The sequence below is a fragment of the Thalassophryne amazonica genome, chromosome 12 (genome assembly GCF_902500255.1).
Source record: "Thalassophryne amazonica chromosome 12, fThaAma1.1, whole genome shotgun sequence".
Taxonomy (NCBI): Eukaryota; Metazoa; Chordata; class Actinopteri; order Batrachoidiformes; family Batrachoididae; genus Thalassophryne; species Thalassophryne amazonica.
In genome coordinates, this window is record NC_047114.1 from 29,492,382 (window position 1) to 29,557,895 (window position 65,514).

The 65,514-nt window shown below is 43.8% G+C and overlaps 2 protein-coding genes across 2 annotated transcripts in view; one reads left to right on the forward strand and one right to left on the reverse strand.

The window, feature by feature from the left end:
- mtf2 (metal response element binding transcription factor 2) overlaps positions 1 to 1,658 on the reverse strand; it is a 63,793-nt gene extending 62,135 nt beyond the window's left edge. Inside the window, 1 exon segment of the mRNA XM_034183643.1 lies at positions 1,388 to 1,658. Within this exon segment, the coding sequence (XP_034039534.1) occupies positions 1,388 to 1,392 (5 nt within the window). The 5' untranslated portion in view covers positions 1,393 to 1,658.
- A 25,593-nt stretch (positions 1,659 to 27,251) lies between these two features.
- On the forward strand, positions 27,252 to 60,062 carry dipk1aa (divergent protein kinase domain 1Aa). The gene is made up of 6 exons (XM_034183534.1): positions 27,252 to 27,600; positions 49,480 to 49,614; positions 54,165 to 54,272; positions 56,264 to 56,440; positions 59,040 to 59,171; positions 59,280 to 60,062. The coding sequence occupies exons 1-6, from the start codon at positions 27,547 to 27,549 to the stop codon at positions 59,958 to 59,960; spliced, it is 1,287 nt and encodes a 428-aa protein (XP_034039425.1). The 5' UTR covers positions 27,252 to 27,546; the 3' UTR covers positions 59,961 to 60,062.
- The last annotated feature ends 5,452 nt before the right edge of the window (positions 60,063 to 65,514 follow it).

Genomic DNA, 65,514 nt, shown 5'->3' on the forward strand with positions numbered 1-65,514 from the left:
TATTAAGTTACATCTACATTTTAAAAAATACTTAAAGTGGCAGGGGTTAAGAGGGCTGTAATTGGAGGGGTCAGGTGAAAGGCAAAAAAGAAACATGCTTAAAAAGGTGGGGGGGTATGGGGGGCAGAGCCCCTCCAGAAGCTGAAAGGCAAAATAAGGAAAATGCTTAACAAAGCAGGAGGTCTGAAAGGTTTTAGTCATGCTCATGCTCCCAAGAGCCATTTTACTGAAAAAAGTCTGAAGGACCTAAAGGAACATGGTTAGATGGCGAGGAGCTTTTCCAGGCATGTGAGAGGCAAATAAAGAAAAATGCTTAAAAAGAGGGAGAGTCTGTGGTGAAGCCCCCCCAGAAGCTGAAAGGTTTTTGCCATGCTAATACTCCCATGAAGCATTTACTCAAAATAAAGTCTGAAGTACCTAAATGGCATGGTAAGATGCTGACGAGCTTTGCTCGTTCATGTCCGCAACATATGCATATTGATGTTTGTACAGAGCGCAACCTTGTTATGGGTATGGTTAGGGGTTTTTGTTATAGTTAAGGTTAGATGTTATGATTAGTGGCTGTGGTTAACGTAGTTTAGCAATCTACATATCAACAGCAAATACATGTTCAAGTACATAACCTCATGATCATGTGACCTATACTGACCAATGACAGGGACACTATGTACCAATAGAAAGTCACAGCTATGTATGGATAGCCACTGGCAGAAATGAACTGGCCTCTTTGTTTGAACGATTTGAGCGTTTACAGGACTTGGCCATTGACATTCTGGATGTCAGTCCCAGCCCTTTGCACTGTACTTGGTTTCTGGCTCACTCACTGCCACAGCGGTGACGCAGAAGAAGGGAGGACACGCAGACACGCACGTGCAGCGGTCCTACATCACGGTGAATGTCCATGTCTCGGCTCTGGTTCGGATCAGGACTGATCTCGTTGTGTCCACACCTGATCGAGGCCTCACCCGTCATTGTCCAAACAATAAAGCTTTGTAATGCCTGCAGCACCCGGAAAAATAGCCTGAATGGGAAACATCCGGTTCAGGACCTCTGATAACAGCCAACAAAGACTTAGTGGGTCTGCAGGAAACACCGATGGGCTTTTTTTAATAGTTTATAAACGACAACTCGTAAAGACATTAGGGATCGTTGCTAATCTCAATTTATGGTTGCATTTCTGGCTAACTTTATGTTGTGTCGATACAAAGACATAAGGACTATTTTTTCCACCTTTGTTCGGGAATTACATCGCTGTGAATCCGACACTAGGTAAAAACGACATTAAAAAGCCTGTCTTTTAGCTCCGTTAAGGCTGATATTGACGGCGGCAGGTCCGTGGCCCAAAGAGCACGAAAACATGGTGATGGAACTTAGATAAAAACAATACCTCATTCGGTCTCCTCCGCTTCAACAAAATACTCGTGCGACGGAAGAACCGGATGGACGTGGCCCGTATTATCCTCCCTCTGCTACTGAAGTTATCCCAGAATAAGCAGAAGTATTGGTCCGGAGTTTTTAATCAGAAAGTAAAAGGCTCATTTTACTTCCACAGCCCATTCGCCATTTTGGTTTCCCGCTGATGATCCGCGAGTGCATTATGGGAAGCGCTCACTTTTTTTTCTTTTTTCTTTTTTTTTCTTTTTTTTAACGTTTGAAAAATTTGGGACACGCACCCTTCTTAAAGCAGTATGACGTCATTCTACGCAAAACGGTAAAAATCATTAAATTAAATTTTTAGAGGGCTTCAATAAAACGAGTTAAGCTCTTCAGCATCTCACCATGTCATTTAGGTCCTTCAGCCTTTTTTGAGCAAATGCTTCAGGGGAGCATTAGCATGGCTAATACCTTTCAGGCATATTCTCACATATTTCCATGTATTCTCAGGAGCGCCACTAGCTTAGTTTATGGCAAGCTTAAAGTGGACGCTCTCGTTTTGGCCGAACAACTAACCAGTTTCTGGGTATTCTGTGTTTGTACACGCCCGCGGCCGATGTGCTTGATGAATTCCTGTGTAAAAAGTAGTTCCCAGACCTGTGATGGCAGTGCATTTTCATGGGTAACAAAAACATCAGGAGTGTATTTGGCACAAGAACTTTTGTAACTCGTGTGTTTTTACACCTAAATAGTCAATACACTCATCGAGCAACATCTTCTCAATCTGCAAATTCAGCACTGGGTCAGGCGAAAGTAGTCCAGGGAGCTATCCCACAATACCAAAATAGCAGAGATGTTGCTCCAACTAGAGCGGCATGCTGAGCAGGGTGCTTTTCAGGTTCTGGTGGAGCTCCCACCCCAGACCCCCGCCTTTTAAAGCATTTTTCGTTTTGCCTTTCAGCTTGGTAAATAATAATCAATTTACTGCCAGTTTTCTTCAGACAAGTCAGGGGATGGAAACATGAACATTTCCAAGTCACTGAGTATGTCTTGGACTTTATTTACATCAATTATGAGCAAATACAAAAGTTTCTTTCACCAAAACATCAAATGTAGGCTTTCATCTCAGATTTACTTTCTGGCAAATTGTGGCTGAACTATCGGGTCTTCTTTTTAAGAAAATCCTCCTCTACAGCACTTCATCAGGAAGCTGCATTTTATATTTTTAATTAATTTATATCAAGTTATAGAGATTTGCTTTCAGTTTGAGTTTAAGGAAGATGACTTTAGATTTATTTATCTAAAGTTGTGTCACTGGTGTTTCACTCAGACAGCAAAATTAAGAGGTTATTTAAAAATAAGTGATTCAGAGAGCAAATTAAGAGGTTACACAGGTTTATACAGAACAGAGGAGGAGTAAATTACCTGTATTTCTTTAAGCCTGAGCATCTTCACGTTATATCTCATGAATCAACAGCTGCCTGCTCATTTAATATCACTGGAGAAACACATATATATATAATGCAACCCAAATTAAAGGAGAAATGCCGCTTTTACCAACCTGGACCTAATTTCTGGCATAAAATACAAGTCGTTTACTCACCAGTATAACTTTCGTGTTATTATTAGTCCATGGTTCAAACATGTTCATTTCAAATCTGAGCCAAACATTTTTCTTCTTCTACTAAGGTGGATTACAACTTTTTGTGGTACACAGAACCAACTATTGTACAGGAGGAACCTAGCAGTCAATATGTGTCACTGATTTCAAAATGCACCTCTTTTCAACCAGACATGCGGTGCCGTGACATGTCAATCAACTGTGTCCAATCAGATTTCAGGGGAGTCCAGTCCAACCCAGGCCTCCACTCTAGCTCCACCCGTGCCAGGAAGTGTTCAACATTTGACATTTGTAGTTTCACTGTGGACTCAAAATTTGGTGCTTTCTGTTTCAGTGTGAACTTGTCACTGAGTCCCCGTGAGATTCCATGAGATCTCATCTGTCAATCCAGGAAATGTCGATCCAAGAAGTGTTTAACATTTGACATTTCCTGTTTCACTGTGTATTAAAAATTTGGCACTTCCTGTTTGGTACTCCCTGTACCATGAGTAAGTTTTGTGCTGCTGTGTGTCAATTCGCTTGTATAATATTGAACAAAAACAGGATGCCTTTTATTTTTTTTAGAAAGACTGGGAGTTAAGGATGGAGCTCAAAAAGAGAGAAAAAGAGAACTGCAAACCTAAAAGCATCTGCTTGTGTATAAATGAAAATTTCCAAATAAGATAAGATAAAAACAAAGTTAACAACACAGTAGTGACTCATCTTGCCATAACAACAAATGATATATTTTAAACTGAAGCAGTGAGATTTATTTATTTATTTATTTATCAACTGATTTGGCATTTAGCATTTGGCATTATCATAAAACCATACAATATCATTTCTAATAATAATAAAATATTGGCACATAAAATAAAATGCAGAGGATAACAAAGAATTCTGTCACTACCAAAGTGCAACGTCTCTCTTGGAATCCTGCTTCCTGGGCCGGATGGCAGGGTAAGCTACCAAATTCTGACCTGGAAGACCTAAACGTGTGGTAAGGGTTTTCTCTGAACATTTGGTGGAACAGTCTGTCCAGATGACCTTTATCTCAAATCCCAGAAGACGCTTCTGTGAAATCCAAAGGGAGGTGGGGGACATGGAAGCAATGTCCATGTTCAAAACCCATTGCTGAGGTGGCTGCTTTGAACTGTAGCCAGAGGGTTGTCAGTGCTTGTCAAGGCAGCAACTCAAGAACCCGCTGGTGGACACCTGTGGTAAGGGAAGCCATCAGGTTGAAGAAGGGGGCCTTTCATGTCTGGTTGGCACAGAGGTCTCCGGAATCAGGTGACAGGTACTGGCAAGCCAGAAGGACTGTGGCCTCAGGGGTGACTGAGGCAAAAACTTGGATATGGGAGAAGTTTGGAAAGGTCATGGAGAATGACTTTTGGTCAGCCTCAAAGTGCTTTTAGCAAACTGTCAGGTGACTCAGGAAAGGGAGGGAGTTCTTAACCTAGGCTGTGTTCAGCAAGCGAAGAGACCTACTAAACTGGACTGAGAATACCATCAGGCAGTGGAAAGAACACTTTGATGATCTCCTCAACCCTATTGACATGCCCTTCATTGAGGAGGCAGGAATGGAGGACTCAGGCAGATCTGGTGCCATCACCCTGGCGGAATTCACCAAGGTAGTCAAAAACTCTGCAATGGCAAGTCGCCAGGTGCAGATGAGATCTGTCCTGAGATGCTGAAATCTCTGGATGTTGTTGGGCTGTCATGGCTGACACGCTGATACAATGTCGCATGGAAGTTGGGGGACAGTACGTCTGGATTAGCAAACTGGGGTGATGGTCCCCATCTTTAAAAAAGGGGAATGCAGACTGTGTTCCAATTATTGGGGAATTGCACTGCTTAGCCAGGGTACTAGAGAGGAGACTTAGACCGTGAGTTGAACCGCAGATTCTGTTAGGATTAGGTTCACATGTAGTCAGACATGAACCCCAAAATGCAGGCAGTTGAAACACAAGAATAAAGTGTAAGTCCAAGCTGATTTTTTTTTTTTACAGATGAATCCCAAGTGACTTATTTACATGTGAATCCAAGGTGACAAAAATCCACATCGTGAGTAAGTTGTTGTGAAAGTATAGGGACACGGACCCACAACAGGGGGCGTAAATGAACGGACAATGGAATAAGCCAAAATACAACAATTTAATGTTGTGAATGTGCACAACAGAACAACAGACAACACAATTTAGAACAGCAGTCAATAATTCAAGGTGACGTGTGGGCAGGCTCGAGGATAGAAGACACCTGTCCAGAGAAGAGCCGGATCCCACACGCTTTCCACTGCAAGCGGATCTGGAGCACCCCGGAGCCACCAAGCGCTGAGTCCTCAGGTGGCCACTGCCTCCGGCTGTCAGATCTGGTACTGCTGGCAGGAAGAACAGACAGGTGATGGTGGGTGCGTGAACACCCAGCAAACAGTCAGAAGAGGGTGGGAAACACCTCCACCTCTTAATCACAATATTCCAGAATTAAGTGCAGATCCTGTTGGTATACTTAGTAGTCCCCAACCGAGGAGCGGAGTACACCAACTCCCCAACACACGACTACTCCTTACATACAAACAGGTTCGTCTGCAAAAGTAATGTTACACACAGACGCAAAGACATTACTACTGTTGTGTTTACTCAGGCTGAGCGGTTTACCTGACAGGTAGACGATTTCTCAGCAGCGAGGTGAAGATGCTGCCCAGCTTTTATGGTGAAGTGGTTTGAGGTGAAGATGAGTGACAGCTGGTGCTGTTGATGAGTGACAGCTGTCACTCCCGGTTGCTCCGGCGCCCTCTCATGCCTGAAGCCCGCACTTCAGGCAGGGAGCCCTCTGGTGGTGGGCCAGCAGTACCTCCTCTTCAGCGGCCCACACAACAGGACCCCCCCCCCTCAACGGGCGCCTCCTGGCGCCCGACCAGGCTTGTCCGGGTGACGGGTGTAGAAGTCGGCCAGGAGGGCCGGGTCCAGGATGAAGCTCCTCTTCACCCAGGAGCGTTCTTCGGGTCCATAACCCTCCCAGTCCACCAGATACTGGAAACCCCGGCCCCGTCGACGGATGTCCAGGAGCCTGCGCACAGTCCAAGCAGGCTCCCCATCGATGATCCGGACAGGAGGCGGCGCCGGTCCGGGAGTGCAGAGGGAAGAGGTGTGGTACGGCTTGATGCGGGAGACATGGAAGACTGGGTGAATCCACAGTGAAGCTGGCAGCTTCAGCTTCACTGCGGCCGGGCTGAGGACCTTGAGGATGGAGAATGGGCCAATGTAACAGTCTTTCAGTTTTTGGGATTCCACCTGTAACGGGATGTCCTTTGTTGACAGCCAAACCTCCTGCCCGGGCTGGTATGCAGGGGCCGGGGAACGCCGGCAGTCTGCATGGGCCTTGGCCCTCGTCCGGGCTTTGAGTAGGGCAGAGCGGGCAGTGCGCCACACCCGATGGCACCTCCTCGGATGGGCCTGAACCGAGGCACCCCGACCTCTCCCTCCACAAGCGGAAACAATGGGGGCTGGTACCCCAAACATACTTCAAACGGGGAGAGGCCGGTGGCAGATGAAACTTGACTGTTGTGTGCGTACTCGATCCAGGCCAGATGGTTGCTCCAGGCCGTCGGGTGCGCGGAGGTCATGCAGCGGAGGGCCTGCTCCAATTCCTGGTTGGCCCGCTCTGCCTGTCCGTTCGTCTGGGGATGGTACCCGGATGAGAGGCTCACAGTGGCCCACAGTTCTCTACAAAAACTCCTCCAGACTTGCGAAGAGAACTGAGGACCACGGTCTGAGATGATGTCAGATGGAATCCCATGCAGACGTACGACATGGTGGACCAGGAGGTCTGCGGTCTCCTGGGCCATCGGGAGCTTCGGGAGGGCCATGAAGTGGGCCGCCTTGGAGAACCGGTCCACTATCGTGAAGATGGTGGTCATGCCCTGGGACGGCGGGAGGCCCATGACGAAGTCCAGGCCAATGTGGGACCAGGGGCGGTGAGGCACAGGTAATGGCTGGAGGAGTCCCTGTGCCCGTTGGTGGTCCGCTTTTCCCCTGGTGGAGGTGGTGCAGGCCTGGACGTACTCCCGGACGTCGGCTTCCATCGACGTCCACCAGAAGCGCTGCTGGACCACTGTCACGGTTCTTCGCACCCCTGGGTGACAGGAGAGCTTGGAACCGTGACAGAAGTCCAGGACTGCAGCTCTGGCTTCTGGTGGGACGTAAAGTCTGTTCTTTGGGCCGGTCCCCGGGTCCGGGTTCCGTGCCAGGGACTCCCGGACGGTCTTCTCCATGTCCCAGGTGAGGGTGGCCACGATAGTGGACTCGGGGATGATGGATTCCGGTGGATCTGACAGCTCGGCCTTGACTTCCTCTTCGTGGACCCGGGACAGGGCGTCAGATCGCTGGTTCTTGGTCCTGGGGCGGTGGGTGATCCAGAAGTCAAAACGCCCGAAGAACAGTGACCAGCGGGCTTGCCTGGGGTTCAGACGCTTGGCGGTCCGGATGTACTCCAGGTTCCGATGGTCCGTGAAAACCATGAATGGTACCGTCGCTCCCTCCAACAGGTGTCTCCACTCCTCAAGAGTCTCTTTCACCGCTAGGAGTTCCCGATTGCCGACGTCATAGTTCTGCTCTGCCGGGGTCAACCTACGGGAAAAATAGGCACAAGGGTGGAGAACCTTACCGGACCCCCTGCTCTGGGACAGCACGGCTCCTATCCCTGAGTCAGAGGCATCCACTTCGACTACAAACTGGTGATTGGGATCGGGCTGCACCAAAATGGGTGCAGTCGAGAACCGGCGTTTCAACTCCATAAACGCGGCTTTGCACCGATCCGACCAGGTGAAGGGGACTTTGGTGGAGGTTAGGGCCGTCAGGGGGCTAACTACCTGGCTATAGCCCTTTATGAACCTCCGGTAGAAATTTGCAAAGCCGAGGAACTTCTGCAATTTCCTACGGCTTGTCGGTTGGGGCCAATCTCTCACCGCCGCAACCTTGGCCGGATCAGGGGCGACGGAGTTGGAGGAGATTATGAACCCCAGGAAGGACAAAGAAGTGCGGTGGAACTCGCACTTCTCGCCCTTCACAAACAGCCGGTTCTCCAACAACCGCTGCAGGACCTGACGTACATGCTGCACATGAGTCTCAGGATCCAGGGAGAAGATGAGGATATCGTCCAGGTATACGAAGATGAACCAGTGCAGGAAGTCCCGCAATATGTCATTAACCAACGCTTGGAACGTCGCGGGCGCATTGGTGAGGCCAAACGGCATGACCAGGTACTCAAAGTGACCTAACGGGGTGTTAAACACCGTCTTCCACTCATCTCCCTTCCGGATCCGAACCAGGTGATACGCATTCCTAAGATCCAACTTGGTGAAAATTTGAGCTCCATGCAAGGGCGTGAACACTGTATCTAACAGAGGCAGCGGGTATCGATTGCGAACCGTGACTTCGTTCAGCCCTCTGTAGTCAATGCATGGACGGAGTCCGCCGTCCTTCTTGCCCACAAAAAAGAAACCTGCACCCATCGGGGAGGTGGAGTTCCGGATCAACCCGGCAGCTAAGGAGTCCCGGATGTAGGTCTCCATTGATTCGCGCTCAGGACGTGAGAGATTGTACAACCTGCTGGACGGGTATTCAGCGCCCGGGATCAAATCAATGGCACAATCGTACGGACGGTGTGGGGGAAGAGTGAGTGCCAGATCTTTGCTGAAGATGTCAGCAAGATCATGGTACTCCTCAGGCACCGCCGACAGATTGGGAGGAACTTTAACCTCTCGTTAGCTATCACACCGGGTGGAACCGAGGATCCTAAGCATTCCCGGTGGCAGGTTTCGCTCCACTGCGTCACTACCCCAGACGGCCAATCAATCCGGGGATTGTGCTTAACCATCCATGGAAATTCCAAAATCACTCGGGAGGTAGAGGGTGTTAAATAGAACACAATCTCCTCCCTGTGATTCCCAGACACCACCAAAGTCACGGGTGGTGTCCGGTGTGTGATTAACGGGAGAAGGGTGCCATCTAGTGCCCGTACATTCAATGGTGAAGGTAGAGCCACTAGAGGGAGCCCTACCTCCCTAGCCCATCTGCTATCCAGCAGATTTCCTTCCGACCCCGTGTCCACCAGTGCTGGGGCGTGAAGGGTGAGATCCCCACTCAGGATCGTCACTGGGATGCGTGCGGATCTACGGGATTTCCCCGCGTGAATGTTATGGCCCACCCTTAACTCAGTTTCTAAGGGCGGGCGTTGAAGTTTAACCGCTTGGGGCAGTTTCTTTGTATGTGCTCACTCGAGCCACAGAAAAAACATTCTCCACGAGCCAGCCTCCGTTGTCTGTCATTTGATTTTACTTTAGCCCTGCTCGTGTCCATAGCTTCGTCAGCAGGGGGAGCTGTTGCCACACGGAGCTCTCCGCCCCACTACCGACGGTGTTCTTCTAACTGGTTGTCTAACCGTATGACCAGGTCGATAAGCCCGTCAAAATCCCGCAGCTCATCCTTAGCCAGCAGGTGCTCCTTCAGGACCGGAGACAGTCCGTTTACGAAGGCGGCGCGGAGTGCAACGTTATTCCAGCCGGACCTCGCAGCCGCGATGCGGAAGTCGACTGCATACTCGGCTGCACTCCGACGTCCCTGTCTCATTGACAGCAGCACGGTCGAAGCGGTCTCGCCTCTATTGGGATGATCAAACACCTGTTTGAACTCCCTCACAAACCCAGTATATGTGGTTAGGAGCCGTGAATTTTGCTCCCAGAGAGCCGTAGCCCAGGCGCGTGCCTCTCCTCGAAGCAAATTAATAACATAAGCCACCCGGCTGGCATTGGACGTGTACATGACGGGACGCTGTGCAAAGACGAGCGAACACTGCATCAAGAAGTCTGCGCACGTCTCGACACAACCTCCGTACGGTTCCGGAGGGCTTATGTATGCTTCAGGGGAAAGGGGGGGTTCGTTGAATCACCACTGGAATGTCTGTATTCAGTGCTCAGTCAGCAGGAGGAGGTGCTACAGCAGTGCCCTGTGTGCGCACTTCCACCTGGGCGGTGAGAGCCTCCATCCTCCGATTAAGTATAACGTTCTGCTCGGTCACCAAGTCCAACCGAGCAGTGAAGGCGGTGAAGATTTGCTGCAGCTCACCTAACATGCCTCCTGCCAACGCCTGTGCACCCTGCGTTTCCATTGGTGGTTCACTCGATGGTTGACGCCCCTCGGAATCCATGATGCTGGCCGAGAAATCCTGTTGTGAAAGTGTAGGGACACGGACCCACAACTGGGGGCGTAAATGAACGGACAATGGAATAAGCCAAAATACAACAATTTAATGTTGTGAATGTGCACAACAGAACAACAGACAACACAATTTAGAACAGCAGTCAATAATTCAAGGTGACGTGTGGGTAGGCTCAAGGATAGAAGACGCCTGTCCAGAGAAGAGCCGGATCCCACACGCTTTCTACTGCCAGTGGATCTGGAGCACCCTGGAGCCACCGCTGAGTCCCCAGGTGGCCACTGCCTCCGGCTGTCAGATCTGGTACTGCTGGCAGGAAGAATAGACAGGTGATAGTGGGTGCGTCAGCACCCAGCAAACAGTCAGAAGAGGGTGGGAAACACCTCCACCTCTTAATCACAATATTCCAGAATTAAGTGCAGATCCTGTTGGTATACTTAGTAGTCCCCAACCGAGGCGCGGAGTACGCCAACTCCCCAACACATGACTACTCCTTACGTACAAACAGGTTCGTCTGCAAAAGTAATGTTACACACAGATGCAAAGACGTTACTACTGTTGTGTTTACTCAGGCTGAGCGGTTTACCTGACAGGTAGACGATTTCTCGGCAGCGAGGTGAAGATGCTGCCCGGCTTTTATGGTGAAGTGGTTTGAGGTGAAAATGAGTGACAGCTGGTGCTGTTGATGAGTGACAGCTGTCACTCCCGGTTGCTCCGGCGCCCTCTCATGCCTGAAGCCCGCACTTCAGGCAGGGCGCCCTCTGGTGGTGGGCCAGCAGTACCTCCTCTTCAGCGGCCCACACAACATAAGTGGGGCAACATTAACAGAGACCAAAAATCAATGAGAGAGTGATAATGCATGAAAAAAAGCAGCAACAAGAAAAACACGGGGCACGGGAAATGCAATCAAAAGGCAAAATACTCAAAAGAATACAAACTCGAAATCAGCAGAGACCACAGAGAACCAATTGGCAATGGGTCGTAGACCAGTGAGGGTTTAAATACACTAACGAACTAATCAGCAGCAGTTGCAACAACTCAGGAAAAAGTGGAAGGAAGAATGCACATGCATTTAACTGATCTAAAGTGACTGCAAGAAAAACCCAAACACCAGAGTAAAAGAGAAATACAATATAATATTTAACACTCCAATAGCAACATAACAACAAAGGAAGTAACAAAATGAACCAAAAAATCCAAATGCAAAACTACAGAGACTAATGCAGAACTAAACCCCTGGTGGTTGGCTCTCACTGCGGTATTGTATCACTTCCTGTTCCGGAACACAGCGGTGTTTTGCTGTATCTGTTAGCTGTTTAATCTGCGCAGTTAGATTGATCTAGTTATCTAGATTACGATTTGTTTCCCAGTGTAATCTTTACGTGCCTTAACTAAAGCACTCCTTCTGCTGAATCACCTCTAAATTATTTACACATTATTCACTTTGCGTGTTTTTAGGAATCCGCTAGCTTAGCGTAGCTACTAGCTCTTAGCCGATTTAGCATGGCGGCTTCTCCTGTCTCTCCCGCACTTTTCTGCTCTGGGTGTGAAATGTTTAGTTATTCCTCGGCCTCCTTGAGCAGTAACGGTACTTGTAATTGTTGGAGTTATTCTGTAGATACACTGTTTTATTTTATCATGCATGTTTTGTGTTCTCTGCTCTGGTAGAATGTAGTTCTCTCTGCTCTGATAAAGTGTACTGTACTGATGTGATGGGTGAAGGTTACTTAAGATATGTGACATGACGTGCTTCTGCAAGTTGTGGTATCTCTGTGTGCACGCTAAGCTCTTTTTCAGGACATGTGAAGATGACCCAGGCAGAATGCAGCCATAAGCGGAGCAGTGAGATAAAGAATAGAGAATTGAATGTTCCAACCACAGTGTGATTATGATACATTAGTCCTTGTGTCAAAAGAAGTGTGATTAATCGTTAGATGTCTTAAACACATCTTAATCGAGCCCAAGATTAAAAAGGTTCTGAAAGTCCTGAATGTATTGTGCAATCAGCGGTTCTGCGGCAACAGCTCACGCGCTATCACTCCTCCCCTTAGGAGCTGTACCGCCCATGTATGTAGGGAAGTCCTAAATAAAAGAGCAGGAGCGCAGGCCAGACTTTAGTGTAGCTTTGGTGTACAGCCTGACTTGCACTCCTCGCGAGCTAAATTTGACTTTCTGTCTCACTGGTGGTTCTTGACTCTGTTTGTCTTGTTAAAGGTTTTAAGAATGTTTGGAGGCGAAAATACCCAACAGTAATAAGTGTAGCTTATTCGTAGCTTTGGAGGCCAGGCTGGGCGAATTGGAGACTCGGCTCCGCACCGTAGAAAATTCTACAGCTAGCCAGGCCCCTGTAGTCGGTGCGGACCAAGGTAGCTTAGCCGCTGTTAGTTACCCCCTGGCAGATCCCGAGCAGCCGGGAAAGCAGGCTGACTGGGTGACTGTGAGGAGGAAGCGTAGTCCTAAACAGAAGCCCCGTGTACACCGCCAACCCGTTCACATCTCTAACCGTTTTTCCCCACTCGACGACACACCCGCCGAGGATCAAACTCTGGTTATTGGCGACTCTGTTTTGCGAAATGTGAAGTTAGCGACACCAGCAACCATAGTCAATTGTCTTCCGGGGCCAGAGCAGGCGACATTGAAGGAAATTTGAAACTGCTGGCTAAGGCTAAGCGTAAATTTGGTAAGATTGTAATTCACGTCGGCAGTAATGACACCCGGTTACGCCAATCGGAGGTCACTAAAATTAACATTAAATCGGTGTGTAACTTTGCAAAAACAATGTCGGACTCTGTAGTTTTCTCTGGGCCCCTCCCCAATCGGACCGGGAGTGACATGTTTAGCCGCATGTTCTCCTTGAATTGCTGACTGTCTGAGTGGTGTCCAAAAAATGAGGTGGGCTTCATAGATAATTGGCAAAGCTTCTGGGGAAAACCTGGTCTTGTTAGGAGAGACGGCATCCATCCCACTTTGGATGGAGCAGCTCTCATTTCTAGAAATCTGGCCAATTTTCTTGAATCCTCCAAACCGTGACTATCCAGGGTTGGGACCAGGAAGCAGAGTTGTAGTCTTACACACCTCTCTGCAGCTTCTCTCCCCCTGCCATCCCCTCATTACCCCATCCCCGTAGAGACGGTGCCTGCTCCCAGACCACCAATAACCAGCAAAAATCTATTTAAGCATAAAAATTCAAATAGAAAAAATAATATAGCACCTTCAACTGCACCACAGACTAAAACAGTTAAATGTGGTCTATTAAACATTAGGTCTCTCTCTTCTAAGTCCCTGTTGGTAAATGATATAATAATTGATCAACATATTGATTTATTCTGCCTTACAGAAACCTGGTTACAGCAGGATGAATATGTTAGTTTAAATGAGTCAACACCCCCGAGTCACACTAACTGTCAGAATGCTCGTAGCACGGGCCGGGGCGGAGGATTAGCAGCAATCTTCCATTCCAGCTTATTAATTAATCAAAAACCCAGACAGAGCTTTAATTCATTTGAAAGCTTGACTCTTAGTCTTGTCCATCCAAATTGGAAGTCCCAAAAAACAGTTTTATTTGTTATTATCTATCGTCCACCTGGTCGTTACTGTGAGTTTCTCTGTGAATTTTCAGACCTTTTGTCTGACTTAGTGCTTAGCTCAGATAAGATAATTATAGTGGGCGATTTTAACATCCACACAGATGCTGAGAATGACAGCCTCAACACTGCATTTAATCTATTATTAGACTCTATTGGCTTTTCTCAAAAAGTAAATGAGTCCACCCACCACTTTAATCATATCTTAGATCTTGTTCTGACTTATGGTATGGAAATAGAAGACTTAACAGTATTCCCTGAAAACTCCCTTCTGTCTGATCATTTCTTAATAACATTTACATTTACTCTGATGGACTACCCAGCAGTGGGGAATAAGTTTCATTACACTAGAAGTCTTTCAGAAAGCGCTGTAACTAGGTTTAAGGATATGATTCCTTCTTTATGTTCTCTAATGCCATATACCAACACAGTGCAGAGTAGCTACCTAAACTCTGTAAGTGAGATAGAGTATCTCGTCAATAGTTTTACATCCTCATTGAAGACAACTTTGGATGCTGTAGCTCCTCTAAAAAAGAGAGCTTTAAATCAGAAGTGCCTGACTCCGTGGTATAACTCACAAACTCGTAGCTTAAAGCAGATAACCCGTAAGTTGGAGAGGAAATGGCGTCTCACTAACTTAGAAGATCTTCACTTAGCCTGGAAAAAGAGTCTGTTGCTCTATAAAAAAGCCCTCCGTAAAGCTAGGACATCTTTCTACTCATCACTAATTGAAGAAAATAAGAACAACCCCAGGTTTCTTTTCAGCACTGTAGCCAGGCTGACAAAGAGTCAGAGCTCTATTGAGCTGAGTATTCCATTAACTTTAACTAGTAATGACTTCATGACTTTCTTTGCTAACAAAATTTTAACTATTAGAGAAAAAATTACTCATAACCATCCCAAAGACGTATCGTTATCTTTGGCTGCTTTCAGTGATGCCGGTATTTGGTTAGACTCTTTCTCTCCGATTGTTCTGTCTGAGTTATTTTCATTAGTTACTTCATCCAAACCATCAACATGTTTATTAGACCCCATTCCTACCAGGCTGCTCAAGGAAGCCCTACCATTATTTAATGCTTCGATCTTAAATATGATCAATCTATCTTTGTTAGTTGGCTATGTACCACAGGCTTTTAAGGTGGCAGTAATTAAACCATTACTTAAAAAGCCATCACTTGACCCAGCTATCTTAGCTAATTATAGGCCAATCTCCAACCTTCCTTTTCTCTCAAAAATTCTTGAAAGGGTAGTTGTAAAACAGCTAACTGATCATCTGCAGAGGAATGGTCTATTTGAAGAGTTTCAGTCAGGTTTTAGAATTCATCATAGTACAGAAACAGCATTAGTGAAGGTTACAAATGATCTTCTTATGGCCTCGGACAGTGGACTCATCTCTGTGCTTGTTCTGTTAGACCTCAGTGCTGCTTTTGATACTGTTGACCATAAAATTTTATTACAGAGATTAGAGCATGCCATAGGTATTAAAGGCACTGCGCTGCGGTGGTTTGAATCATATTTGTCTAATAGATTACAATTTGTTCATGTAAATGGGGAATCTTCTTCACAGACTAAAGTTAATTATGGAGTTCCACAAGGTTCTGTGCTAGGACCAATTTTATTCACTTTATACATGCTTCCCTTAGGCAGTATTATTAGACGGTATTGCTTAAATTTTCATTGTTACGCAGATGATACCCAGCTTTATCTATCCATGAAGCCAGAGGACACACACCAATTAGCTAAACTGCAGGATTGTCTTACAGACATAAAGACATGGATGACCTCTAATTTCCTGCTTTTAAACTCAGATAAAACTGAAGTTATTGTACTTGGCCCCACAAATCTTAGAAACATGGTGTCTAACCAGATCCTTACTCTGGATGGCATTACCCTGACCTCTAGTAATACTGTGAGAAATCTTGGAGTCATTTTTGATCAGGATATGTCATTCAAAGCGCATATTAAACAAATATGTAGGACTGCTTTTTGCATTTACGCAATATCTCTAAAATCAGAAAGGTCTTGTCTCAGAGTGATGCTGAAAAACTAATTCATGCATTTATTTCCTCTAGGCTGGACTATTGTAATTCATTATTATCAGGTTGTCCTAAAGTTCCCTAAAAAGCCTTCTGTTAATTCAAAATGCTGCAGCTAGAGTACTGACGGGGACTAGAAGGAGAGAGCATATCTCACCCATATTGGCCTCTCTTCATTGGCTTCCTGTTAATTCTAGAATAGAATTTAAAATTCTTCTTCTTACTTATAAGGTTTTGAATAATCAGGTCCCATCTTATCTTAGGGACCTCGTAGTACCATATCACCCCAATAGAGCGCTTCGCTCTCAGACTGCAGGCTTACTTGTAGTTCCTAGGGTTTGTAAGAGTAGAATGGGAGGCAGAGCCTTCAGCTTTCAGGCTCCTCTCCTGTGGAACCAGCTCCCAATTCAGATCAGGGAGACAGACACCCTCTCTACTTTTAAGATTAGGCTTAAAACTTTCCTTTTTGCTAACGCTTATAGTTAGGGCTGGATCAGGTGACCCTGAACCATCCCTTAGTTATGCTGCTATAGACGTAGACTGCTGGGGGGTTCCCATGATGCACTGTTTCTTTCTCTTTTTGCTCTGTATGCACCACTCTGCATTTAATCATTAGTGATCGATCTCTGCTCCCCTCCACAGCATGTCTTTTTCCTGGTTCTCTCCCTCAGCCCCAACCAGTCCCAGCAGAAGACTGCCCCTCCCTGAGCCTGGTTCTGCTGGAGGTTTCTTCCTGTTAAATGGGAGTTTTTCCTTCCCACTGTAGCCAAGTGCTTGCTCACAGGGGGTCGTTTTTGACCGTTGGGGTTTTACATAATTATTGTATGGCCTTGCCTTACAATATAAAGCGCCTTGGGGCAACTGTTTGTTGTGATTTGGCGCTATATAAAAAAATTGATTGATTGATTGAATGAGTGGAACCGAACAAGAACTAATACCAGAAGAATACTTTAAGAAAATAATATGACAAAATGATTGAAAAATGATTCCAGAAACAAGTGAATAATCACATAGAACCAAAGTGGACATTGTGGAAACTGGGGACAAAATAAAACAATAACACTATGACCAGCATGTAGGAACTCCAGGGCACAGACGTTCAGACACGGGAAACACGGGACAGAGGAATGTATAAATCAAACACACCCATGAAAGCCGCACATGGAAGAAAGACAGTAGAACAAGGACTCAGAGACAGAGGACAGGTGACAGAGACAACAATGACAAAGACAGATCAAAGACGAGCCACCTGGGAACAGAGCCAGACAAGAGACAGAACCAAACCACAAAACACAGACATAACAGCATGGCCGGGAGTGCGCACACACACACACACACAACAGATTTAGGAGCAATGTGGGTTCCATCCTGGTCATGGAAGGATGGACCAGTTCTTTACCCTTGCAGGGATATTGAAAGGGTCTTGGGAGTATGACCAGTCAGTCTATATGTGTTTTGTGGACTTGGAAAAGGCATGTGACTGGGTCCCTTGAGGTGTCATGTGGAGGCGGTATTATGGGAGTATGGGGTACCAAAACTTCTGCAACATGCAATCTGGTCTGTATATGACCAAAGTAGGAACTGTGTCTGCATTATTGGCATTACATCGGACCTGCCCCTGGTGGGTGCTGGACTCGGTCAGGCCTGCCCCTTGTCACCGGTCCTGTTTGAGATGTTCATGGATGGTATTTCAAGGCACAGTCAAGAACCGGAGGAGTTGGGTGACATCAGAGTCAAACTTTGCTTTTTACGGATGATGTGGGTCTGTTGGCTTCATCAGGGAGGGACCTCCGATGAACACTGAACAGGTTTGAGGCCGATTGTGAAGTGATTGGAATGAGAATCAGCACCTCTAATTGTCCCTCTGTCAGAAAAGGATGAATTGTCCCCCCTGGTTCAGGAGAGAGTTATTGCCCCAGGTGGAGGAGTTTAAGTATCTCAGGGTCTTGTTCAAGAGTGGAGGTAAGTTGGAGCATGAGATTGATAGATGGATTGGGGCTGTATCTGATGTTTTATAGACGCTGTATTGTGGTGAAGAAGGAGCTGAGCCAGAAGGTTGGGCTCTCAGTTTACCAGTCGATTTACGCTCCTATCCTCACCTATGGTCATGAACTTTGGGTAATAACTGAAAGAATAAGGTTGTAGACAAGAGGTGGACAAGTGGTGGAAATGAGATCCCACCATTGGGTATCTGGGCTTACACTCCTGGACAGGCTGAGAAGCTCAGGGTAGATCCATTGCTTCTTCTCATGGAAAGGAGCCAGGTGAGGTGATTCGGACATCTGGTCAGGATGCCCCCGATGCTGGATGCTAGTCATCTCCAAAGGACTTCTAGGCACATCCAACTGGGAGGAGGCACCGGGGAAGACAGGACACGCTGAAGGGATTATATTTCCCAGCTGGTTTGGGAATGCCTAGGGATCCCCTAGGAAACGATACCGGACTTGGTCACGAAGCGGGAAGCTTGAGAGAAGCTGCTTCGTGTGTTGCAACTGTTGTCACTGTGACCCAGATCTGGAAAAGTGGCAGATGCAGATGCAGATGTAACAATGCATTTGCATTGTTACATCAATGTTGTTGAAAATGAAATTGAAAATCATTTAAGTCACACCAAAATTCTGTTGTAACATAACATTCAAAGAATAAAGGGATAGACGTTTCTTCAACATGTCTATAAAATGAACAACAAGGATCAATATGTGGTAGTTACAGATTTCACTGGATAAATCTTGTTGTGTGGGCCGCTGAAGAGGAGGTACTGCTGGCCTACCACCACCAGATGGCGCCCTGCTTGAAGTGCGGGCTTCAAGCACGAGAGGGCGTCGGAGCAACAGAGAGTGACAGCTGTCACTCATCATCCACATCACCATAAAAGCCGGACTGCAACTCCACCTCCCCGCCGAGAAATCAGAGGTAATTTCTCTGCTGACTTAAAACTGTGTCTTAGTCTGAACTCATTTGCAGCCGTTTTCCTGTGGTGTTTTCCTTATCTGTGGAATTGGCGTTTGGTGTGATCAGCGGCGGCTTCGCTTCACACTCCAACCAGATAAGTGGTTAGACAGGAGCTGCACGAGTGTGTGATTGGAGGTGGAGGTGCTCCCTCCCAAAAGAACACAGACTGTGGAATTACTGAGTGTGCGAACACACACTCATCTACACTGTTTCTGTTCTCTGCCAGCAGTACCAGGTCTGACAGCTGGAGACAGTGGCCACCTGGGGATCCAGGACTTGGCGGCTCCGGTGTTCTTCAGATCTGTTGGCGGTGAGGGCCGTGTGGGATCCGGCTCGATTCTGGATGGACGTCTTCTATCCTCAAGCCTGCCCACACGTCACTCTACATATAATTGTCTGTATTACCAAAACTGTATTTGTCTGTATTCCGTTGTGCACTTCACAACATTAAATTGTTACTGTTTGGCTTATCCATTGCCCGTTCATTTAACGCCCCCTGTTGTGGGTCCGTGTTCTTACACTTTCACAACAAATCTTGTGTAAAATTTTGAAATGGACTTCTTTTTTTGAAGAGTTTGATGCATAGGCTTATTATTGCATTCTTATGTAATAATTATTCTTATTTATCTGTACAATTCAAATTTAGTGTTATGTTTCGGACGCGGGCGGAGAACCGACCCAGCGTTTGAAGGACCCAGCATAAAATAAGCAGAGCACGGTTCAAAGGATAACAGAATTTAATAAACATAACAGTGAGTGATGCTAAACAACTAAACAGTCCGCGGTCTGGTGAGGTGAAAACACGGCGCACTCTCAGCAGCGCAAACGGTCCGGAGCCACAGCAGTTCGGACCCAGGGACCCCGCCGACACCCCCCAGGTGGCCGCGACAAACCGAGTCTGTGAAGAAAGAAAACATGAGGTGAGTCCAACTCCACACAGAGAGACACAACTCAAAGGTGCACGCAGTCAGCAAACACTTCCTGGCTTAAAGCTATACATCAGCTTCTCACCCTGCAGGCACAGAACAACTCAGTTCAAATCTCCACTGCAGCAGAATGTTATGTGTCGGACGCAGGACGGAGAACCGACCAGCGTTTGAAGGACCCAGTATAAAATAAGCAGAACACGGTACAAAGGATAACTGAATTTAATAACATAACAATGATGTGATAATACAAACAAATAAGTGCGCAGTCTGGCGTGGTGGAATGCCGGTGTGCTCCCAGCAGCACTAACGGTCCGGAGCCAGAAACAGTTTGGACCCAAGGACCCCGCCGACACCCCCCAGGTGGCCGCGACAAACCGAGTCTGTGAAAGAGAAACCATCATGTGAGTCCACACTCCACACACAGAGAGACCACTCAAAGGTGTACACAAACAGCAAACACTTCCTGGCTTAATTACTAATCAGCTTCCCACCCTGCAGGCATGGAACACCCAGTTCACATTCTCAACTGCAGTGGAAGCTGATTAAACGACTAACATAACAGCTCAATATAATAAGGTGTGAGGGACACCACATTTACTGACTGTACTCATGTTAGTCACAAAACCTAACGTACCTCAGAAAGTGTGCTGACGAGCGTGAGACCTCACCCCCTCCTCTTTCACAGACCATGGCATCAAACCTGGACGGTCTCTGCATCCATAATGATGAGATGGCTCTCAAGACGACGATCTCACCCGTCTGGTCACAAGGTCGAGTCTCTGGCAAATACACACTGTGTACTCCAGACTTAAATGCCACCATGCTGCAATCCGTGTAGATGCACCACAGCTGTGAGTCCTGACGAGCTGCACATGATCAGCCTCAGGTGATCAGGGTGAGGTCCTGATAACTCAGCCACACAGCCACTCAGTCCTAAACGCGTGCCACCTGGAAGGAAAAACAAAAGACAGAAACAGAAGACAGAAACAAAAAGCAGCCAGGCACCCCCAACCATACAACACAGAAGCTCATTAGACAATTAGCATAACGTGACAGCTCACTAACACAAGGTGTGAGGGACACCAAATCCACTGTCATTACTTCATAAAAGTCACCAAAACCAAATTACCTCAGGAAGTGTGCTGAAGAGCGTGAGACCTCACCCAATCCTCCTTCACAGACTGTGGCGTCAAACCTGGAGCGGTCTCTGCGTCCGTGATGGTGAGATTGTTCTCCTGACGTCGATCTCACACGTCTGCTCACAAGGTCGAGTCTCTGGCAATCACACACTGTGCATTCAAGGTTTAAATGCAGCAATCTCTGATTAAGACAAAATACACCACAGCTGTGAGTCCTGATGACCTGCACGTGATAACAAGCCTCAGGTGTTCAGGGTGAGGTCCTGATGCTCAGCCACTCAGTCCTGAATGCATACCACCTGGTGGGAGAAACAGAAAACAAAAACCAAACCAGCCAAACACCCCAGCCCACAACATTTAGTTTCGCATGTATTTTCTCTACCAAAACACAAATGAAATTTCATTGGATAGCTGAAGGAATAGGTTTTATTACATAGCTGTATTGAAGGAGGGATAAATTTAGAAAGAGGGATAAAACTGTGGCTTGTTATAAATTTGTATGAGGACAATGCAAACCCATGCCCAACAAAATGTGTTTATTAATAAATTAAAAAAAATAAATAAATAGTAGATTAGTGCTATACAAGGATATTTTCAAAAAAGGAATGATGTATTTATCCCCATTCATGACCCTGATTCTATTCATTTTGTAATTACTTTTTACAATGTCTTATCTATCTATTACAACAGAATTTAGAGGAATACACCATACAATATTCAGACAAGTTCTCCATCTACTCACTAGATGGAGAACATGTCTATACAGAGAATTAAAAAAAATGTGTGGGAGCACACCTCAGCTTTTCTCAATCCAGTGAAAAATCACAACAGGTACCTTGTCTAATGCTTCATCTTACAGAGCTTCTAAAGATGTCCCTGACAACACCGTGTAAGCTTTGAATCGGTTTATGGCGGACTGGATTTAGCTTCCTTGTATCACGAAAACATTTTTACAAAAGGCAGTGGAATCGATCAATAAATGGACTGCATTTATATAGCGCTTTTCCATTTCAAAGTGCTTTACAGTTATGCCTCACATTCACCCATTCACACGGACACATTCACACGCTGATGTCAGGATGCTGGCATGCAAGGCATGACACTACACACCGAGAGCATCTTGGGGATTAAGGACCTTGCCTAAGGGTCCATTTTCCAGTCAGGCCGGGGTTTGAATTGAGGATCCTCTGGTTTCAAGCCCAACGCTTAATCAATCAATCAATCAATCAACTTTTTTCTTGTATAGCGCCAAATCACAACAAACAGTTGCCCCAAGGCGCTCCACATTGCAAGGCAAGGCCATACAATAATTATGAAACACAGTCTACGTCTAAAGCAACATAACCAAGGGATGGTCCAGGGTCACCCGATCCAGCCCTAACTATAAGCCTTAGCGAAAAGGAAAGTTTTAAGCCTAATCTTAAAAGTAGAGAGGGTATCTGTCTCCCTGATCTGAATTGGGAGCTGGTTCCACAGGAGAGGAGCCTGAAAGCTGAAGGCTCTGCCTCCCATTCTACTCTTACAAACCCTAGGAACTACAAGTAAGCCCGCAGTCTGAGAGCGAAGCGCTCTAATGGGGTAATATGGTACTATGAGGTCCCTAAGATAAGATGGGACCTGATTATTCAAAACCTTATAAGTAAGAAGAAGAATTTTAAATTCTATTCTAGCATTAACAGGAAGCCAATGAAGGGAGGCCAACACGGGTGAGATATGCTCTCTCCTGCTAGTCCCCGTCAGTACTCTAGCTGCAGCATTCTGAACCAACTGAAGGCTTTTTAGGGAACTTTTAGGACAACCTGATAATAATGAATTACAATAGTCCAGCCTAGAGGAAACAAATGCATGAATTAGTTTTTCAGCATCACTCTGAGACAAGACCTTTCTGATTTAGAGATATTGCGTAAATGCAAAAAGGCAGTCCTACATATTTGTTTAATATGCGCTTTGAATGACATATCCTGATCAAAAATAACTCCAAGATTTCTCACAGTATTACTAGAGATCAGGGAAATGCCATCCAGAGTAACGATCTGGTTAGACACCATGCTTCTAAGATTTGTGGGGCCAAGTACAATAACTTCAGTTTTATCTGAGTTTAAAAGCAGGAAATTAGAGGTCATCCATGTCTTTATGTCTGTAAGACAATCCTGCAGTTTAGCTAATTGGTGCGTATCCTCTGGCTTCATGGATAGATAAAGCTGGGTAGCATCTGCGTAACAATGAAAATTTAAGCAATACCGTCTAATAATACTGCCCAAGGGAAGCATGTATAAAGTGAATAAAATTGGTCCTAGCACAGAACCTTGTGGAACTCCATAATTAACTTTAGTCTGTGAAGAAGATTCCCCATTTACATGAACAAACTGTAATCTATTAGACAAATATGATTCAAACCACCGCAGCGCAATGCCTTTAATACCTATGACATGCTCTAATCTCTGTAATAAAATTTTATGGTCAACAGTATCAAAAGCAGCACTGAGGTCCAACAGAACAAGCACAGAGATAAGTCCACTGTCCGAAGCCATAAGAAGATCATTTGTAACCTTCACTAATGCTGTTTCTGTACTATGATGAATTCTAAAACCTGACTGAAACTCTTCAAATAGACCATTCCTCTGCAGGTGATCAGTTAGCTGTTTTACAACTACCCTCTCAAGAATCTTTGAGAGAAAAGGAAGGTTGGAGATTGGCCTATAATTAGCTAAGATAGCTGGGTCAAGTGATGGCTTTTTAAGTAATGGTTTAATTACTGCCACCTTAAAGGCCTGTGGTACATAACCAACTAACAAAGATAGATTGATCATATTTAAGATTGAAGCATTAAATAATGGTAGGACTTCCTTGAGCAGCCTGGCAGGAATGGGGTCTAATAAGCATGTTGATGGTTTGGATGAAGTAACTAATGAAAATAACTCAGACAGAACAATCGGAGAGAAAGAGTCTAACCAAATACCGGCATCACTGAAAGCAGCCAAAGATAACGATACATCTTTGGGATGGTTATGAGTAATTTTTTCTCTAATAGTCAAAATTTTGTTAGCAAAGAAAGTCATGAAGTCATTACTAGTTAAAGTTAATGGAATACTCAGCTCAATAGAGCTCTGACTCTTTGTCAGCCTGGCTACAGTGCTGAAAAGAAACCTGGGGTTGTTCTTATTTTCTTCAATTAGTGATGAGTAGAAAGATGTCCTAGCTTCACGAAGGGCTTTCTTATAGAGCAACAAACTCTTTTTCCAGGCTAAGTGAAGATCTTCTAAATTAGTGAGACGCCATTTCCTCTCCAACTTACGGGTTATCTGCTTTAAGCTACGAGTTTGTGAGTTATACCACGGAGTCAGACACTTCTGATTTAAAGCTCTCTTTTCAGAGGAGCTACAGCATCCAAAGTTGTCTTCAATGAGGATGTAAAACTATTGACAAGATACTCTAACTCCCTTACAGAGTTTAGGTAGCTACTCTGCTCTGTGTTGGTATATGACATTAGAGAACATAAAGAAGGAATCATATCCTTAAACCTAGTTACAGCGCTTTCTGAAAGACTTCTAGTGTAATGAAACTTATTCCCCACTGCAGGGTAGTCCATCAGGGTAAATGTAAATGTTATTAAAAAATGATCAGACAAAAGGGAGTTTTCAGGGAATACTGTTAAGTCTTCTATTTCCATACCATAAGTCAGAACAAGATCTAAAATATGATTAAAGTGGTGGGTGGACTCATTTACTTTTTGAGCAAAGCCGATAGAGTCTAATAATAGATTAAATGCAGTGTTGAGGCTGTCATTCTCAGCATCTGTGTGGATGTTAAAATCGCCCACTATAATTATCTTATCTGAGCTAAGCACTAAGTCAGACAAAAGGTCTGAAAATTCACAGAGAAACTCACAGTAACGACCAGGTGGACGATAGATAATAACAAATAAAACTGGTTTTTGGGACTTCCAATTTGGATGGACAAGACTAAGATACAAGCTTTCAAATGAATTAAAGCTCTGTCTAGGTTTTTGATTAATTAATAAGCTGGAATGGAAGATTGCTGCTAATCCTCCGCCCCGGCCCGTGCTACGAGCATTCTGACAGTTAGTGTGACTCGGGGGTGTTGACTCATTTAAACTAACATATTCATCCTGCTGTAACCAAGTTTCTGTTAGGCAGAATAAATCAATACGTTGATCAATTATTATATCATTTACCAACAGGGACTTAGAAGAAAGAGACCTAATGTTTAATAGACCACATTTAACTGTTTTAGTCTGTGGTGCAATTGAAGGTGCTATATTATGTTTTCTTTTTGAATTTTTATGCTTAAATAGATTTTTGCTAGTTATTGGTGGTCTGGGAGCAGGCACCGTCTCTACGGGGATGGGGTAATAGGGGGATGGCAGGGGGAGAGAAGCTGCAGAGAGGTGTATAAGACCACAGCTCTGCCTCCTGGTCCCAACGCTAGACAGTCACAGTTTGGAGGATCCCAAAAAATTGGCCAGATTTCTAGAAATGAGAGCTGCTCCCTCTAAAGTGGGATGGATGCCGTCTCTCCTAACAAGACCAGCTTTTCCCCAGAAGCTTTGCCAATTATCAATGAAGCCCACCTCATTTTTTGGACACCACTCAGACCACTAGACCATCACCTCCCAATGGAGGGAAATGTATGGGACCACAGTGCACAGTAAATGCAATCAAGTTGAAAAAAATTACGTATCTTACAAAGGACTGTTTTTCTGTACAATAGAACAAACAATGGCACGTGGGCGTGGCATACAATCCACCAATCAAATGACAAGGATAGATAGATAGATAGAAGCATGGTGTTTTAGTGGTTATCACTGTTGCCTCACGGCAATAAGGTCACAGTTTCATTTCTGACCTGTTCCTTTCTGTATGGGATTTGTGTGTTCTTCTGATGTTCACGTATTTCAGCTTCCTCTCACTTCCAAGAGTGCCAGTGTGTTTGTCTGTGCACGTGTGTTGGCCCTGCGTCAGACTGGTGGTCTGTCCAACGTGTACCCCTGACTTTCTCTCAGTGACCCCTGGCCTCCAGCATTCCAGTAGGTCATCCTTGACTGGATTACGTGGATGTAGGAAATGCATTGATACTTAGGGCCCTGTCCCACTGGCGTTTAGAAGGATTTGCTCATGAAATGAGGAGACAAAAGCTGAGCATCCGCAACAAAGGTGGGCAGAAATGACAAATGTCCCAGGGTGGATCAGCGAATACATGAGGAAGAAAAGCGGATATAACAGGGAACAGAAGCGAAGGCGACCGCGGAGGCGCCCCCATGAGGGGCAAAGCGGCCGTGATGCACTCGCTCCATCCGTGCCCACTCTATCTGCATGCGCGATATACCATTTGCGACCGTGATGTGGCTGTGCTGGGCACGCGTCATATCTGTTTTGCACGCTGTCCCGGTCCGCCGCCAAGCAGCGCCAACCCGTCGGTTGTGGATATCAGCAGATGACAGGGGATATGCGGCGCGTTGGTTGTGTATGTCCTGCGTATGTCTTCAGTATGTGTTCAGGCAATGATGCGGATCTCATCAGCAGCAGGATTTTTGAGCCGCTCAAAAATCCTGGCTGCGGACATGCGTGCCTCTGCGGATGATCATGGACGTGTTCGGATGGCGGCCGACTCATACAGGAATGTTACACGGTTATTGCGGTTGTTTGGTGGCTGTGGGCCACTTTTGTGGGCATTCCATCCGCAAAGCCTCCTAAACGCCAGTGGGACAGGGCCCTTAGATAGGTAGATGCAAAACAAAATTATTTCTTTCTATATTATTTTTACTACCTTAATAACTTTTATTTAAATTTTTTAAAATCAATTTTAATGTATTCAGTCTTGTCAAGTGTGGCATTTCTAGTTATCTCATATTTATTTATTAATTTATTTAAATTCTCAAGCCATGTTTTCCTGTGTCCATGAATATACTATAGGACCAAAGTAGGATTAAGCATCCTAATCTAAGAAACCTTTTGTTTTATGTTAGATAATTGATTTTAAGTATATTTTACTGCCAAAGTAAAAGTTAAGTAAATATTATAAACATTTGCAGATGCAAATTAGAAATTGTAAATCAGGTAGCTTGGTGCAATACCAGAGTTGACTTGCGGCCACAAGTCTGAGGTGAGGAACCTAGAAGTAGATGTTAGAAATCGGTGTATAAACAAGCACTAACTAATTAACTAATTGACTAAGTAAATAACGAAATGACTAACAGTCTTTTATTGTGAAAGTCAGGAGGAAGTTTTATTTGTTTGGCGCTGGCTGCTTTAACTCCGTTCCTCATTAGAAATGAAGATCACCGGTAGGCTGTAGCGTTTCGTTTATATTAGGAACACATTTTGCTCAGTGATCTCTGACATATATTTTGTTTCACTTTCGCTGACGATGAAGTTTCACTTTATCTCTGATTGGTGACCAAACTGCGCCTGCGCCTTAGGAGGTTCTTTTTTTTTTTTTACCTTGAGTTATGTTGCTTTGCTGGAAAATCTGCTGCTGCTGCAGACAACAAAGTCTTCAGGAGAGTCAAACCGGAGCTGTTTACTGCCAAGAAACGAGCCGGTTAGCTCGCGGATGGGGATTGCAGTGACTGCTGGAGCTTTATTTCCTTTTTGTTGCGAGGTGATTTGGATTTGGAAAGGCGACGTGTCGTGTAAGACGCTGTGTGTTTTGGATGAAGACCTACAGCAGATTCAAGCACTGAGATGATCTATTTTTGTGATGGCGAAGGGTCTGTTTCCCCGGGTTTGGGTGAAAAAGTCTTTTTACTTCCAGGTAAAGTCACCATTGTACTGCTTTCTAAAAATGAATGAACGTTCCGGTCTGCAGGCTGAAAGCTGCGTAATGGTGCCGCCGAGCTGTCACACTGACAGATGGCAAGTATTCACCTCCTCACACTCCTACAGGGGACATTTAAGGCTGTGTCAGAAATACACCACGACTGTGGACGACAGTCCCCAGGGGACACGCAAGACACAAGCCAGGATTCCATTCTTAACGTCCTTCGTCTTCTCAGCTCACATACATGTGTTCTCACACATTGCATGGGCTCACTCGCGTGCATTTGTTCTCACATGTTGCACGGCTCACTCTCGCGTGCATACGTTCTCATACGTTGCACGGTCACTCTCGCGTGCATACGTTCTCACACGTTGCACGGTCACTCTCGCGTGCATACGTTCACACACGTTGCACGGTCACTCTCGCGTGCATACGTTCACACACGTTGCACGGTCACTCTCGCGTGCATACGTTCTCACATGTTGCACGGTCACTCTCGCGTGCATACGTTCACACACGTTGCACGGTCACTCGCGTGCATTTCTCACATGTTGCACAGTCACTCTCGCGTGCATTTCTCACATGTTGCACAGTCACTCTCGCGTGCATTTCTCACATGTTGCACAGTCACTCTCGCGTGCATTTCTCACATGTTGCATGGCTCACTCTCGCGTGCATATGTTCTCACATGTTGCACTGTCACTCTCGCGTGCATACGTTCTCAACGTTGCACTGTCACTCTCGCGTGCATACGTTCTCAACGTTGCACGGTCACTCTCGCGTGCATACGTTCTCAACGTTGCACGGTCACTCTCGCGTGCATACGTTCTCACACGTTGCACGGTCACTCTCGCGTGCATACGTTCTCACACGTTGCACGGTCACTCTCGCGTGCATACGTTCTCACACGTTGCACGGTCACTCTCGCGTGCATACGTTCACACGTTGCACGGTCACTCTCGCGTGCATACGTTCACACGTTGCACGGTCACTCTCGCGTGCATACGTTCTCACATGTTGCACGGTCACTGTTGCGTGCATACGTTCACACACGTTGCACCGTCACTCTCGCGTGCATTTGTTCTCACATGTTGCACGGCTCACTCTCGCGTGCATATATTCTCACATGTTGCACGGTCACTCTCGCGTGCATACGTTCTCACATGTTGCACGGTCACTCTTGCATGGATACGTTCTCACATGTTGCACAATCACTCTTGCGTGCATAGATGTTGCACGGTCACTCTTGCGTGCATAGGTTCACACATGTTGCACGGTCACTCTTGCATGCATACGTTCACACATGTTGCACGGTCACTCTTGCATGCATACCTTCACACATGTTGCACGGTCACTCTTGCGTGCATACGTTCATACATGTTGCACGGTCACTCTTGCATGCGTATGTTCACACATGTTGCATGGGTTCACTCGCATATATATGTTCACGAATGTTGCACGGGCTCACTCGCATATATATGTTCACGAATGTTGCACGGGCTCACTCGCATATATATGTTCACGAATGTTGCACGGGCTCACTCGCATATATATGTTCACGAATGTTGCACGGGCTCACTCGCATATATATGTTCACGAATGTTGCACGGGCTCACTCGCATATATATGTTCACGAATGTTGCACGGGCTCACTCGCATATATATGTTCACGAATGTTGCACGGGCTCACTCGCATATATATGTTCACGAATGTTGCACGGGCTCACTCGCATATATATGTTCACGAATGTTGCACGGGCTCACTCGCATATATATGTTCACGAATGTTGCACGGGCTCACTCGCATATATATGTTCACGAATGTTGCACGGGCTCACTCGCATATATATGTTCACGAATGTTGCACGGGCTCACTCGCATATATATGTTCACGAATGTTGCACGGGCTCACTCGCATATATATGTTCACGAATGTTGCACGGGCTCACTCGCATATATATGTTCACGAATGTTGCACGGGCTCACTCGCATATATATGTTCACGAATGTTGCACAGCTCACTTGCATACTATGTTCTTACATTGCACAGGCTCACTCTCGTGTCCTTATGTTGTCACACATCGCAGGGCTCACTCTCGTGTCCTTATGTTGTCACACATCGCAGGGCTCACTCTTGTGTGCATATGTTCTCAACACATTGCACGGCTCAATTTCACGTGCATATGTTCTGAGACGTTGCACAGGCTCAATTTCACATGCATATGTTCTGACACGTTGCACAGGCTCAATTTCACATGCATATGTTCTGACACGTTGCACAGGCTCAATTTCACATGCATATGTTCTGACACGTTGCACAGGCTCAATCTCACGTGCATATGTTCACACATGTTGCACAGGCTCACTTTCATCTGCATATGTTCACACATATTGCACAGGCTCACTTTCATCTGCATATGTTCACACATATTGCACAGGCTCACTTTCATCTGCATATGTTCACACGTGTTGTATGGGCTTACTCTCATACATACATTCTGATGTTGCACAGGCTCACCCTCATGTGCATGTGTTCTCACTCGCTGCATGAGCTCACTCTCATGTGAATATGTTTTCATCCATTGTACGGGCTCAGTCTTGCATGCATATGTTCTCACACATCGCAGGGCTCACTCTCGTGTGCATATGTTCTCACACATCGCAGGGCTCACTCTCGTGTGCATATGTTCTCACACATCGCAGGGCTCACTCTCGTGTGCATATGTTCTCATACATCGCAGGGCTCACTCTCGTGTGTATATGTTCTCACATGTTGCATGGCTCAATCTCACATGCATATGTTCTGACATGTTGCACAGACTCAATCTCACGTGCATATGTTCACACATATTGCATGGGCTCACTTTCATCTGCATATGTTCACACATATTGCATGGGCTCACTTTCATCTGCATATGTTCACACATATTGCACAGGCTCACTCATCTGCAAATGTTCTCACATATTGCACAGGCTCACTCTCACCTGCATATGTTCACACGCGTTGCTTGGGCTCACTCACATACATACATTCTGATGTTGCACAGGCTCACCCTTATGTGCATGTGTTCTCACTCATTGCATGGGCTCACTCTCGTGTGAATATGTTTTCATCCGTTGTCCGGGCTCAGTCTTGCATGCATATGTTCACACGTTGCACGGGCTCACTCTCGAGTGCATATGTTCACATGCATTGCACGGGCTCACTTTCGCATCCATATGTTCACACACATTACACCGGCTCACTTTCGCGTACATATGTTCACACGTGTTGCATCGGTTCACTCTCATACATATGTTTTCACACTTTGCATGGGCTCACTCTTGAGTGCTGTGTTCTCACATTTTGCACACGCTCACTCTCATGTGCATATGTTCACACACATTGCACAGGCTCACGCTCACGTGCATATATTCACACACACTGCACAGGCTCACACTCACGTGCATATGTTCACACACATTGCATAGGCTCATGCTCACGTGCATATGTTCACACATGTTGCACAGGCTCACTCTCATACATACAGTTTTATGCAAAAATTTGGGCACCCCTGATAATTTTCATGATTTTCCTTTATAAATCATTGGTTGTCTGGATCAGAAATTTCTGTTAAATATATCATATAGCAGAAGCAGACAAACACAGTGATATTTGAGAAGCATAATGAAGTTTCTAGTATTCTTTAACAAAATTAGGCAGGTGCATAAATTTGGGCACCCCAACAGAAAAATACATCAATATTTAGTAGATCCTCTTTTTGCAGAAATACAAGTAATAGCCTCTAAATGCTTCCTATAGCTTCCAATGAGAGTCTGGATTCTTCTTTACAAAACATCTCAGGTTTGCTGGTTTCTGAGTGTGGACAGCACGCTTAAAATCACACCACAGATTTTCAATAATATTCAGGTCTGGGGACTGAGATGGCCATTCCAGAATGTTGTGCTTGTTCCTCTTCATGAATGCCTTAGGGCCCTGTCCCACTGGCATTTAGAAGGATTTGCGTATGGATTGCGCACAAAATTGGCCCATATTCGCCAAACATCCGCAATATCTGTGTAACATGCCTGTATGAGTCAGCCGTCATCCGAACACGCCCGTGATCATCCGCAGAGGCACACATGTCCGCAGCCAGGATTTTTGAGCTGTTCAAAAATCTGGATGCGGATGACATCCGCCTTACATAATCCATATATACTCAATTCATACACAATACATACTCACTCTGTGCGCTGTACATCTGCCATTAACCGCTGATATCCGCAACTGACGGGGATTTGCGGCTTGACAGCGGACTGGGACAGTGTGTAAAACAGATATATTGCGCACCCGTCATGTCCACATCACAAACTAAAATATGTTGTAGCGAATGCATACAAACTGGCCACGAATAAAGCGCTTTTATTACATCGGCTTTGCAGCTGATTTGCTGTGAATGCATAACAACACGTCACGTAAACCCAAAGTGTGGCAGAAAGCGACATACCTGCCAGTCAGTGCCGGTCCGGCTGTGTAGATCCACAAAGACGTAATAGCTGCTGCAATCCAGGACTTTTATTTAACACCAACAAAAGGAAGAGTTGCTGTTTTAGCCACAACTCACTCAAAAAAAAAAAACACCGTCTCACACCCCAACCGGCTTCCCCCCTCCTGCTCCCCAAACTCATGAACAGTTAACTCTTGCATGACAAAATGAACATTGACTCTGTGATCAACTTGTCCAAGTCCAGCAAATGGTCCAGAGGCTGTATTGTTGGTGTGAATAGTGATGCCGAAAGGAGCGAGTGCGCTTCTTTTATGACCGCAATGCAGATGCCGTGCACGCGCAACACATGCGCGATGCATTCATAATACACCCGTAATACTGCCGTGATAATCTCAATGTGTCACTACATGCGTTATATAACCGTGATTGTTCATCATATATTCCCTACATATTATTAATATATCTGTAATTCATACTGGGACATTTGTCATTTTTGGCCATTTTCGTTGCAGACGACAACGAACGCCCGCAATTTGTATACTCAATTCATGCGCAATTAATCCTCTCCCCAGTGGGACAGGGCCCTTAAGGTCCCTTAGTAAGGAGGGCTGAAATATGGCCACCGCTGAACAAAAAGGAAGGCGTGTGAAGAAGACAATGCTGCAGCTCTAGTAACTCTAGCACAACTAGCCATTTCAAAGGCTTGTAAAGTGGTCGATGTGTGCAGCCTCTTTCCCTTTTTCGTTCACATCGAATAAAATGTCCCGTCCAGTCACAATGCATTCGCATTAAAAACCCCTCACATGTGGGACCGGAGTAATTTCTGTCATTAAAAGACCGACCTTCTATTTTTTTCACACTCAGACTAATGGTGCGTTTACACATAACGATGACAAGTCACGAATGACACGAAGTATACATTCTTGGCCGCTGATCACGAATGTGATGATTCAGTGCAGAAGTGTCAGGTGCCCCCAGGAACTGTTAGGACCTGTTAAGATGCGTTAGGATTAATGGCACGTGTCACTGACGAATTATTACGAGCCATTACGCATGGTCAAGAATATTGTCCCGCGCTGTTGCGCGCAGCAGCGCAATGTTACATTCTGTCACAATCTGTCAGGAATGTTTTGAATTTGGCGAATTGTCACACACCCCACATATTCTACCGTCAGCTGATGAAGACTTCATGCCACTCCAGATTGCAACTCACCTCCCAGATGAATCCACAGCAGAAAAAGAACTTCGTCATTGCTTGCGTAGTTGGGCTCTGGAGGAGGTGCAGAGATGTCTCGCTGCACGTGAGTCTCCCCTTGCTCCTCTGGTTCCTCTGGCTCAGATTCGTTCTCCCGCTCATCGGTCACAACAGCAGGTGGAACACCTGCAGGAGCGTCCTGAGGAGCTTCAGCAGGAACTGTGGAACGACACTTGGCCGACTTCGCGTCACTGTTCCTCTTCGGGGAATACTGCATCAAACTGAACACTGTGGAGCCGGGTTTAATTGTGTGCACGTGACAGAAAACAGTGATCCGAGTGGCGCACTGAAATGTGACACCGCGTTACAAGTCGCGTAACAGTTTGGGCTCCAAGAACCATCACAGGAACCACTACGAACGTTGTCACGCTCTATTATGGATCACTACTCATCAAGACGGAACAACACGTTCAGTTGCGACCTCCACGATGTGAGGTGAAATGGTGGTGGTGTGTGACATTTGTGGAAGATTTTTGACAGCCAAAAACATGCTCCACGAATATCAAGAATATCACACACCAACGCGCACTATTAAGAAACCTATTCAGATGCGTTAAGTCACATTAAGAATATCAGGAATGTGTCACGAATGACAAAAAAATGACATTCGTAACGCGTCTTGCTTATGTGTAAACGCACCATAAGACCCATAGTGTGGATGTGCACCTGTTAAATCAGACAGTGCAAAAGACTGTGATTTGACACTCTCTGCTTTCACTCTTTCCTCTCATATTTTAATAGTTTTTGCAGTTTGCCCTCTGATTAGATTTTGGGATCACATACATTTGGCAGAAAAGTCCACAAATTTACAACGAAATCGAAGAAAGAGGAAATTGTACATCTTACCTTTGAATTGGAGGGGATGATTGTAGAAAGAAAAGCTTGTTGAGAGACAAATTAATCCAGAATAAAGCATAATCCAGCTACGGAGAGCTTTAAAACTGTCACTCGCGTCATTGCATGACACTGAGTTACAGAGTTACAGAACCATGAATCAGGCTTTAAATTAATTAAATAGATCATCATAAATTGTAAATTCATGTAAATTTGATATCTTGACTATTTTTATATTTATTTTGATAGTACCTGTACCTGGATGTGTTAATGTATGTGGCTAACTGATTTAAAAAAAAAAAACATTGTTTGAAGGGCTGAAGCCTGAAGAGTTTGGTGAGACACAGCCCTTAGAAGGGTGCAGACCCTGAATTGGGACAAAGCCATATTGGATGGGATTACTCTCACATATATATGTATGATCTCACATATATTGCATGTGTCTCACATCCAAAATAATTTGATTATTGTTACATAGACAAGAAATAATATCATTTATCATACAGTACCATACTGTTTGTTTTTCTTAATGATGGGTATGTATGAAATTCACGACATATTCAGTGACTTGGAAATGTTCACGGTTCATCCCCTGACACGTTGAAAGAAAACTGGCTGTAAAAGTGTGATTTGTATTGACAATAATCCTTCTGTTTAGTTTGTCCATGACTTGTGGCCTCTGAAAATGGTGTGAGGGGGTTACAAACATCTGTATTTCCTGTGTTTGTTACACCTCTTGAATTAAAGCCGAGTCTTGACTTCAAACACATCTCGAATGTTTCATTTGCAACTCCATTCTTTTGGAAGCAAAACAACAAAAACTCACTGTCCAAATACTTCTGGACCCAACTGTATTGTCACAATCACATGCAAAAGGTCTCTGGAACATGTGGATGTAAGAATATATTTGTATTTGAGGGTAAGTGTCAGTCCATGAGGTTCTAAAACTGAATCATGGTTTTTGAATGATAGAAATGCTGCTGCTGCTGAATTTTGATGTCAAAAAGCCATGAAAAAAAAACTGATGTTGAGGTTTCTGATGAAATCCCTGGAAGGAACATTTTATTTTTCTCCTCCTCGCCTCGTCTGTGCAGAGGCAGCAAAGGCTTTTAGATAATTTTAGTTTTTGTGTTTTTGTTGGATAATGTTCTTGATCCTTCTGTATCTGATAAATATCCATGTCAGAGTACAGCAAGTAATTGCAGGATTTACAGCAGGAGGACATGCATGGCTGTTTGCGCCAGAGAAGTACCTTATCCTCTGCTAGTTAAGCGTGAATTACATTCTGGCAGCTGGTTTATGGTGACACATTGAAATGTCTGCAGGCCTGTTACAACCTGTGTCTCTTTGCACTAAGGTTCCAGGGGCCAGTTGCAGTAACTCGGGTGTACTGTGTTTTGTGGCTAACTTTAGCAGGCATGAGTGCAGAAAGCTGGTTTCAGATTACAGTGCACGCAGAAAGTATTCAGAGTGCTTCACTCGTTCCACATTTTTTTATGTTACAGCCTTATTCCAGAATGGATGAAATTCATTTTTCCCTTAAAATTCTACACACAACACCCCATAATGACAGTGTGAAAAAGTTTTTTTTAGATTTATGCAAATTTATTAAAATAAAAAACTAAGAAATCACATGTACGTAAGTATTCACAACCTATTTTGAACCCAAGTTCAAAATTGAGTTCAAGTGCATCCTGTTTTCCACTGATCATCCTTTAGATGTTTCTACTGCTTAATTGGAGTCCATCTGGGGTAAATTCAGTTGATTAGACATGATTTGGAAAGGCACACACCTGTTTACATATAAGGTCCCACAGTTGGCAAGTGCATGAACACAAACCAAGCATGAAGTCAAATGAATTGTCTGTAGATTTCTGAGACAGGATTGTGTCGATGCACAAATCTGGGGAAGGGTATAGAAACATTTCTGCTGCTTTAAAGGTCCCAATGAGCACAGTGGGCTCCATCATCCGTCAGTGGAAGAAGTTCAGATCCACCAGGACTCCTTCCTAGAGCTGGCCGCCTGTCTAAACTGAGCAATCTGGGGAGAAGGGCCTTAGTCAGGGAGGTGACCAAGAAACTGATGGTCACTCTGTCAGAGATCCAGCATTCCTCTGTAGAGAGAGGAGAACATTCAAAAAGGACAACCATCTCTGCAGCAATCCACCAATCAGGCCTGTATGGTATAGTGCTCAGATGGAAGCCACTCCTTAGTAAAAGGCATGTGGCAGCCCACCTGGAGTTTGCCAAAAGGCACCTGAAGGACTCTCAAACCATGAGAAACAAAATTCTCTGGTCTGATGAGACAAAGAGTGAACTCTTTGGTGTGAACGCCAGGCTCATGTTTGGAGGAAACCAGGAACCACCCATACAGTGAAGCATGGTGGCTGCAGCATCATGCTGTGTGGATAGTTTTCAGCAGCAGGAACTGGGAGACAAGTCAGGATTGAGGGAAAGATGAATGCAGCAATGTGCAGAGATATCCTGAATGAAAACCTGCTCCAGAGCGCTCTTGACCTCAGACTGGAGAGATGGTTCATCTCGCAGCAGGACAGTGAGCCTAAGCACACGGCCAAGATAACAGAGGAGTGGCTTCAGGACAACTGTGAATGTGCTTGAGTGTCCCAGCCAGAGCCCAGACCTGGATCCCATTGAAATAATCTCTGGAGAGATCTGAATATGGCTGAGCACCTACGCTACCCATCCAACCTGATGGAGCTTGAGAGGTGCTGTAAAGAGGAATGGGCAAAACTGCCCAAAGATAGGTGCACCAAGCTTGTGGCATCATATTCAAGAAGACATGAGGCTGTAATTGCTGCCAAACGTGCATCAACAAAGTACTGAGCAAACGGTGTGAATACTTATGTACATGTGATTTCTAATGCCCCTGTCACACATAGCTAGAATCACGCAGAATGGCGTCTGAATTATGAATCAGCTCACATCCGAAAAGTGTCAGATTTCAGTTCCAAAACTTTCTGACAGCCATCTGCGAAAGTTGACACAGTTGGTCAAAATCGGCCGGCAGCCCCAAGTGTGATGCACATGTTCAAAACTCTCTGGGTGCCATCAAGATGGGACACCTATCCAATGGCAGTCCATGTGCAATCTGAGGACCATCTAACCACAATTTACTTATTCCAATGGTGGCAAAACGGGATCAGAAACGATTTGAGCGCATACGAGGGAACCTGGGGATGGATCTGGCTCCGCAAAGCCTGCTGCTATGACCTGCACTGCCACATATAATAATATCCACCCCCCACCCCGAGCGCAAAGGAACTGTTGAAATGTATGTGGCATGCTTCATCATGATAATAATTATGAATTATTATTATGTACAGTGAATGTGAACAGTGGCTATCAAACCGAAAGCTCTGTGTGCACGCCACCGCAAATCTGAACAGGCTGTTACATCCACAATAGACCTTACAGTACAGATATTTGTCCATTCCTTCCCATGGGCGACGTAAATAATGTGAACTATTGTCTCCATGATAACACGGGCAGCTGTGTCTCTCTGTCGTGCCCAGTAACGTGTCATTGCACGCCTCAGGCTCAGAGCTGGACGCATCTCGTGCTGTAATAAATGATCACCTTCTAACTCTGTAAGGATTTGACATGGAACTTGTGCCAGGCCATTACACCATTAATAAACATGAATCTGACCCCCAACAGAGGTCCAGGAGTGTTTCGCAGTGCGCACGTGGACGTGAAGCCGGGACAGCCGCCTGCGGTTAGAATCCCCTCACCCAAAAGATAATCCAACCATCGCGGTGTCCAGAGTTCCATTGTGCTCCTGAAGTGGGCAAACAAGAAAAAGAAGGTTTCCTGGAAAGGTGATCCGTCTGAGGGACTGCATGGCCCAACTACCAGCAAACTTTGAGTGAAGCTGTCCATTGTGTCCCCCGCGCTTAGTGGCCTATGCAGTGTTATGCATACACACACATACACACGGCTGAGTGATAATTGCAGCCCCATGTGTGTGCGCAGAGCGCACATGCGCCACGCAGACACACATGCTCAGCGCTCCGGTCCGTGTTTGCCATTCAGACATTTGGAGATTGGGCAGTCTGCAGCGCCCGATTTATGGCTGTCTGACAGTGGTCCGTGTCATCTACATAGGCTCTGGATGCGATCTGACAGGTGTGGACGAGGCAGTCTGTCTGCGCTCCGACATTGCTGACTATGCCTCTTTTTCTCCCGACTGCGTTGGATTATGGCAATATTTGCAGTGTCAGTCATGACTCCGGCACATTCTTGCTATGTGTGATGGAGGCTTTATCTTTTTATTTTTGATTCATTTGCAGAAATAAAAAAAACAAAACTTTTTTCATGTTGTCATTATGGAGCATTGTGAGTAAGATTTTGAGGGGGAAAAATGAATGTACTCCATTTTGGAATAAGGCTGTAAGATAACGAAATATGGAAAAAGTGGAGCACTGTGAATACTTTCCAGTTGCACTGTATGTGAGTACCTCTGTCCTTCCTCCAGACAGCCACTGGTTACTGATTTGTTTTGATGATAATGTTTGTGTCCCTGTCAATGCTGGACAGGGACACACTTTCTTACAAAGCATTTTAATGAGTCTGTGAAGGCATTTGGGGGTTGCTGCTGTGTTTGTCTTTGCAGAGGGCTGTGTGGGCAGTGGTTTCTGGGCTGCACACATTTATGTACAATACTGTTAAGAGGTGATGGCTGCACCTGTACTCTGACCTTTGACTCTTAACTGCCTTTGAAGATTCCCATCAGCTGCAGGCTGTACAGTCTTCAGGGATTTTTTTTGTTCTTGTTGTGACTTGATGTGTGTGACTGTGGGTCAGGTGATGGGGGTGTGGGGATGTCTGGTGGTTCTGTCGGGTGCCATATAGTGGAAAAGTGGAACTAATAACTTCTGGGTAAATAATTCAATGTTTAACAAATCTGTTTCAATGTTCATTGGTGGTACTCATGAAAGGGAAATACTTGATCTGGTTCATGGTTCAAAAAGTAAGAAATCGACTGATTTTAATAATTTGGATATGGCTTTATTAAAAAAAGTTATTGATTGTATAGTAAAACTGTTCAATTATATTTGCAATATGTCACTAAGTACTGGTAAATTTCCTTCTCAAATGAAAATAGCCAAAGTAATTCCTCTGTTTAAAACTGGTGACAAACACACATTTTCTAATTATAGACCTATATCACTCCTGCCACAATTTTCCAAAATTTTGGAAAAAATATTTGCTAAAAGATTAAATTATTATTTACTGAAGCATAACATCATTTGTGAAGAACAATATGGATTCAGAAGGTCTCGAACTACATCACATGCTTTGATGGACTTTGTGGAAAGTATAGCAACTGCAATTGATAATAAACAATACACAATAGGTGTTTTTTTTGATTTACAGAAAGCGTTTGACACAATTAACCATGGATACTATTAAGTAAACTGCAGAAATATGGAATCAGAGGTCTGGCATATGAATGGATAGCTAGTTATTTACAAGGCAGATTTCAGTATGTTCAATTCAATAATACAAATTCTGAACTCAGGGATGTCACATGTGGGGTGCCGCAGGGCTCAGTGCTGGGTCCTTTGTTGTTTATAATCTATATAAATGATATAAGTTGGGTGTCGAGTTCACTGAGATGTGTCCTTTTCGCGGATGATAAAACTGTGTTCTGTAGCGGTGAAAATCTTGAACAGCTTCTGGACATAGTGGAGAAAGAACTGGAAAAATGTAAGGTTTGGTTTGACGCTAATAAGTTGTCACTCAACCTTGGGAAAACTAAATGTATTATATTTGGAAATAAACAGGCACCCAAATGTAAAAATTTAACTATAAACAATAAGGAAATTGAGTTAGTAACAGAGAATAAATTTTTAGGTGTTATAATTGATAATAAACTTAGCTTGAAACCACATATAAATTATGTGAAATCAAAATTGTCAAAAACTATAGCCATTTTGTATAAAGCCAAAGACCTACTGCCGCAAGAAGGGTTACTTACTTTATATCATTCTCTGATGGTACCATATATGACATATTGTGTTGAGTCATGGGGAAACACTTACAAATCAAATACCAATCCAATATTCCTTTTGCAAAAACGAGCCATACGAATCATCTGCAATAAACAATATCGTGAACCAACTCATTCTCTATTTGTGTCTTTAAATTTATTAAAATTCATTGATTTGGTCGATTACATTACAATTCAAACTTTATTTCGAGCGAAAAACCAAGCCTTACCGAGACATGTCCAGAGTCTGTTCCGATTGAGGGAATCCAGATATAGTTTAAGAGGTTGTGCAATTTTTATGAAACCACCAGTAAGAACAAATGTAAAGGGTTTTTGTGTGTCTGTGGTTGGGGTGAGGAAATGGAACAAATGTTCAACAGAGGTTAGAATGAGTAGTACCTTAGTGAGATTTAAGAAACTACTCAAAAAGAACATTATGTCTAAGTATCATAAACTAGCAAATATAATTTGATTTATATGGAATGTTCAATTTATAAGTGGGACTTATTGTATATTTGAATGTGTGGGTATGTATATGCGTATGTAGATATATAGATATGGGTAGGTGTATATGTATATAAGTGACTGTGTATATGTATGTATATATTTATGTTTGTAAAGTATATACGTATGTATATAGGTATATGTGGCACAGCCCAAGCAGAGGGTCACCCCCAAGAGCCTGGTCTGCTTGAGGTTTCTTCCTTATAGGGAGTTTTTCCTCACCACAGTTGCCTAGTGCTTGCTCTGGGGGTTGGTAAGGTTAGTCCTTACTGGCGTAAAGTGCCTTGATTCGACTTTCTTATGATCTGGTACTATATCAATATAATTATAAGTGAATAGTATATTGATGTGTATGTCTGTGTGTCGACATGTAGTAGTGAATTTATATTTATGTAAATATGACTGATTAGAATTGTTGGACTTGTACTAGCAGGGGTGGGCGCTAATAAGCTTTGCTTCAGCCCACACCCTTTCGGACTCACTAGTTTTGTCTGTTTGTTTGTGGAATTGTTCTTTTTTTTTCTATTTGAATATTTTGTGTGCCGAATTAAAAAAAACTTTGTCACTTTGAAAAAAAAAACTTTGTCATATATATATATATATATATATATATAGATATATATACACTCAACAAAAATATAAACGCAACACTTTTGGTTTTGCTCCCATTTTGTATGAGATGAACTCAAAGATCCAAAACTTTTTCCACATACACAATATCACCATTTCCCTCAAATATTGTTCACAAACCAGTCTAAATCTGTGATAGTGAGCACTTCTCCTTTGCTGAGATAATCCATCCCACCTCACAGGTGTGCCATATCAAGATGCTGATTAGACACCATGATTAGTGCACAGGTGTGCCTTAGACTGCCCACAATAAAAGGCCACTCTGGAAGGTGCAGTTTTGTTTTATTGGGGGGGGATACCAGTCAGTATCTGGTGTGACCACCATTTGCCTCATGCAGTGCAACACATCTCCTTCGCATAGAGTTGATCAGGTTGTCAATTGTGGTCTGTGGAATGTTGGTCCACTCCTCTTCAATGGCTGTGCGAAGTTGCTGGATATTGGCAGGAACTGGTACACGCTGTCGTATACGCCGGTCCAGAGCATCCCAAACATGCTCAATGGGTGACATGTCTGGTGAGTATGCCGGCCATGCAAGAACTGGGACATTTTCAGCTTCCAAGAATTGTGTACAGATCCTTGCAACATGGGGCCGTGCATTATCCTGCTGCAACATGAGGTGATGTTCTTGGATGTATGGCACAACGATGGGCCTCAGGATCTCGTCACAGTATCTCTGTGCATTTAAAATGCACCTGTGTTCTTCGTCCATAACAGACGCCTGCCCATACCATAACCCCACCGCCACCATAGGCCACTCGATCCACAACATTGACATCAGAAAACCACTCACCCACACGACGCCACACACGCTGTCTGCCATCTGCCCTGAACAGTGTGAACCGGGATTCATCCATGAAGAGAACACCTCTCCAACGTGCCAAATGCCAGCGAATGTGAGCATTTGCCCACTCAAGTCGGTTACGACGACAAACTGGAGTCAGGTCGAGACCCCGATGAGGACGACGAGCATGCAGATGAGCTTCCCTGAGATGGTTTCTGACAGTTTGTGCAGAAATTCTTTGGTTATGCAAACCGATTGTTTCAGCAGCTCTCCGAGTGGCTGGTCTCAGACGATCTTGGAGGTGAACATGCTGGATGTGGAGGTCCTGGGCTGGTGTGGTTACACGTGGTCTGCGGTTGTGAGGCTGGTTGGATGTACTGCCAAATTCTCTGAAATGCCTTTGGAGACGGCCTATGGTAGAGAAATGAACATTCAATACACGAGCAACAGCTCTGGTTGACATTCCTGCTGTCAGCATGCCAATTGCACGCTCCCTCAAATCTTGCGACATCTGTGGCATTGTGCTGTGTGATAAAACTGCACCTTTCAGAGTGGCCTTTTATTGTGGGCAGTCTAAGGCACACCTGTGCACTAATCATGGTGTCTAATCAGCATCTTGATATGGCACACCTGTGAGGTGGGATGGATTATCTCAGCAAAGGAGAAGTGCTCACTATCACAGATTTAGACTGGTTTGTGAACAATATTTGAGGGAAATGGTGATATTGTGTATGTGGAAAAAGTTTTGGATCTTTGAGTTCATCTCATACAAAATGGGAGCAAAACCAAAAGTGTTGCGTTTATATTTTTGTTGAGTGTATATATATATATATATATATATATATATATGACAAAGTTTTTTTTTTTCAAAGTGACAAAGTTTTTTTTAATTCGGCACACAAAATATTCAAATAGAAAAAAAAAAGAACAATTCCACAAACAAACAGACAAAACTAGTGAGTCCGAAAGGGTGTGGGCTGAAGCAAAGCTTATTAGCGCCCACCCCTGCTAGTACAAGTCCAACAATTCTAATCAGTCATATTTACATAAATATAAATTCACTACTACATGTCGACACACAGACATACACATCAATATACTATTCACTTATAATGTATGTGGAAAAAGTTTTAGATCTTTGAGTTCATCTCATACAAAATGGGAGCAAAACCAAAAGTGTTGCGTTTATATTTTTGTTGAGTGTAAATGTCATATAGGAATGTACAACTATCAGAATGGGACATGGTATCAGATAATCTGTATTAAATGATATCCTGAAAATATGAATATGAAGATATACGAGGTCTATTAGAAAAGTATCCGACCTTATTATTTTTTCAAAAACCATATGGATTTGAATCACGTGTGATTACATCAGACATGCTTGAACCCTCGTGGGCATGCGAGAGTTTTTTCACACCTGTCGGTTACGTCATTCGCCTGTGGGCAGGCTTTGAGTGAGGAGTCATCCACCCGCTCGTCGATTTTTTTTCATTGTTTAGGAATGGCTCAGAGACTGTTGCTTTGTTTGATAAAACATTTTTTCAAAACTGTAAGGCACAACTGAGTGGACACCATTCAATAAATTCAGCTGGTTTTCGGTAAAAATTTTAACGGCTGATGAGAGATTTTGGTCTGGTAGTGTCGCTTTAAGGACGGCCCACGGCGCCTGACGGCGATCTGCGCTTCGAGGCGGCAGCGTCTCGCCGTTTCAAGTTGAAAACTTCCACATTTCAGGCTCTGTTGACGCAGTAAGTCGTCAGAGAACAGAGAACTTTCAGAAGAAGTCGGCATGAGGAGTTTATTCGGACATTCCATTGTTAACGGTCATTTTGTAATGAAAGAACATGCGGGCAGAGTCGCATGTCGGGCTGGACCCGACCGCGGGGGGTCGCGGCAGGAAAAACACCTCCGTTGGAAATCTTAACGGGCAAGTTGGAACATGCCCAAGCTGTTAAACAATTTCTCAGTTACTCACTTGTTGAAAGCCATTAAAAGCCGCCTGAATTCTACAAATGGTTTTCAACACGGAGGTGTTTTTCCTGTCGCGGCGCACACAGATTTGCCGAGTCGTCACGGAAACGACTCGGCGAATTTGCGCGTACGTCTTTCATTTAAAAAATGTCCTTAAACAGTGGAATGTCCGCATAAATTCCTCATGCCGGCCTCTTCTGAATCTTCTCTGTTCTCTCACGATGTCCTGGGTGAATTAAGCCTTAAATTAGGATGTTTTAAGATCGAAACAGGCCGACGACAGCGCCTGGAAGCGCTGCAGGACGTCCCGCTCCGTGGGAAGTCCTTACACCAACAGAAACACCCCATAATCTCTCATCAGCCGTTAAACTTTTCACAGAAAACCATCTTAATTTCTCGAATAGTGTCCACTCGGATATTCCTCACAGGTCCAGAAAAAATTTTGATAAAGCAACGCGCGCCGTCTCGAGCAGCGTGTGAAACAAAGGAATTCAGCCGAGAGGGCGGGACCACATCTCACTCAAGGCCTGCCCACAGGGAAATGACGTCACCGACACGCGTGAAAAAACTCACGCATGCGCACGAGGGTTCAAGCATGATTGGTGTAATCGCATGTCATTCAAATCCATATAGTTAAAAAAAAAAATAAAAGGGTCGGTTTATTATCTAAGAGACCTCGTACTTTAGCTCATCAGAATATAAAGATGTGGTTCCCATTTGAAATCCCCAAATATTTTTGTAGAAATGAGCATCACAGCCTGTGTGATCCTTGGGGGGATCAAACTGATCACTCCACTGATACATCCAGCCAGTGATGCTGGTGTCGCAGACCGAACGGTACCCCCTAAAAATTGGTCTGCCCTGCCTCCACTGTGCATGCAATTTTTAGGGGCGGACTGTTCGGTCTGCAACACCGGCCCGTGAGCAGGGAGATGTCGGGGTTCAGTTACTGCCCACTTCGTCCACTTTCAGCAAGCTGCTGCACAGAGCCATAGTGTGCAGCAGCTCCGAGTTGAATAACGGTTGTCTCTCAAAGCACGGTGACGCTCAGAAATATGGTTTTACAAAGACATTTTTACACTTTTTGTTTCTTTACAACTCTGATCCACGATGCGCAAATACTAATGCTTTTTTTTCACCCAAATGTATCTAAAGTCTCTTTCTGAGGACACCATGATGTAAAAAAAAAAATGCAGATAAAACTTTTTTAACCTGTCAATCATAAATAAATGTTATCCATTCTTCTGCTCACACAAGCTTGGAGTGAATCCATGCTGGAAGGGGGCTTGGGGGGGGGGGGCATGGCCCCCCACAACAGCCCTAGAGGTCCACTTTTGAAGACATTGTTTCATACTATTACGACTACTAATACTACTTATAATAATAATAAAAACAACAATTTCAGCAACTAAAATGTTTAGAAAGAATTTAAATGTTAGAAAAATGTTAGAATTTAATACTTACATTTATAAACAAAGTTTTACTGTTACAGTGCTGCCAGCATTTAAATATGACGTCAAGAAAGATGTCTTTATTTTTTATTTTAAAAAAGTATTTATGTTCATTGAAGTCAAGAAAGGGTGACTATAAAGTGAGTATTGGCAAAACAGGTTTTCATTTTCATGTTGAGGTGGCGGTGGGGGTGGGAGGGGTGTTGTCCACACCTGCTGAAAGTAACTAATAAAGTAACTAGTAATCTAACTTAGTTTTAAAATTGAGTTATCAGTAAACTATTATAACTATTATTATATATTTTTTTCAAGCAGTAATCAGTAATTGGATTACTTTTTCAATGTCGCAGTAAGTATAATAAAACAGGACGGATGCCGCTGAGGTGTCTTCAGCTTCAGAAGCTCTGTGGTGTTTTTGCAGAGACTCCCTGTACAGCTGACTGCAGCGAGTCATCGCTCTGAGCTCCTCTCGCTTCCTCCTCACAGGTCTCCTCTGTGTTTATGAGTCTCTTCCGGTCATTGAGAGCCTGTAAACAAAACGGCCCTAGCAGAACGTGTCCCTCAGTCCACTCAGGCACCACATCGTTTGGCTCTTATGTTTTCTGTCGGTCATAATCCAAATGCTTGATCTAATTTCTGTGAACAAATTCCACAGAAATTCTCCATCATCACCAGCTTGAAGAAGTCGCATTGGTCAGTGGTGTGTAAAAACTGTTTTGTGTGGATGTGGTGACTGTAATTAGTCAGATGTACCTTCTGGCAAATTGCAGCTGAACTTTCAGGTCTTCTTTTTAAGAAAATCTTCCTCTATATCACTTCATCGTGAAGCTGTATAACTGGGGTTACAAAATGCAAAACATACACTATGCACAATTTCTCCATTCACAGCCACAGAAGCCTATAACTTCTTCTGGGTGTCTTGGTGTCTTTCCTCACTCTTCTCCTTCTTGCACAGTCACTCAGTTTTTGAGAACTGTCTACTCCATGCAGATTTATCATAGAGTCCCGTACTGTTTGTATTTCATCATAATTGATGTAAATAAAGTCCAAGACATATTCAGTGACTTGGAGATGTTCATGTATCCATCCCCTGACTTGTCTGGAAAACTGGCAATAAAACTGATTATTTACAGGTGTTATAGCAAAGGGGCCCATTACTTATGCAACCCATAATCTTGGCTTTTATATTTTTTATTAATTTACATCAAGTTGTAGAGATTTGCTTTCACTTTGAGTTTAAGGAAGATGATTTTTGAATTTTTTGTATTTGTTTTTTGGTTTTTTTTGTGTGTGTATTTTTTTGTATTTGAAATGGCATAAACAAATTAAAATGTGAAATACCAAGTGTTCCAATACTTTTGGAGGGCACTGTATATAGGAACAAATATAGGTCTAGGAGTAAATATTAGCTGTTAATCACAGTGTATTACTGGTGAAAAATAAAACAGACTGTCTGTTTTACTTTGAGGGTCATTAAATGCAAATCAGGCTAACGTCGTCAGAATCACACACCACATTTTATGCTGGGCAGCCCAAAGTTATTGAACTATAGGTGGCTGAGCTGTTTCATGTCCAGCTGTGTGTTATTCCTGTATTATTTTAATCCATGAATCAGTAGATTAAAAAGTCTATTTAAAGTGTTGCAGGAGTAGAGTTCAATCACTTGATAAGAAATGGAAATGGTGTGTGTGTGTGTGTGTGTGTGTGTGTGTGTGTGTGTGTGTGTGTGTGTGTGTGTGTGTGTGTGTGTGTGTGTGTGTGTGTGTGTGTGTGTGTGTGTGTGTGTGTGTGTGTGTGTTGAATTTGCTTTGACCAGGATGTTTTTTTTTTTAAGTGATTGTGCATGAAGGTGACTCATGAGGGAAGCCACCACGACATCACAAGAACTCTACGCCATCGCACATGCACAGTTTCATTGCACCCGTGTCTGTGTTGAACAAAGTAACTAAAATAAATAAAACGGCAAACAAATTTTCACCTAACTTGATGGGAATATTATGTGGTGTTAATGTCTGTAGGTGATGGAAAAAAACAACAACAACAAAAACATGTTTACCATCATGTTTTAGCTGCCAAGTTGGGAGAGATTTGTCCAAAAGCTCATACTGATCAGTAAAACATTTGTGATCGATTGGTATAAGTCACTTAAAGAAACCTTGCTCAGCATTCATTTTGATTTTTTTCTTCTTGGTATAATATATTAAGTAGTTCATCAGCTCCTATCCACATGAGCACTGATGCTTTATGTTTTCTGTTAAACGGTCTGCAATGAAGCCTAGGACTCTTTCAGCGTTGTCACACTGTCTTGTTGGCTTTCCTCGTTATAGTGTCTGTTTTTGAGGACTGTACTGTAAATAGATTTACAGTACAGTGACATACTGTTTACATTTCTCATTGTTTGAATGTTAGGGATATGAACACTTGAAGTCAATCGTAAATATTTGATCTGTGCTCAGAGGACACAGTGGTGCCCCGCCCACATTTCAAAATAATTCGTACATGTAGAGAATAAGGCTTTGCAGGCTTTTAAAGAGTCAGCATCAAAAAGAAAGTGTCATTTCCATAAAAGCAGCCGTTTTCCTGTGTAGTCAGGTTTATAAGTATTTGGATGTAATTTGGCATGTGTACACTCCCACAGTGGGGTTTAAATGAAACGTGTGTCAATGTGTGTTTGTAGTGTAGACCAGTGGTTTAGAGCCTTCAAGCCCCACTATTTATATCTAAGAAAGCCTGAGCACCTCACCCCCAAAAAAGAATAAAGCATTTTTTATTTATTTATTGTACAAAAGTGTGTGTGTGTGTGTGTGTGTGTGTGTGTGTGTGTGTGTGTGTGTGTGTGTGTGTGTGTGTGTGTGTGTGTGTGTGTGTGTGTGTGTGTGTGTGTGTGTGTGTGTGTGTGTGCACGCGCGCATGTGTCAGGATTGGCTCTCTGGTTGCTGCAGTGTGTGACAGTGCTGCGGTATTAAGGTCTCATCCGCATGCGGGTGCCATAGCAACACTGCCATGTCTGCCTCCAGCCCCTAGTCTCAGTGCTGTGAGTGCTGCCTGACCAGGGGGCGCTACTGAGCCAGTCTGCAGGTTTCAGTGTTTCCTTCAGGTTTTTGATTAGCACTGGGGGCAGGCCAGTCTGCATCCGCAAATCAACCCCCCCCAACATATTACATATCCTTAACTTTAAAGGTGAATTCTGGAAAATTTGTTAAAAATGTCTCTATTGTTGTTGTGTGTATAAATAAATTAAAAACACCTCGCTTTCTACCCCTCGCCTCTCTGGCTACGCACCTGTGCTGTCACAGGAGGAGGAAAACAGCCACAAGAATGGGGAAAAATTTATTTTTTTGTGGAAATCACTACCTGATTGGCTTCTTAGAAGAAGCATACCACATGCACCGTCTGCCAGAAACAGACTTGGTGCCTATTTTGAGTGAATAATAGTGAAATGTTTTGAAAACTGGCAGCACTGAGCGCTGCCTGTTGTCTGCTTATGAAACAGAGTGAGACTGATGCTCTGTCAGATACACAAGGTATACTGTTTGATAGAATAAAAAAACTTACCGGCTGAACTGAGGAATGTATTTCTGTAGAACTTTTTGTTCCTGGATTTCTTTCAACATCAACACGTGTGCTAATCAAACAAATGTGTGTGTGCGCATGTGATGGAGACCAATGTGTGCCTGCTTTACTGAATCAGCGGCATCAATAAATTAGCGGCTTGCCACCATAAAATGTGTATTGCGGAAACACGGTTTGTTTGGTTGTTTATTTTGTTGATCCAACAGGACACATTTGTGCTACAGTTATTGTCAGAAGATGTGTGTTTGTAATGAACTGTTAAGAATGATCCCGTCAAGGAAAGGTCACATCAGTCTTGCGTTTCAAGTCTTCCTCACCGCACATACTCAAAATATGGTTCCGTCTTTGTGTGTCTGCTCACTTTTTGCAGGCTCGGATCTCGTGCGTGCGGGTGAAGTACCTGTTCCTGACGTGGTTGACTGTGCTGGTGGGAAGCTGGGTGATTTATGTGCAGTATTCTGCCTACACCGAGCTGTGCAGAGGGCACGAGTGTCAGAACACCATCGTAAGTAACGGGGTGGGACTCTCTAGGCACCTCATGATTCGGGCTGTGATGACGATCATTGATGCATCTCTTTTTTTCTATACAGGATTTCTCTATTATTATTATTATTATCATATTTATGTGACTGCTTGGTACTTTTTCAAAGCACACTATTTGTAGTGATGCATAATTAATTCACTTCCAATACTTCCAATGCATAAATGCACTTTGTGCTTGTCAGAATAATTAAAACAGGAATGATAATGGTGAAACTTTGTTGTTCTGTTGATTTGCTGACACACGTTAAAACTGCAGAAACCATTGCCACATGACATTGGCCTTCATCTTGTCCATGTGTATTTCCTTTTAACCCCTTAACGCCCATCGTCGCATATATGCTACAATCTCTGACTCAAATATGCAACTTACCAAATTGACCTGTATGCCCCTTGTCGCAAATTTGCAACATACCATCATTATTATTATAACATTATAATATAAAGTCATTACCAATATTACTATCTAGTTTTTGTGCAAAAGTGAAATGAATAATCTCAACATTATTTACCATCTACTTAAAGGCAAAAACACACACAAAACATTTTTTTATATACAGCTATATAAATTCGGGCATTAAGGGGTTAATTGCAATTTGGTTTAAGTGGGACATGTGCACACCCAACATGGTGCACCACGATGCATTTTAAAATGAAAGTAGTGCTCAAGACTATTTTAAGTGATGAGCAATAAATGACACACACAGTATTTGGCAAATAAGCTATTCGGATTCATTCTTAAACCTTTGAAACATAATATTAGTCTGCTTTCAGCAGAGCCTGCAGCGTGTTGACCAACGATGAAGATTGAAAGTGGAGATTTTCTTTACTGATGCAACAAGACAGCGTTCCCGAACGATTATGTTTGTGGTATAGATTTTGAAGTAAAAACTGTGTTCAGATGTAGCCACAACTTGTCGCCAAGTAATTCTTCTGTGGTGTGTCTGATTTATCACAGTCCAAATATTGGTGATTTTTCTTTTTTTTATCTTTTTTACCTTGTGTGTGCTTTTTTATATGTGTTCATGTACCGGGCCGGCTTCGTCATGAGGCCGGTCAAGGTTTGCTCAGCCCTGCTGATGACCATAAGGCAGGGATATACATCTGGAGCTGGTCCCCGGGCGCCTAAAGGCGACTTCTGCTCCTAACTGGCAGTTAGGATGGGTTAAATGCAGTAATCACATTTCATTGTGCAGGGAACATGTTCCTTTGTGCATATGACAATAAAATTCTTTTGAATCCTTTGAATCCTTGAATAGCGCAACTGGGCACCTGCCACTGCTCCACGCCCCGTCTGTGTCCCCTTCAGAACAGAGTGAGTGTGTAACAAAGCTATATGTGGGAGATGCACTTAAATATAAAGAACATTACTGGCTCAGAAAATGTTTGAATAGACCATTACTTTGTTGAATACAACGCAAGTCGGTCATGAAGAACGGCATGGGTAGCAGCGCCTTTTAATGCGGACACACATGTTCCGTGTAAATACACGGACATGACTGAATCTCTGGACACACTGCGACAAATGCCTGTAACTTACCCAAACGTGTCCCAGAGGTGACAATCTGAACAATAAAACAATATTTAATAGAGAACATTTCTGCTGTCAGCTGTAATCCTGTACACACTGTGCACACATTTTTGTCATCATTCAATATTACAACTATAAAAACAGCTTGTGTGAAACTATATTTAATGTTTTGATTGAAACGTGCTTTGCACCAATGATGGCTGTGTTTGGGAGGAAAGCCATAAAGACAGCGCAGTTTTCAATGTTCTCAGGCAGATTGCAGACTGCTATAAAAAAACAATGTTCTGTTCATTCATCAAAAACATTCAAGCTTACTGCTCCAGTTGTCATGAAAAAAAAAAAAAAAACACCAACTCAATATTTTTCAGGTGTTTAGAAACAGTAACAGACATACTGTATACAGGAGAACTTGACCTCACCTCTCGGACTTTGTCCCTACGCTCAGAGGTCTCAGGGTCCCTCGGCTTATTCTTGTCTGTCCCCAGCAGCTCTCAGACAACTCCCAAATTTATCGTAGACCAAAGTGTCCATATTAGTGGTGCAGCTTAGCTAAAATTTCCATAAAAATTGTTCATTTTGTGATAAAAGCGTGGAATTTGGCACACATATTCTAAATTAACTAATGTTTATTTTCAGATACGGAGCCATCCTGGAGCTGACCTCTAATGAGCTACAGGGGTCAATAAAAATTACACAGGGGTCAAAATTTAAAAATGCTCCAATCATGTTGAAAACTCTCACTCATCTTCCACCGCTTTTCCAGGTTCGGGTTGTGGGGGCAACAGCTCCAGCAGGGGACCCCCGACTTCTCTTTCCCGTTCCACATTGACCACGTCTGACTGGGGGATCCCGAGGCATTCCCAGGCCAGTGTGGAGATATAATCTCTCCACCTAGTCCTGGGTCTTCCCCGGGGTCTCCTCCCAGATGGACGTGCCTGGAACACCTCACTAGGGAGGCACCCAGGAGGCATCCTTACCAGATGCCTGAACCACCTCAGCTGGCTCCTTTCAACGTGAAGGAGCAGTGACTCTACTCTGAGCTCCCCACAGATGACCGAACGTCTCACCCTACAGTGAGGAAAATAAGTATTTGAACACCCTGCGGTTTTGCATGTTCTCCCATTTAGAAATCATGGAGGGGTTTGAAATTTTCATCTTAGGTGCATGTCCACTGTGAGAGACATAATCTAAAAAAAAAAAAAATCTGGAAATCATAATGTATGATTTTTTTTTAATAATTCATTTGTATGTTACTGCTGCAAGTAAGTATTTGATCACCTACCAACCAGCAAGAATTCTGGCTCTCACAGATCTGTTAATTTTTCTTTAAGAAGCCCTCTTATTCTGCACTCTTTACCTGTATTAATTGCACCTGTTTGAACTTGTTACCTGTATAAAAGACACCTGTTCACACACTCAATCAATCACACTCCAACCTGTCCACCATAGCCAAGACCAAAGAGCTGTCTAAGGACACCAGGGACAAAACTGTAGACCTGCACAAGGCTGGGATGGACTACAGGACAACAGGCAAGCAGCTTGGTAGAAGATAACAACTGTTATGATTATTTATTAGAAAGTGGAAGAAACACAAGATGACTGTCAATCTCCCTCAGTCTGGGATTCCATGCAAGATCTCACTTTGTGGGGTAAGGATGATTCTGAGAAAGCTCAGAACTACACAGGAGGACCTGGTCAGTGACCTGAAGAGAGCTGAGACCACAGTCACAAAGATTACATTAGTAACACATGATGCTGTCATGGTTTAAAATCCTGCAGGGCAGCAAGGTCCCCCTGCTCAAGCCAGCCCATGTCCAGGCCCGTTTGAAGTTCACCAGTGACCATCTGGATGATCCAGTGAAGACATGGGAGAAGGTCATGTGGTCAGATGAGACCAGAATAGAGCTTTTTTGGATCAACTCCACTTACCATGTTTAGAGGATGAGAACAACCCCAAGAACACCATCCCAACCGTGAAGCATGGAGGTGGAAACATCATACTCTGGGGGTGCTCTTCTGCAAAGGGGACAGAATGACTGCACCATATTGAAGGGAGGATGGATGGTGTCATGTATTGCGATATTTTGGCAAACAACCTCCTTCCCTCAGTAAAAGCATTGAAGATGGGTCATGGCTGTGTCTTCCAGCATGACAGTGACCCCAAACACACAGCCAGGGCAACTAAGGAGGGGCTCCGTAAGAAGCATTTCAAGGTCCTGGAGTGGTCTGGCCAGTCTCCAGACCTGAACTCAATAGAAAATCTTTGGAGGGAGCCGAAACTCCAAACCTGAAAGATTTGGAGAAGATCTGTATGGAGGAGTGGACCAAAATCCCTGCTGCAGTGTGTGAAAACCTGGTGAAAAACTACAGGAAATGTCTGACCTCTGTAATGGCAGACAAATGTTTCTGTACCAATTGTTAATCCCTGTTTTTCTTGGGGGTCAAATACTTATTTTATGCAATAAAATGCAAATTATTTAAAAATCATACAGTGTGATTTACTAGATTTTTTTTTTTGTTTGTTTGTTTTTTTAGATTCTGTCTCTTACAGTTGAAGTGTACCTACGATAAAAATTACAGTCCTCTCCATTCTTTGTAGGTTGGAAAACCTGCAAAACTGACAGGGGGTCAAATACTTATTTTCCCCCTCTGTAAGTGCTTGTTAATGATGGCCAGCAGCCAAGTTCGTACCCCTGCAGTTAATGTTTCTAAAATCAATTTTTGACGTTTTTCCCACCTAAACCTAGTGAGTAACTGAGCGCCTGATTCTGAACCCGTTACCCTGATTGTGATTAAACGGCATGATTTAACGTGTGCATGAGCAACGCTACGTTCCCCCTGCAGCATTCAGAAGCTGTTGTCAGTTTTGAAAGCATGACTTGAGTTGACCTGAGAATGAAATCCGTTGGGTGTTTTTCATGCTGAATGGACGTCAACTCAGAGTGTTTTAAACATGAACCACATTTGTGTGAACTGTCTCTCAGTGTGATAAATACAGGAGGGGAATCATTGATGGCTCGGCCTGCAGCAGTCTGTGTGATAAAGGAACGCTCTACATGGGCAGGTGCTTGTCTACGCTGCCAAACAACCAGGTAGGACATACTTTAGCTTCCTATAAAACGGGTGGCCAAGTTCGGTCCTCGAGAGCCACCTTCCTGACACTCTTAGTTGTCTCCCTGCTCCAACACACCTGAATCCAATGAAAGGCTCATTAAAAGTCTGCTAACGAGTCTTTCATTGGATTCAGGTGTGTTAGAGCAGGGAGACAACTAAGAGTGTCAGGAAGGTGGCTCTCGAGGACCGAACTTGGCCACCCCTGCTATAAAACCTTCACCTGTCCTCACCTGTGCGCTGTCACATTTAAATCACAAGTTATTTCTTTCATGGAAATGTTGTGTAACAGTCATCTGATCCAAGCCCGGCACCAGAAAAAAAATATTAAGGGGGCGATGAGTTTATGACAGGGGGCGGGTCCCCCCCCCCAAAAAAACAATGCGCACCGGAGGAGACGTGCCTCTGAGCGTGCATAATGAATTGGGTGCGCTTCTGGAAAGCTCATGTATTTGGGTACACCGTTGAAGATACTGACTAAGAGTAAAGAGTGATGACAGTATTTTTTGAATTATTACTTGAACGTATAGACCCTCGGTCAAGTGATCTCTTGCATACCACAAAACCAAACCAACAACTGATCTGAGAAACGACACGAGACAGTAGATTAACCCCACATACAGCCCTCCATCACAAGTGCAAACACAGCGCAATTGGGCATGTGCGCCAATCCATGGCACAGAGCCCAATTACGCATGCAGTCACAAAGTTCTTCTGAAAAATTGGAGCGATCTGACGTCGGTTGGATGAATATGGGTGTGTGTGTGTGGAGACAATTCACCTCGTTCACAACGTGACAGAACTTAACAATGTGCTGTTACGCGCAATAGCGCAACAACGCGGAACATTATTCTTGACCGTGCGTAATGGTTCCTGATAATTCTCCAGCAACACGTGCCATTAATCGTAACGTGTGGTAACACATTGCAGCAGTTCCTGAGGACACCTGACAACTGAGAATTGTGTTGTTGCACGCTATTGTGCGTAACAGCGCATCGTTAAGTTCTGTCACGTTGTGAACGAGGTGAATTGTCTCCACACACACACCCATATTCATCCAACCAAATTCAGATCGCTTCAGTTTTTCAGAAGAACTTGTGACTGCATGCGTAGTTGGGCTCTGTGCCATGGAGTGGCGCAGAGAGGAGGAGGAGGACAGAGCCAGATGTGTGGCTTCATGCGGCTCTCGTCTCGCGCATTTTCCCAAACATCAGGCACATGCAGCAGGTGGAACACCTGCAGGAGCACGCTGAAGAGCACTGAAATTAGACTTTTAGCCGACTTGGTGTCAGCAATCAAACTGAATGCGGTGCAGCAGGGTTTAATTGTGCGCGCGCTTCTTCCTCCGCCGGACTGGAGGAGGTGCAGAGATATCTGGCTGCACGTGAGTCTCCTCTCGCTCCTCTGGCTCAGATCGTTCTCCCGCTCATCGGTTACAACAGCAGGTGGAACACCTGCAGGGGCATCCTGAGGAGCTTCAGCTTGAACTGTGGAATGGCACAAGTGAGTCGTGCTGCATGATCTCATCTGCCTTTTGCTTGGTGGACTTGACGAATCCCAGGAACTCCAGCTCTGACACTGCTTGAATAAATTGAGCATGCTTTAGTTCGTCCACCTTGCCATAATCGCTGGACTCAGGATCCTTGCCCTCTGCCACACTGACAAGTGCAACCCTCAACCTATCAAATCGCTTGAACACAGACACACGCCATATCCATTTGTTTTAAAATTAATTACTTTAGTTAATTAATTTGGTTTATTTGTTAAATACGTGATATTATTGAATAACTAATATTTTGCTATATTTACGGTATTTCTTTTTCTTTCTTTTTTATTTTTATTTTTTGATAACTCTCACATCCGAGGGGGCGGGGTTGGTGACGTGAGGGGGCGTCGCCCCCAAACGCCCCCTCGTGGCGCCGGGTCTGATCTGATCACTTTCAGCATTTCTTGCCATGCCACTGTTTCTAAGGTATACACCGGCAGCTGGGGGGACCATGACGGGACGATCCGCTGTAAACTGGGAGACGTTGTCCATTATGAGTTGGGGGACGAGCCTGAGCTGCGGAAAGAGGCCCATGTTTTCGACAAACCCACCAGAGGCACGTCAGTAGAGAAGTTCAAGGAGATGGTCTTCAACCACCTCAAGGTATGTGGTACCAGCACCAAAAAGACAGGTCATCCTCAGTCTTGAAACAGGTCTATTTATATGTAAATGACAAATGTGGTTATTAATATAAAAAAGTCTGATTATCTTTTCTCTTGAAGGCTTTGGATTGAAATTATTGTCCTCCATGCACATTATTCATATGGTGTGCTTCGACTGTGTAACGTCTCACTGAAATCCAAAATGTTTGGGAGAGGTTGTGCTAACAAAATGCAAACACATTAGTTACACTGATCACACATAAGAACCTGAAGGTCTGATTTAAAATTGTAAATGTGTGAATTAATTATAATATACAATTCAGATAATGTAATTGTTTGCGACAGTAGAATTTAAATGAGAATAGAATTGCTGCCCCTTTGTGGGTCGGCTCATCCTTTTGCTGATTTCTTCCAAACTTGGTCAGCAGTTAAGGAACTGGCCTGCCAGTATCTAGATGTGGGTTTGAATTCCACTCATGCTACCTGCTTGTGTCCTGGGACAAGATGCTTACTTTACATTGTCCCAGTCCACCCAGCTATAAATGGGTACTGGTCTCGCCTGTGGATGTAACCTGCATCAGACTTTGATCCGGTCCAGGGAGAGTCATACAGTTGTGGTCAGACCTTTACATACATAATCATGGGCATGAATATGGTAATTAGAGGCCTTTAATGATGTCTTTGAACTTGTTTTTTTTTTTTTTTTTTTTTTTTGTGGAATGATTGGACAGCATATATCATGAATGACTCCAAAAAACAAGAACTGAGTGCACGACTTTTAATTTATTTTGGATTTTCTCAAATCCACACAGGATCAAAATTATACACACAGGCTCAAAGATATGCATACATCCCCATTAATATTTGTTAAATGTTCCTTGGCAGGGTGCACCTCAACTGGATGCTTCTTGGTAGCAGAAGCTTCTGCCATAATTCTGGCTGGACATATGACCACTCTTCTTGGCGGACTTGGTAGAGTTAATTTAAATTGGTTGGTTACTGGGCATGGACCCGACTTTTAAGTATGGTCCACAAATTTTCAGTAGGGTTGAGGTCGGGACTTTGGGGAGGCAATTCCAGAGGCTTAATGCTAGCCTGCTTTATCCAACCCATAATCAGTTTTTGGGTTTTTTTTTTTTATCATTGTCCTGTTGGAACACCCAATTGTGGACATATATCAACTGTTTAGCTGTTGATTTGTGGAGACGTCGTTGAATTTGGTGGTAGTCCTCCATTATTCCTTCCACTTTGTGCAATGCACCAGTACCACTGGCAGTAAAACAGTCCCAGAACATGATGCTACCACCATCGTGCTTGCAGCTGGTACAGTGCTCTTAGGTTTGAAAGCAACACATTTATTTGTTGAAGTATACCTGTTGTCATTGTGGCCAAATAGCGCAATCTTTGTCTCATGTGACCATAAAACCTTGTCCGTGTGGGCAGCTGCAAATTTCAGTCTAGCTTGAAAGTGTCAGATTTGGAGCAGAAGCTTCTTTCTTGATCTGCACCCTCTCAGTCCACGGCAAAGCCAAACTTGCTTCACTGTGGATGGTGACACTGCTCTGCCTGCTACCTGTTATGATCATTCAGTCAGTTTTTACAGATTTTCAATAATATTCAGGTCGGGGGACTGAGATGACCATTCTAGAATGTTGTACTTGTTCCTCTGCATGAACGCCTTATTAGATTTTGAGCAGTGTCTAGTGTTTTGTCTTGTTGAAACATCCAGCCCCGGTCCAACTTCAGCTTTGTCACTGATTCATGAACATTGTTCTCAAGAATCTGCTGATGTTGACTGGAATCCATGTGACCCTCAACTTTTACAAGATTCCCAGTACCTGCACTGGCCACACAGCCCCACAGCATGATGGAACCACCTCCAAATTTTACTGTAGGTAGCAAGTGTTTTTCTTGGAATGCTGTGTTCTTTTTCAGCTATACATACCGCCCCTTGTTATGCCAAATAACTCAATTTGAGTTTCATCAGTCAACAGCTCCTTATTCCAAAATGAAGCTGGCTTGTCCAAATGTGCTTTAGCATACTTCAAGCGACTCTGTTTGTGGCCTGTAAGCAGAAAAGGCTTCCTCTGCATTACAGCATCATACAACATCTCTTTGTGCAAAGTGTATAGTATAGTTGAATGAAGCACAGAGACACTATCTGCAGCAAGATCGTGTTGTAGGTCTTTGGAGTAGGTCTGTGTGTTGACTATGACTGTTCCCACCATCCTTCACTTCAGCTTATCTGAGATTTTTCTTGGTCTGCCACTTCGCGCCTTAACTAGTACTGTGTCTGTGGTCTTCCATTTCCTCACTGTGTTCCTCTCAGTGGAAACTGACAGCTGAAATCTCTGAGATAGCTTTTTGTGTCCTTACCAAACCAATTTTGTGTTCCAGTAATTAGTGCTAAATGTATTCAAGTCAGTCAAATGACAAGGGTGCCCAAATATATGCACCTTCCCAATTTTGTTTAAATAATTATTACACACTTTCTGTAAATACTAGAAACTTTAGATACCTTCATTTCACTTCTCAAATATCAGTGTGTTCCTGTTGTGTTTGGATTTTGTTGGACGGTGATGTATTTTCTGTCATTTCAGTCTAAACTTGGAGCTCAGACAAACCTCGCAAGTCTGGTCAGTCAGATCCTCTCTGTCGCTGATGGCAACAAGGATGGTCACATGTCCTTGCCGGAAGCACGCTCTGCATGGGCGCTGCTGCAGCTAGATGAGGTATATTGCCGGTCAGCGAGTGAGAACATACTAAACACACTGCACACCTTGTTTCAGTGCGATTAGTGTCCAGATGTGAGATGATACAGGTTTCTGTTGTTCTTTGAGGTGTTGTTGGGCCTGCTGCTCCAGGACCGTGGACACACTCCTCGCCTCCTCGGCTACTGCGGGGACTTGTACATGATAGAGCGCGTTCCCTATGGACCCCTGTACGGTTTGTCCTTACCCTGGCCACTGGTGTCCTGGGTTCCTGCCGGGTTGCAGCGTGCCATGGATCAGTGGTTCACTCCTTCCTGGCCTCGAAAAGCTAAGATCTCTATGGGCCTCCTGGAGCTGGTTGAGGACATCTTCCACGGCACCTACGGCAGCTTTCTGATTTGTGACCTCGCAGTGGCACACTTTGGTTACACTGATCATCATGAGTTCCGTCTGACGAACACGCAAGTTGTGGTTCCTGAGGACGAGTTCCGGCGTGCCATGCGCGTGCTGACATGTGAGACGGATGCAGACTGTGTGTATGGGGTGGACTGTTGGGCATCCTGTGACATGTCTGAGAGAAAGTGCAGGGGGGAACCAGTCCAGCCAAACTTGGCAAAGGCATGCAGTGCACTGAAGGACTACCTGCTGCGTGGTGTGCCTTCAAGCCTGAGCGAGGAGCTGGAGAGGCAGCTGTATGCCTGTATGGCTCTGAAGGCCAACGCTGGACAGATAAACATGGAGCACTCACTTATCCTGAATAATCTGAAAGCTCTGCTGTGGAGACAAATCTCACATACCAAGGACTCTTGACGAGGAGACAAAGTCCAAGACAGTTGGTTCTTCAGAGATCTGCTGGATGCTGGAACAGGAGCAGTGTTTGCCGTTTTAATCAGTTAGGGTACCGATGAAAGGAATGTGACATACCGACGGAGATCCTACCTCCTTTATCCCAATTTTTCCTGTCTTATGGCTGACTACGGACGCTGATGAGTGGATGCTGTGCCATGGAGGGACAAGTTTTATTCCAAACATTCACCTGTAAACTACATGACCTACAAAATCAAATCAGATAAAAGTGGGATTATATGGAAAAATGCAAATTGGGGGGGGGGGGGGGGTGCTGCCGTGATTCTTATATTTACTTTGACTTCTGTTTCACTGCAGACAGTGTGAACCAAAAATATCTCAGGTTTTTTTGTGGTCAACTTCATTTCTTAATATCCACCCATTCTTATATTTAAAGGCCTGCAACACATTTAAGAAATTTTGAGATTGAGGCAATTTATTCTAAATATAAGGGTTAAATCATCACCTTTACAACCAGTTTTCTTGACACAAGTCATTGGATGGATACACGAACATTTCCAAGTCACTGAATGTCTTGGTCTTCAGTTATATCATTAAGAAATGTTAACTACAATGGTTCTGTGTGAGAAATCTGTGCCAAGTAGACAGTTCTCAAAAACTGAGTGACTGTGCTGGAAGCCACCCAAACGGCTTTGAAAGAATTATTGGCTTCTGTGGATGGAAGTGGAGAAACTGGGAATGGGGAAACATTTGCCCCTGACTGTTGTCAAGAAAACTGACTGTAAAGTGATTTAATCCTTATATTTAGAATAAACTGCCCTTGTCCCAACTTTGTTGGGAATGTGCTGTAGGCCTGAAATGTAAGAATGGATGCATATTAACAAATGAAATGAGGTTGGCCACATAAAACATGAAATGTCTTTGATTCATTGTGCTTGCAATGAAACAGAAGTCGAAGTAAATGTAAGTATCACTTTGTTTTTGAATTGTCCATGTGATCCCAGCGTACTATGATTCAGGGTTGTAATACAGCCCTACTTTGTAATTTAAAGGCCTGAGCAAAAGTACCCCATTATTTTGTCACAAACCTTATTAACCTAAAAGATAAACCTTAAAGATATTTGAACTAGTTTTAATTTTCGTGTCAAAAAATTACTCTTAATATACAATTTTTTTTCTGCATTTCAGACATTAAATGTAGTGGTGTTCAGCTGTGATTCTTAAAGGTGTAGCTCCCTTCCAATTTCCACAAAATCGAGTGGCAAATATACTAAATTCCATCTGTGAGATCTTTGAGATGACATGGAGAAAGTGCTTTGACATTCAGAGTACATTGGATGGAAACTGGAAAGTTGGAATTTCTAAATTCAGGTCAAGTCTGGGAGCATGAGCTGCTGTCGCACTTCACTGCATTCATGACACCACAGAGACGCCTCGGGTCCTGGACGGCAACCATTCAGGCAGACAACTGGTCATTCGCCACGTCTCTAAAATATACATCTATCTGCCATAGCCAGGTGAAGTTTGGTCGTCCCCTTGGCCTTCTTCCAGCCACTGGGGTCCTCAACATTCACACACCTATGTGCTCAATCATGCACATGGCCAAAATATCAGTGTTGATGCTTTCTCACAGATATCACCCACTCACACACACAGATGATGCAAATTTTGGATCATGTTTGTGATATAACACTGCATAACCTTTACAGGAAGATTAAAGATCAAAATTATAGTGGTGAAGAAGAAAACTTTTTATGACTCAAATAGTTAAAAAAAAAAAATCAAAAGGAACTACACTTTGAGCATTCTATAAAATTTATTTTTTGCACGTGAAAATAAATAGTTGAATTGCTGATCTTTATGGCAGCACGGTGGCTTAGAGGTTAGCACTGTTGCCTCACAGCAAGAAGATTATGGGATTGATTCCCACCTGTGGCCTTTCTGTGTGGCGTATGCGTGTTCTCCCCATGTTTGTGTGGGTTCTCGCTGGGTGCTCCGGCTTCCTCCCAAGTCCCACATCCAAAGACATGCAGGCTAGGTAAATTGGAAACTTTAAATTGTCTGTAGGTGTACATGTGGGTGTGAAGGTGTTTGTTTGACTATATGTGGCCCTGTAATAGACTGGCATCCTCACACCCTGTGACTGCTGGGATAGGCTCCAGCCCCCTGCAGTCTGATCTCAGATAAGTGGTTGAAGGTGTGTGTGTGATCTCTTTATGACATATAGAGAAGGGTCACTGGTCAAAAATGGATAATCTACGTTAAGAAAGGTTCAAGTGGATCAGATAGAACCTCAGAGTAACTTACAGTGAAGATCTGCTCTGTAGCCTCAGTGATAACCGAGATCTGAGAGATGGGTGACTGCTTTTGACCAGTTACCATAGTACTGGTTAGTTTCTGAGCTTTACATTAGGGCCTCTCAAAACTCTCAAATATAATCTGACAAACTTCAGACTGTATGACCACATCCTGATATGGCATAATGTGCACAGAAAGGCAGGATGTAATACAAATAATGAATGCTTATGAGTGCAATGGCAAAAATATTTTCATGAGTTGAAAGGCAAGGCCTTGTTGAGCACTTTACCTTGCATCTCTGTAAGCTTCTAATGGCCTTATAGCATACTGGATTTGGCTTCCTTGTATCATGGTTGCATTTTTACAGAAAGAGTTGCTCAGTGGAGCCAAACGTATGGATCCAAAATGAACAGTAAATAGAACCAAACTGTACAATTGATTTTACATAAATCATAATTATTTTTCTATAAAATGAGACAAAATATCAGTGCCATGTGATGTACAGTAGTGTTCAGAATAATACTAGTGCTATGTGACTAAAAAGATTAATCCAGGTTTTGAGTATATTTCTTATTGTTACATGGGAAACAAGGTACCATTAGATTCAGTAGATTCTCACACATCCAACAAGATCAAGCATTCATGATATGCACACTCTTAAGGCTATGAAATTGGGCTATTAGTAAAAAAAAAAAAGTATAAAAGGGGGTGTTCACAATAATAATAGCATCTGCTTTTGATGCTACAAACTCAAAACTATTATGTTCAAACTGCTTTTTTAGCAATCCTGTGAATCACTAAACTAGTATTTAGTTGTATAACCACAGTTTTTAATGATTTCTTCACATCTGCGAGGCATTAATTTTGTTGGTTTGGAACCAAGATTTTACTTGTTTACTAGTGTGCTTGGGGTCATTGTCTTGTTGAAACATCAATTTCAAGGGCATGTCCTCTTCAGCATAAGGCAACATGACCTCAAGTATTTTGACATATCCAAACTGATCCATGATACCTGGTATGCGATATATAGGCCCAACACCATAGTAGGAGAAACATGCCCATATCATGATGCTTGCACCACCATGCTTCACTGTCTTCACTGTGAACTGTGGCTTGAATTCAGAGTTTGGGGGTCGTCTCACAAACTGTCTGCGGCCCTTGGACCCAAAAAGAACAATTTTACTCTCATCAGTCCACAAAATATTCCTCCATTTCTCTTTAGGCCAGTTCATGTGTTCTTTGGCAAATTGAAACCTCTTCTGCACATGTCTTTTATTTAACAGAGGGACTTTGTGGGGGATTCTTGCAAATAAATTAGCTTCACACAGGTGTCTTCTAACTGTCACAGCACTTACAGGTAACTCCAGACTGTCTTTGATCATCCTGGAGCTGATCAATGGGTGAGCCTTTGCCATTCTGGTTATTCTTCTATCCATTTTGATGGTTGTTTTCAGTTTTCTTCCACACGTCCCCCCCCCCCCCCCCCCCCCATTTTAAAGCATTGGAGATCATTGCAGATGAACAGCCTATCATTTTTTGCACCTGCGTATAAGTTTCCCCCTCTCCTATCAACTTTTTAATCAAACTATGCTGTTCTTCTGAACAATGTCTTGAATGTCCCATTTTCCTCAGGCTTTCAAAGAGAAAAGCATGTTCACCAGGTGCTGGCTTCATCCTTAAATAGGGGACACCTGATTCACACCTGTTTGTTCCACAAAAGTGACAAACTCACTGACTGAATGCCACACTACTATGCCACACCCCCTTTTCTACTTTTTTTTTTTTACTAATAGCCCAATTTCATATCCTTAAGAGTGTGCATATCATGAATGCTTGGTCTTGTTGGATTTGTGAGAATCTACTGGTACCTTGTTTCCCATGTAACAATAAGAAATATACTCAAAACCTGGATTAATCTTTTTAGTCGCATACAACTGCTATTATTCCGAAGACTACTGTACAAGCAACCAGTCAAAAGACAAGGATCTGTGTTGGTGTTGTATAAAGTGCACTGTGCAAAATTATCTGGGCTTTTGTCCTCTACAATCAACTGTAGACTTTTGGTTCTCCATGGCAATGGTGCATCCATCATTCAGGGTAAAATGGCAGTAATGTTTTCTGTCCCGCTCACCCGTCACAAACTAATAAGTACCAAAATAAATAAATAAATTCAAGAGTAAAATGTCACTGCTGAAGAGTACAGCAAGGCTGTTTTTTTTTTTAATGATTCAGTGTAGAGACCGCTGTGGAAACGCATCCAAAGTCTGACATGCACAAAGACAGCACTCTTCACAGTGAAAAATATTTTTGACTTAGTCAGTACCACCTAAGGAGACTAAACACTTGCAGTCCAGCTTCAAGTTATCATGCTGCAGAGCGGCAGCTATATTTGGGTCATTGAAGAATTCCACAGGGGTCAAAACATAAAAATGCTCCAATTATGTTGAAAAGTATATTTGCATTATTTGTCTGACCTCAGTGATTACAAAAAGCTATAGTTTGGACTGTATATGACTAAACGTTATGGAGATATTTGGTTAAAAACAGAAACAAGTTTTTAGACGAGTCAGAAATTGAAGTTGCTGCAATTTTGGTAAAAGTTCATCCAAATTATTGGTTTAGCTAAAAGGATTGAAAAATGTCATTGACGCTTCTGAGTGCTTGGTCTCTAAAGTAACAGTCAAACAAGATCAGTGACCTTTGGATCCTGACACAGTTTTTAATGTGTAACTGGATAAACATACCAGATGGTGCACACCATTACTTAAAAAAAAAAAAAAAAAAAAAAAAAAAAAAAAAATCCTATTTGCACAACCACTAATTTGCATCACTTTTTTTTTAACCACAGTTGGAGCAACTGGTAGCATTTGAGAGCTGTACAAACTTAAATTTAAGTTTTTGTCATTTTTGCAGGTTTTACTCCTGTTACTTTAATCGATAAATAGTCCAAACTATGTTTTTGTCATTCTTAAGTTCAGACAAATGTGGTGCAAATTGTGGCCCCTGTGTAATCACTCACTGACCCAAATGTTTAAAGTCACCTGAGGTAGTACCAGAAACCTGCCTGGCACAGGGACTAACTAAGTCATTATCAGTGTTGCCACAGTTACTTTGAAAAAGTAATCCAATTACTGATTACTCCTTGTAAAAGTAACTTAGTTACTTTACTGATTACTCAATTGTAAAAGTAACTAAGTTAGATTACTAGTTATTTTTTTTAGTTATTCCCCAGCTGCCGACAACAACCCACGTCAACATG

Excerpts from the sequence above, each read along its gene's own strand:
- dipk1aa (XM_034183534.1), top strand. The coding sequence starts at position 27,547 with ATGGCGAAGGGTCTGTTTCCCCGGGTTTGGGTGAAAAAGTCTTTTTAC. Across the intron at positions 27,601-49,479 it reads AAAAGTCTTTTTACTTCCAG|GCTCGGATCTCGTGCGTGCG; the intron begins GTAAAGTCACCA and ends CACTTTTTGCAG. Across the intron at positions 54,273-56,263 it reads CTACGCTGCCAAACAACCAG|GTATACACCGGCAGCTGGGG; the intron begins GTAGGACATACT and ends ACTGTTTCTAAG.